At 32.9% G+C, this 72,089-nt stretch overlaps 1 pseudogene; it reads left to right on the top strand.

Moving 5' to 3' along the window:
• The first annotated feature begins 32,455 nt into the window (after positions 1-32,455).
• LOC128241205 (uncharacterized) lies at positions 32,456-37,695 on the top strand (annotated as a pseudogene).
• The last annotated feature ends 34,394 nt before the right edge of the window (positions 37,696-72,089 follow it).

The following is a 72,089-nucleotide window of genomic DNA, read 5'->3' as shown; positions in this document are numbered from 1 at the left end:
CTTAGAAAAAGTAGACAAAAAATACGCGAGAATTAACCATGCATTCCGGCCCATACGAAAAGTAGTCTTTTAACATTTGTATTTTTTAATTTTGATTTGCCGGCTTTTCGCCTTTGATTATTGAGTTATTCATATCTGCGCGAAGGAGCGAAAACCAACTACGCGTTAACCCATCATTTTTCTTTTTTATCGAGCTGGAAAGCTCGACTAAAGTTACACTGTATACAGATATGTAACATGATTGTTTATGATTATTAATTTTTCCCTTAAAACTTTATTGTAGCGTCAAGACGAACTAAAACTGAGCGTTAAACAAATTCGGAACAAACTAGATACATTACAGGATGGCGTCAAAAAAGTAAGTTTCTTATGGCTGCATGTTTTTAAAAGAAACCTACCCCCCAATAGTCGGTTTGGTAATATTAAGAGTTAGATGAGGATATATTCAAGCAACTGCAGAAACAATCTTGAATTAGAAAGAAGTGTAATGAGCACATCCATCTTAATATAACTGATTATTATGGTAGTTGATTTATATATTATAATTATTTATTATTGCGGAATGTCAAACAAAGACAGTGCCATTTCAAAACAAAATCCTATGTCATGTCACAACAAACTTGCCCTCTAGATCTGGTTGCATTTGCTACATTTCAGAACATATTCATCTACAATTACAACGCAGATGAGAAAGAATGGAAGGCGTTTGAAAAACTAATAACGACACAAACGAAAAGCATAGATAATGCAACGTGTTTTATAATTCTACTACAATACGACGAAACAAGAATCGAGAATTGCGTTAAAACTTGCTTGCTAGACATGGAAAAAAGTAGGTTAATACTTGGTGTTGTATCTAAGTTAAGGTATTACTTTTCCAAGACCAGTTCTTGTTGGATTCAGACGATTTTGCTACCTTTCTTTCTTTGAAAAAAGTGTTCTCGATTTTCAAATTTAAAACGCATATCGTTCAAATAATTCACTCATCCTACAGAAAATATTAAGTTTTCTTTTTTATCTGCAAAAGCATTTATCAATGTTGTTGCTCTCATTTTCAACTCATTTCATGTTGTATTTGTTTTCAGGGGGACTTTTAAGAGCAGATTTAAAACCATTTGTCATTATTTACAACGAGGAAAATTTTGGAGAGTTTGACGATGAAGGAATCGCAGGCCTTTGGCATGCATAGACGCAAATACCGTTTTGACGATTAGAGAGATTACTGGAAATATTTCCTCTTTAATTTCGTGAATCTCTGAAATCACAATACTTTGATTTTCCCTTTCTGGTTCGTTTCGTAACAATGCCACTCTCTTCGCCAATAAAATTGTTAACATTATTCCAAAGCTCTTGTTTCTAAAATACGATCATATGAATATTATAAACATATTGGTTATTTTTTAATTGCGCCGTTTATTCCAAATTGTAACGTTCTTCCATAGGCTGGTGTGTGAATATTTGTTTGTGAAGGAAAACATATTTGAATATATTGAATGTGGTTCGGACTATTATTCAATTATATAAAACAAATATTACTTTATATAACTAGGAGTTTTTACGATTTCGATTAACAATTGATGGAATATTGCTTTAATTTTGGTCAATTGGTTTATAGATATACATGTACAACTCTTAATTTAAAACGTCGACCCAGTTTTGAATAAATGATCTAATTTTTGATTTACTTTGATAATATTTAAACTGAAATGTACTGGCCATTATTTTAAGTGGCCAGTACGATACCACCCGATAACATTTCAATAGTTGCATAATTTATCTGTCTAGTACAAGGAGCCTATGTATACGGTCGCTGATATCACACAAAATTATCAGTTATTTCTGTATGTCATTGTTTTCTTTATGAACATTAAATTTTAACCTTGTTATTCATTATGAACACTTGAAACGGACTTTTTCGTGCTTTTACGGGCTATTATTTGTGTCGTCACAATACTTCTAAAAGATATTGGTAAACTACCAAACTCTTTAAAGAGCATAAACCTTATCAACTACAACAACAATTACAAATAAAGGAACTTATTTTAACGTTTATTTCAGGAATATAAAGTATTGCCTATGTTCGGAAAATTACTTTCCTCAAAGATCGAATTCACCAATACCTGTTTCATGCTTTTGTTTATATTAATTATTCGATAATGCTTGATTCGCTTTATATTTCGCCGAATATTTTGTTAACCATCATGTCACATGCTGCACATGATCATATTACAAAAAGGTGGAAATGTCTTTAGTATGCGTCTATTACATGTCCAATATCCGAAAAAAACCGATAGTTAATAGTTATGAAGGAAGATGGTATACGGAACGCAGGTGCTCGGTATTTTGATTGATTGCAAAGAAGTACTCTAAATAGGGGTATTTTTGAGGCTTGTTTTTAAGTTTTACTGTATTGTGAATTCATCATATCCATGTCGAGCTGTCATCAGCATTCAAAATGCAGTGCAGAGCTGCTAGCAGGTACATATCTTTCTAGGTATCGGGTCTCACAGCTCCTTCGCCATGGTAATTCACAGCGGGAACAATTCTTTCTAGAGGAACATCGATGCATTTATTTGCGGTCTCAACAATTTTAAGTACCTTCCTTGAGTAGTAAATTTTCCCTAAATCAACCTCTATTTGATCACAATGAGTAATCAACACAATCGGTAATGGATCTGAAAACAAAGTTCAGTGAGATTTGTACCATAAGCGTCAACCGACTTTTGTCACTTAAAGACATTTAATTGAGGACCGGTCGCCGATAAAACTTATGACCGGTTACCAAATGTTGAAGACCTGATTCATTGTGAAATGAAACGTGTTATTGTTCAGTTGAGTGTCTAGAAGTCAAACATTTAACCTCAAATACACACGAGTGTGGGTATACCTATGCCATAGAAGCAAACAACATTATCTGAACACAATATTGCACGCATTTTTTGTTTGTTTTGTTTTTAAGACTGTGTCTGTCAAATAAATAAGGGATATGTCTTTCTCATGTGATTCCATACTTGTTTTTTGTGTGTGTAAAGCTCTTTTCTAAGTTATGATTAAAAAGAAGTGTAAAAACATCTGCATCGTCTAAAAATACTGAAATGACTCCACCGCGTTCGTTCGCTGTACCAATCATTTTATGGGCAATATTGTAGTTAGCTTCTTGAATGGTGTTGCGGATATCATAACGCGTAATTATTACAGTTAAGGATGCGCTCTTACTCTTATATAAGCAATGCAACTTTTAATACAATTGTTTTGATGTACCGAAAAAGATGAAAACATGACGATGATTCTTATAAAAAACCTGTGTTTAATTTTAAAGCAAGATAAATAAAAGGATTTGTCTACCATATTAGACGATCGATCGTTTATCTTTGTAAATATCATATGACCCATAAGTCATTTAATAGTTGTGCGTTTGCAGCTATCACACTTTTGTTATCGGTAATTGAAAGTTTTAAAACATGCATTTTTAGTAAGTTGTTAAAGGTTAATCATTCAAAACTGATGTTTGTTCTATTAATAACAAATACGAGTGCCACTTTCTTGTTACTTTATGATTAACAACAAGCTTCCGAGAAGCACCCACATGCATGTCTAGGGCATAAAATGTTGCTACAAATGTCCGACATATCTAATAAAATTAACTGACTTTTTTCTGACGCCGACGCTATAATTTTAAGAGCAGAAAACCGTAATAATAATATTATTGCCTTGATTTTCATAATCATACGTCATAAATGCTATGTCAATGATTGGTTTTATTAACCAAAGTATCCATGATTTTCATGATATTCTTCTAGATTATATATTAAAAAGACTTTAATTGAGGTCACCAATGCTGTCTATCTTTCTTATGTAAACATTGATTTTATTGTTTTTTAGAAGCCCATTTGAATAAGAAAAATGACAATGTTATTTGAATTATCTAAACGGTTTTTATATACAAGTCTGTTAATCAATGCTTATCTGGTGGCCATATTGGAAGCCATTTTGGTAAAATGTTACTATATAATACTTTTTTTCATTCCGATATTGTATAAATACATTGTTATTTATAAACAAAATACATGTCAACGACCTCCAATTTGTGTTTGCAAATCCTAGATTTCGCAAACTCAAGTACCCTTTAAATACGCTGTAATCAAATACTGACCTATACTTTAGTTAGAAGGCTTCATTAAAGTATGATTTTGGTGTTTTTTGTTTGCGAAATGTTTTTGGAAGTTTGTCTAATTGACCCGCCAACTTCGGGCCCCAGCGGGGTTTTCGCAGAAAAACACGGGGTTTTTCACTATCCCGCGGGATTTTTCTCCCGTTTTTCAAAAGCTGGGGAAAAATCCCGCGGGGTTTCAATAATACAAGATTCAAGTTATTTTAGCTTAAAACAGCATCTTATATCAAAAGGAGCATTATGCTTTGACACCGGAAGTGAACTAACGCGAAACAAAAAAAACCCGCTTTTCAGTACGGGGTTTTTCTCCTGCGGGATAAAACTCCAAGATTTTACCGATAATGCAAAATCCGTAAAAAAACCCACTTCTAAGCTATTATATTATTGTTATGATGTTAAGTATCACTTGTTTATGGATTTTGAAATACTTGCTTTTTATTTAAAGAACAACAGAAATTTTATGAATGTTTTTTACGGGAGAAAAACTCAGCAAAACCTGTTTTGACTATTTATGATTTAAAACGCGATTTTGCATTTCATTTAAAGCAAAAACAAATGTTACTACATATGTATCTTATATGTTTAATATAACAACCATGTTAGTTATGTAAATGATATTATTAAAGGTAATTTAACTAATTTAGAAACTTATGAAAAAGTGTAATGTAACCTTTTTTCTTTTTTTTTTAAATCTTCCTTTTTTAACCATCTTTAAAAATATTGCAGGAATGAAAATTATACGTGACGTTAAAGAGTTGTAACGTTAAAAAGATGATATTGCTTAAAATTGTTTAATTATTGGTACTTAAAATTGTTTAATTATTGGTACTTTGACTTTAAACCGGTTTAACACAAACATACAATTACAATAATCATGTATCATGCTGGAAAATTACGAATGTGTCAGACGAATTATTTTGTTTTTCATAGAAGATAAACAAAATCATCGAGCTTTGCAGAACGATGAATCAGAATGACTGAATGACACTAAGTTTTGCAAAATGGATATATCCCTAACTTCCATGGTAAGTCATATATATTTTATTATATTGCATTTTTGTGTGGCTTGTTGAATAAGTATCAGCTAAGAACACAGGTAGCTACAATAATGAGCGATCAGGGATACTCTTTTTATTATTTAGACATTTCTTATGTATCCCTGTAACGAGTCTGCCATATTAAACAAATCGTCAAAAGACTCGTTGACGGCGATTTAGGTGGACTAAGAACACAGGTAGATCTACTTGACACAAACCATTTTAATAAGAATATCTTAATACACTTATCCCATATATCAGGCGATTATTGATTATGTGACTTGCACCTGTGGCTAAGAAGTAGGACAACTCTTGGTTATGCACCAGTCAGTTATAACCGCCCCCGCCCCCGGTCCAGGGAATGGCAGGGACTTTGACTTTCGGTCCAGCTGAGCCCCGGCAGAGGCCCATTTTCCCCAGCTATCCCCGGTATACACCCAGTCTCGGGTAATCACGGCCTTCCCAGTTCCGGAGAATAGAGGGGACTTTGACTTTCTGTCCAGCCAAGCCCGGGTAAAATCTTTGTCCTGCAGGGACGAACTGCCGGTAAAATCCCTGCCGAGTGATCCCGTACCCCAAGGACCCTAGGTAAGGCCTCCGGTAATCACAGCCTTCCCAGGTCCGGAGAAAAGCGGGGACTTTGGCTTTCTGTCAAGCCAAGCCCGGGTAAAATCCTTGTCCTGCGGGGACAAACTGCCGGTAAAATCCCTGCCAAATGATCCCGTACCCCAAGTAGTCCAAATAATTGTACGTTGACAGATTTTTTTATGATTTTTGATATGGCAAATCCTTAATGTACAAATTGTTTTGTACCAAAAGTGGGTAGTTGTTCCGGGTTAAAGCATATTGCGTCCATTTAATATCATTTAAAAACAAGTAATATTACCAGATTATGTTATTTTATATTAGTCTCGTACACAAAAAATAAGTATCCAACGAATAATTATGAGTTTGACGGTCTATCTCGAAGCTTGTCGGAGGTGGCCTACTTATTACGATTGGGTCGAGTTGTTCCGTTTGGCATAATTGTTGTCTGTGTTATTCAACTTTCATTTTATTGAAAAGGTAAATGTGTTTTAATGCATTAAATGCTTGTTTTGTGCAAAATAACTTCTTTTACATGTATGGTAAATTATGAATATAAACCTTTATGATCAATTTCAACCATAAAATACTGCACTTAATACAATTTCAATATTTTTCAAACACCTCCGGTTTTTACACAAACCCGTTTAGACATTAGGGATTGGAAGAAACCCGTATAACACGTCTATTATTTTAGACTTGTACCCCAAGGACCCTAGGTAAGGCCTCCGGTATTCATGGCCTCCCCGCCCTCCTAATAAAACGTCGAGAAAAAACAACATTATTATTAAAAGTATTTATTCTTTTCATGAAAGTATTTTGCCTGTAATTGCGCATTCAACATCCTAATGCAATATAAACTGTCATGATCTGCCCCCAGATTTCAGATTTAGTAAGCTTTTTATGACACAGACAACAGTTTTGCCTATATATGATCTGCAGGTTGGCGCATGATTATTATATATTAATGACATATTTAGCTGACTGCAGTGGTCAAAATTGACACCAGCCCAAATTTTATTTAGCAGGGCTTGATAAAAAAATTAATGCCAAGCATTAGTGTTAGAAGTCGGGCTTGTACCTTCAAAAGTCTAATTGGATGACTGACTCAGTATGTGCATGTTTTGACATATTTTTGTTACTGTTTGGACTTGTCAATGTTATGTCCGTCCCTGAATAACTGTCACCATTGGGTGTGTCATCACAATGTACATGTCAGAATTACTATTACTATAGTATAATGTCAATGTATGTTTGTCCCTGAATAACTGTCCCAATGGTTCAATTCTATGTAAAGTAAATGTCAGGATAATTATTAGTATATGGTTATTGTCAAGTGTGTCTGTCCATAAATAAGTCTCCTCATGGTATGTGTCTTTGCAATGTTCATGTAAGAATAACTATATTAACTATAGTGTATGTCAATTAAGTCTAGTCAATGTAACATCCGTCCCTGAATAACTCAGTCCTCATGGCGCTTGTCTTAAAATGTTAATATGTCAAAATAACTAGTACTTATAAAAGTGTATACATCAATGTAATGACCGTCCCTGAATAACTGTCCCCATGGCATTTGTTGTAACAATGATAATGGCAGAATAACTATTCATATAATGTATGTCAATGAAATGTCTATCCCTGAAATCCCTGTCCCCATGGTGTGTTTCTTTACAATTTTCATATCAGAATAACTATTTTTATAGTGTATGTCAATGTAATGTCCGTCCCTTATTAACTGTCCCAATGGGGTATGTCTTTGCAATGTTCATAAATTTCAGAATAACTATTTCTATATAGTGTATGTCAATTTAGTGTAACAGGCCCTGATAAACTTTCCCCATAGTGTGTGTCTTTGCAATGTTCATTTCAGAATTACTATTTCCATAGTGGTGTTAATGTAATGTCCGTCCCTGATTAACTGTCCCCATGTAGGGATTCTATGTAAAGTACACATCAGGATAATTAATTACTGTATTGTATATCAGTGTTATGTCTGTCCCTAATTAAGTCACCCTAAGGGTGTCTGGTGTGTGTCTTTGCAATGTTCATGTCAGAAATACTATTAGTATAGTGTATGTAAATGTAATGTCCATCCCAGAGTAACTGTCACCATGTAGCGATTCTGTGTAAAATACATGTCAGGATAACTAATTACTATATAATTGTATGCCAATGTTATTTCCCTAAGTAAGTCTCCCCATGGATGCATCAGTCAATTGTATCCACGCTCCCCCCCACACCCAGGTCCGGGGGTATACCGGGGATAGCCGGAGAAAAGGGCCGTGTTTTTACTTTCCAGGTGGTCCCGCAGGGCCGGGTGACCGCGGTGGTTTTGTCATAGGGCCAAATTAAGCCAAGATTGGGCCTTATATAGAGTCTCTGGGGTGCGGGGGCATTTGGCCGGGGTTAAACCATCAGTTCGTCCCCGCAGGGCGGGGATTTTACCCGGGGTCGGCTGGACCGAAAGTCAAAGTCCCGGCTATTCCCCGGACCTGGGGGGGGGGGGGCTGTGGTTACAATTGACTGGTGAATTATAATGTCAGTCCCTAAATAAGTCTTCCCATTGGCGTGACTGTCATGGTAATGTACATGTACCGGTAATTATTACTTTAGTATATTATTTTAAAACTAACAGTAGGATGTCAAAATGACTTAATTAATTACACCATGATAAATGATAATATATCATGAGTGGATGGTACTCTGAAATTGCAGACACTAATATTATTTTTTTAGTTGAAAGATTTTACTATTGTTAAAGTGACTGGAATAAACAGAATTTATGATGAAATGGGTTTCATTTTCCTACATGCCTTGGCGAAACAAAATAATCCGCTGAGTTCTCTCCATTCCTTGAAGCTGTCAAATAAGTTCACATTTGGATTATATATATCTTAAATATATATGTCTAATGTCTACACTCATGCACAATATTTGCTAAGAATTGGGCTCAAGTCCGCTAACGCGTTCACAGGGGGTACTTTGAATGACTGGGGAATAGCACAGTAGCGCCCCTAGTGTGCCTTCTTGTTTTCAGTTCCTACTGAAAGATTACTGTTGGTCAGCCTTAGAGTATTTGAGGTTGGCTGATGTAGTTTTTTCAACGGTCAGAGACTTCTGTTCAGGATTTCCACTCCTTTATTCTAAGAATAAGTGTTCCTTTTAAATCAGCGATAACAAATAACACAATTGCAATTGCAAATCCAGTATGATTTAAGTCTATTTCATGTATAGTTATATGAATTTTTCATATGTGGCAGGTCTATTTTAGAAGTCTTTTGTTTATAATTGTCTCTGTGGCTGCATTTATGCCACTCTGATCCTGTTGTTGTTGAGATAATGAAGATAAAATTCTCTATTAACAAAAAGTCCACAATTAGAAAATAGTAGGAGAGAACATAATTAAACTTTTCCAATAAAAAAAATCTTAATCAAGATATATATGGAAAGGGCCCTTATAATAACCCAATTAAACTTAGAATTAAAAACAAAAATAAGACTTGTTAATTACTGTAAAATCTAGGTGTTGGATGACATTAAAGCTGCACTCTCACAGATATACCATTTTGACAACTTTTTTTTGTTTGTCTTGGAAAGAGCAAATTTCTGCCTAGATATCTGCAAATAAATTTATGATTGCTGACAAAATCAGATCTTAGATTTTCACATTTTTCTGTTTGAAAAATTGATGTTTTTTAAGGGAAATGCATATTATATCATTTTTGGATTTTTTGTTAGTAGTTTTATTTATATAACTGGTTCCATGGATTTTTGCAAAATTGGCTGGTTCCAAGGCAAACAATAAAAAGTTGTCAAAACGTTCAATCTGTGAGAGTGCAGCTTTAAGTGCACTGTACAAAGAAAGCTGGTAAAAATATTGAATAAACACTTAAAGCAAAATTATGTTTAAACTGGGACCAATAATATGTTATCTTACTCCCAGGTTTAAACAATTGCATATAATAACAATAATTATAGTTTTGTCTCCAGGGCTTTTCTTACACAAATAGAAACTAATTTTTTAATCAAACAAAAGACATTAAAACTGCATATCCAGAATATCCTTGAAATGATATCAAAATGCCAAGATAAAATGTACAAAAAAAACCAAAAAACATCTGAATTAAATAACAATTAGCCACTTTAGCAAAGTGGAGAATTTTACATTTTACGATATTCACATAAAATTTACCTCAATTTTTCCTTTCCATATGATTATATATTATATTTCTTATTTTTTTCCCTCTTTGCTATTAGCCTATAAATCAACATGACCATAAGCAGTTATTTATATTTTAAGCATAATTAAGGAACATGTATTTTGATCAATTAAAGTGCATAACTGCAGATTATGTTTATTATCTTAAATAAATTATAAGCCTATTCATAATCATATTTATAGCACCATTTTCAGAATAATGATTGTCACATTAACCAGGCTTTCCCTGTATAAAACTGTCATTCATAAAGAAACATTAAAAGGCAATTTTAACTCAGCCAATCAGATGTCAAAAACAGTGAAAGGGGCAATGTCAAGTCCAGTGAAAGGGGCGGAGCTAAGATAAATACTGACATGAAATGTAGATGGATCTTACCAACTGAGGAACTATTTTGATTTTCCTCATTTGCTTGTAATAAAAATTAAACTTTTACATTGATACAAATTTATCAATATATTATTGAATATAAAAGTGAATTATAAAAGCAAAATAATGACACCAAACATGACACATCTTGCATAAAGATTAGCATTATGATAAACTTCCTGGAATTGTTATAATCAAAATACCTTGCACCAATATATCAAATCCTACTCCCACACAATGCAATGTAATAAAGTAAAAATATATACAGTTTGCAGCAAAACTGTCTTCAAATTAAATCCTTGATTAGGCGAAACAAATATTCTTAGTTTCTACTAACATCCCCCCAAAAAGGGTAGATAGGTAGGCATTTTTTTTTTGGACGACCATAATTCTTTAGCAAACTGACCTGTATCAGGGTATTATTTTAGGTCTCTGAAAAAATGCATTTTGATCAAAACGCAAAAAAAAAAAAATAGGAAGAAAAAAATAAATTCAGATGGGTGTAAACAAAGATTTGTATAGGCCTTATTATGTCCATGTTATCATCAGTGATCAAAATAATCACAAGCCCACAAGCCCTGCAAATGTAAAGTTCTTTCTTGGCTGTCAGGGGCCCAGGGCCCACTTCAACTCTTGATTTATGGTAGGTTCTGTTGAAAGTGTTTGAAGCAAAATACTAGTTTAAAAATATTGGCTTTAAAGGTCTCCATAGTAACACTTATAAACCTAACAAATGGAGTGAATTAGGGGGTTAATTGGGGGTAATAAAACACATCTTGATAGTGACAATTTAAATTCTAATCTTTCAAGTGGTGGCTCAACTAAGGAGGGATATATATATATATATATATATATATATTCTGTGACATTCTAAACTTTAGCATAAAATGTTAACTTAAATTTAATAAGAAAAAATATAATTAAAATGTGAAACTTTTTTGTCATTTAAAAAAACTTGTCACAGCTTCACATTCTCTTATTTTTAAGGCCTTCGACATATTTGAGTGGGATCCTGAAACAACCCCTGACACAACAACTTAATTTACAAGAACAACCATGCGTATAAGAACTACAAAACTTCTGACAAAAACAAACAAAAGCAACTCCAGATTTATGAACAACTCTGATTACTAGAACATGAACACCAGCTCCTGTGATCTTCAAGAACAACAACTTCAACCCCAGAACATCAATACTTCCTGCAGGGACAACTACAAAAACATTGGCTTCAAGAACAAATTCATCCTTTTTAACACAAACATCAGCAACAACAGCTACCCGAATAAAACTACTCGAACTACAAGAACACCAGCAACACACTCTTTAAGAACACCAGCATCATCATCTTCTTCTAGACTTGCAAATGCAACAAACACCAAAGACAAAGTTGAATGGTATGTATATATGAATGCAAAGTTTTTACATACACATGTATAAGATATAGTTATTTGTCTTATTCCATAAATACGACCTACTCATTAGATTAAATTATGTAATTGAATAAAACTACAAACAATCACTTTGCTATCATGGATTCTTTAAGTCAATGAGCATATGACTTTTTTTATTGTCTTTTTATTTTGTTTATGTCTCAAAAAAGAATGACTACCTCAAGTTGGCTGATTTCCATTAGATTTGAAACATTATTGAAGTATTCAACAATATATTTTAAATAGGCTTTTTTTATTGAAGATTATGTTCATGCAACATACCTACTTTATTTGTGTGCAATGTAGCCATAAACTTAAAGGGACTAGACACCAGGTTGGCAAGTACAGTATTTCTTCAAAATAAGCCTAGAACTGTCGATGTGATCATTTAGAAGGCTGATAATACAAAAGGGTTATTAGTACTGTGTTTTGATCCGGGAGGTTGTATTTAACTTGAGTGGATTTTTGCAGATTCGGATTTCACAAGGCACAAGCCTCCCGGATCAAAACGCCATACTAATAACCCTTTTGTTATATATACATTACTAATTTACTTGTAACATCACTTAAAAGCCACATGTTTTCATAATAAATGTCATTTTCAAGGGTCTGTCTCACAGATGATGAAATAGCGAAAAAAACAAATTGTCGAAAAATGACATAAACTTGGCATCGATGTGTACAATGCATTGAAACGTACTAATTGAAGTACCACATAGTTTACAATTTATTTAAGTTTAGCAGTTACTTAGTATTTTTCCATTAAAAAAGATTACTGGGTATGTGTTCAAGGTAGAATTCATTCAATCATGCGTGATTGGCTAAAAGGTGTTATCATGTGAAGTTGGACTTCAATTTTTGCGACGCGGGTTTGACCCGGTCTCCGACACAATCTTTTTTTTTTTTACATTTTGGTACTTTTTTTACAATTATGACATCAAAGCGTAACACATTCTATTAGATAATTGTCCTGAGATTCGTTACAGAAAAACTTTTTTTGGTGCAAATCTGTGACACAGTCCCTTTAAGGACACATTATTTTGTTTTATGACATCATTTTAACATCACGCAATGACACTTGTAAAGTTGTTATGACGTGACGTCACAAGAGTTGAAAACGGCTGTAGTGCACTAGAGTGGAATACAGCCTACCGTATTTTGCGATATGTATTACGTGCGGATAAATGATGGGTATATATATAATAAATAATTTTACATGATTAAAATAACAGAGCAATCATTTGACTATCTCATTTGGGTTTCATTGTGTAAAAATAGTGAATTAAGTTTTCCAAGTTTATATTATATCCATTTATGAATACAGATAAATATACTGATGCTTTTTTAAACTTACTGGGATATTATATGTGGTAAACACACCCCAGAAAGTTTCATATTGACAATATGTGCAAAAGCTGTGAAATTATGTGTCTTAAGCAATGTTATATAGCTATTAAAGTAAGATTAAAAGTTATACACTAGTACCAATTGTATGTAAGTTTTTGACAGTTATCTTTTTTTTTGCAATTGTATCATCTGGTGTCTAGTCCCTTTAATAAACACTGTTAAATTCATACATTATTAAAAAAATGACAAGCAGCAATTGTCATCACTTGATTGTTATCCTTGCCTTGGGGTTAAGTTTTGCGTTCAGGTCAGTTACATGGAAACTATCAAAGTTGTCACTTTGACACTTGGGGAACTTGTACATCTTATACCCTTCTTCACATTATACCCTAACGATATTGCGTCTCACCTGTTTTTAGGGTAAAAAACGTGAATTTTGAGAAATGGACACTAAGCTTCTTCATAGAAAATGAAAGGATTATGCCTTCAATATATCAAACTCATTTGGAAGGGAATGGGGAGGATGGGGGATATTTTAGTATTTGTGGACTATAGTCTAATTTTTTTAAGTTTAATAAAATAATGTGCTTAGAAGGCGGCTTACAAGCAAACTATCACAGCTATCACTTTTAAACATTGGAATAATCACTTTCAAATGTACAATATGAAATAAATTTACAATAAAAGGATATAATCAGACGAGCGTTCAGAACCCGCAGGTGGTGCTCTTGTCATATGCCAAATGTGCTGGTATAAACAAGTGCCATTTTTGTGTGAAATTTAAATTTTCCTTTCTTAAATTGCAGGCAAACTTCAATGGAGAGGACAGAGTAATGGCAAAAAGAGGATCATTTTAAAGAAAGGAGGAAGAGGGATATGTAAAGAGTGTTCTGAGGCCAGGATATCAGCAGTGCGTTCAGTCAGGCGAGTGTTTACAAAACGCTCGCAAACGTTTTGTTTTGTATCTCTGTTGCAACGCAGCGCATATACGTTAAGCGGGAAACCAAACAGCAAACGTTCGCCGCAAACATCTTTACTGAACGCGTTGCAGATTCACGATGGGGGAGGGAGGGGGGGGGGGGGGGGGGGGGCAGTGGAACAATTTTCGAGAATTATTGACATACATGTGTATAAATATATATATATCATTGTAGGAACTGTTTGCCTTGTCAACTGTGACTTAAATATTTAGTTCTTGTGTCAGCCTGTGCTTATCTCAAATATTTAATGACATTTTTTTGGTTTGTTTGATAGACATGATAATTATATAACTATTAAATATAAATGGCAACAATTATAGATAAAACATTTTAACTCAGGTTATCTTTATAATAGATAAATAATTGTTTATATGCAATATATATTTAAGGATGCATATTTCTTTTATTCTTGAATCTATTTTTTGTGGGTTTTTTTTCATATATCGAAAATATTTTTCATGAATGTGGGTTTTTAATTCTTTGTCAGTCTCAGAAGAAGTAAACAACTTGTGTTGAATTTATTTTCTAGACTGAAACTAGGCTGTTAATATTGGTCAGACTAATTGAATCAGAGAATAATATGTACAGCTAATCAGATTACTGACAAATAGAGTGAATTTAGTTAATGATGTATGACCCTAAGATTAAGATTGACTTAAAGCTGCACTCTCACAGATTGAAGTGAACTTCTTTATTTTTTGGCTTGGAAAGAGCCAATTTATGCGAAAATGCATGAAAAATAGTGTCATTTAAGACTGCACACTTTCTTATTTAAGTTCAAGAAGTGATGTTGAATGCCATTACACATTAATTTTCGAACAGAAATCTATAAATCTGCGATATGATCTTTTGTCAGCAGTCCGATTTGCAAAAAAGAATGTAGAAATTTGCTCATTTAAGACAAACAAATAGAACAGCTGTCAAAACCGTAAATCTGTAAGTGTGCAGCTTCATTTGCATATTTTGAACTTATGTTTCTTCATTCGTTTTTTTCATTTTTAAAGTTATTATCAATTTAGATCTTAGAATATTGTTTTTATATTGATTTATAAATATATAACAGTATTATACTAATATCAAAGTAAATTTGTACTGGTCAATATTAAATGGACAGTTAAAGCTGTACACTCACATATATACAATTTTTACAACTCTTATATTTTTTGTCTTGGAAAGAGCACATTTTTGCGTAAATATCTGTAAACCAGTGATAAAAGATTGCTGCCAAAATATCAAATTGCGGACTTTCATATTTATGTTTGAAAATTAATGTTTTATTGCATAAGACATCAATTTTTGAACTGAAATATAAAGATCTACAATCTAATTTTTCAGCAGTCTTATTTAACTGTTTTCTATGGAATTTCGAAAACTATGGCTCCAAGACAAAAAATAAAAAAGGTCAAACGTTCAATCTGTGAGAGTGCAGCTTTAATAAATGGTTAAATGTTGTTGTTTTTTAATTCTGATTTTATAATAAGTTGATGATCGCCATGTATCATTGATAAAACATGTAAAAAAATAATCTTGTTTATTTTCCAACGCTGTTTTGCATTTAAATTTGCTGACATAATGCTCTCCAAAAACTTCTGATATGTGGTTTTAAAATGTGTGTTCATCCTTTATTCAGCTAGTGGATGGAATTCATTAAACTACTGTATTCAGTACACCATGCAGCTCTTCCAATTCTTTGAAAGCAATTATTTCACAGAATCTGATAATAGAGGGACCAGACTCAAGATTCTACATTGCAAGAAAAAGTGAAAATTGTCAAAATTTATCATCAAACTGTTATGTTTCAACAGTGTACAGTGCACTAAATCTTACTTATGTCATCATATAAGTCGAAATTAACTCACTTTGTCTACCATGTAAATCAAAGTAAATTTAGAAATAGCAATCATGTATTTATCTGTATATATGTTTATGTGACCTTTACATCTTTACATGCTTAAAGTAGATATGATAATACTATTAAACGGGAAAATCATTATGTGCTATTTTTTAAAGATTACTTGTCTCAGAGAGAGAGACAGTGATGAAATCTTTTAAACACATTAAATGATGTAATATCAGTCTCATAATAATTGGTATTGATTCGGCTAGGCTTGTTTTGAGGTAATATTGAATATCATGTTTTTGGATCATCTGATGTCCAAGTCTCTTTAATGTATGTCTGGGTGGGAATCAGCCACCAGGGTCAGCCACCGGGGCTGAGTAGGAGACAATGCTAGTGCATTGTCTATCATGGGTTTAATCCCCATATTGAATACCCTTATCCATACTGTTTAACCAACCCTTTAACATTCAGTATAAAACATTGTGGACACAGGGTATAGATTACAAAAGTATTACATTAGTATTAAATGGGTCGTGTCACTTGTGTGTGTGTCTATGGGGGGAAGATTTTTGCAAAAAAAAATTGTAGTCATTAATGGTATTTTTCCTAGACAATAAAATAATTATAGATAATTATTAAAGCTGCACTCTCACACATTGAACGTTTTGACAACTTCTTTAATTTTTGTCATGGAACCTGAAAGTGCATTCAAACCATTCATATAAGACTGCTGACAAAAAAATAGTCACAGATTTTTTCTTTATAAGTTAAAATTTTATGTTTCATGCATTTTTCTTGAACCGTAAGAAATGGTTTATAGAGATAAAAGATTAGTTTTCTGACTGAAATTTAAAAATCTGCTATCATATATTTTGACAGCAGTCTTTAACCACTGGTTTCAAGATACTGTGAAATCATTAATGTTCGTGGGGCATTAATGTTCGTGGTTTTCGTGGGTTAGGTGATCCACGAATTCAAGATCCCACGAAATATAAACCCTTTATTCACTTTTTCAATTGCCTTGTTACGTACATACTCTAGTATATTATTTACAGAGGTCGCAGTATACAGTGTTAAAACCTGTCTCACTGTATAACTTACGATCTATACTGTACATTAAACGTTCAACAACACGATATATATGTCAGGCGATATGACCATATTGATTATCTCCCAAAAAATCGCACAATACGTAATGTTCGCTATCAGTAACCAAAATTGTTTGGACTATACACATTTATATACAAATTTGTTCCATTTTATTGGATAACTGCAGTTAATTATGTTAAGAAATTATATTGTAACTATGTCAATATATTGTAAAAGGTATAGTGCGGCGGATGTTACATAACTCGATATACAGGTCGAGTGATAAGACCATAGCAATTAACTCCCGTGCACAATCAAATCAAATTTGTTAAATAAATTCTTTAAATATTACTATTGTCGAAAATGGTGTATGCAGTATGTAAAAATGTATGTAAAATTCACACTTTTGTTATCAATATGATTTAAATTCAATATTCAAATGAGAAAGGTTTTAATTTGTCAAATTATCTACAGCACTAGTGATATGTCTAATCTAATATGTAAAGCCAGTACAACTGGATTTTTGTCACACTTTTTATTCTTTTAAGTCTTATGTTGCATATATATTTTTGACACATACGACGAAAATGTGAATTATTATAAACATGTACATAATGTAATAGGTGAATATAAGTCTTCATTTCCTATGTAGAATGTGCTACTGTAATGCATGTATGAGATCATGTCAACTTAATATTGATGCACGTTTGCCATATTATATATTTTGCAAATTGTACCACATGGGTCTATGACCTTCTGGGAAAAGATAAATAAACTTGTAAACTTGTACGATCATTATTCTGTTAATATGTTATAACTGCCTTTAACAAATAATGAACCAAATCAATTAAATGTGTTTTATGCAGCAAATGACAGTTATAAGCACGTGTTTAAACGTGTGCTGTTAATGAAAATCTCCAAGTTTACAAGATGTGCGTGATGAGTGTCTGTACTCGATTTTTTTATTTAATGAAATAATTAATCGATTACTAGTACATTGAAGGTTACTAAGCACCGAACGTGACGATATACGCACCTTTTCGGTGTTTACACAGTTTGTAAAATTCTTAATTGGCATTAAATGGCTTCCCCTATCTGTACTTATGATCAGGGTACATCTTCTTTTATTACCTTTATTCCCAATTAAATCGATAAGTGACATGGGTATATGCACTAATTGGCATGTCGTACCACATTAGCGAGTGTCATAAACCGAGTGACGTAGAAGACGGAAATCACGGGCCAGCGCGTGGATATTATGCAGACGATCTAGGACGATCGCATCTTCGATTTTTTTTTTCAAAAATGAAAATCCACGAATTTAAGTACCCACGAAATTATTTTTTTTCGGCAAACCACGAAATTTCATGCCCACGAGCATTAATGATTTCACAGTACCAATAATGGGTAATTCGAAGACAAAAAATAAAAAAATCTGTTAAAACGGCAAAACTGTGAGAGTGCAGCTTTGAAATGTTAAGTAGCAGTGAAGGGGAGTGGGGTTGGGGGTTAGTTATCCATTATTTAAACGAAATTATATATCACTTGGTAGTTCTTAAATGAAATTTTAAAGCCTTGAATGAAAGTAATCATGTAGACAATAAATAAACTGGAAGATCACTGATGGCTATAACGGCTGTATATCGACGATGCCGACGGTTACAAACAACTAATTATTAAAATCTGATTTTTTTTTATTAAAAACACATGTTAACTTAATATTATTGACTATTATTAATAAATAAAAAAGAGATATTTATAAACAGATATTTATAAACAGATAAGTAAACATATTTTACCGAAAGTTAAACATTATATTATTATCATGGCCATTCTAAATACAATGTATCGGCTAATGGGATCACTCGAAATTTTCCTGCACGGTCCGCTGACAACCGTTAGAAAAAACTTTTTCAATACCTCTGCCTGGGGTTGAGTCATATAAACATATATATTATTCTATCTGACGTTAAATTCGGTAGTTCACCAGTATAACTGATCACACCTGAACGTGAACTGTAAAATAATGATAATAAAACAATATTTATGCAAAAAGCTACAGAAACATGCTCAGTAGCAAAAAGTTTAAACATAAACCCGGTTTAGTGACAATGGGCAAACGCCAAAGACATAGAACACAAAATCACAAACAAGAAACATAGAACAGCACAAAACTCTACAAACAGCACAGTGCATAAATACTATATATATATATAAAAATAATTGGTATGTGTATCAAGAATTGTTTGGTACCGCCTTGGAACGGTCGGTAATATGTAATCTTACTGTAAATCGACTTAGTTTAACCTCTTAGTTATAAATTTTTAAATAAATATTGTTTTAACTAAAACGAAAGCTGCTTACATTTTGACCTTATCAATGTTTAAAATTATTTTGGCAAAAGATGTTTAAGCTTAATAGTGGTAAATTTGTTTTACGTAAAACACGTTTAAAAACTAAACACGTACACACCTATGCATGTCTATTGCTTATCTTCAAAACCAACTATTGCAGTAGTTAATTCTTACCCTCCGATAGTTTTTGCATGCAAGCATCAATGTTATCCTGCGGTCCTGACCCGTAATATGTAAGTAGAGCTATTATCAAACGTGCACTAGGTATGTTTGTTGCCTTCCTTTTTATCATGCTTGTAATTGCTTTCTCTTCTTCACCACTGGCATTATAGTTGTAGACATATGTTTCCTAAAACAAAGAACTATTGTTTGCATAGAGTAAACAAGGGAAGAGAACACGTTGATTATGTACATACGAAGAAGATTAGAGGTGTTGAAACTAAACTTAATAAAACAAGCTTAGACAAAAAAAGGTTATGAGATAGCTATGTAGTTTTTGTCTGAACAAGTTCGTTTCTGTGCCTAAAATAAAAAATAAGAATAAAATATGTTTTTATCACACGTCAATTCGTCTACAACAAAAGTATTTTCATATATATTTAGACATGGTTCAATGTATATCATGATAATAGTATTCCACGGCTATATAATGAAACGAACGACACTGTAATTGGATTTTTCACGACATTGTTAGGAATTTACACTCCGGAAATCACGTCATCAATCAATTATATTAACGACCAAATGAATGTTCTACGGGTAAAGTGCAATGTTTAGCGAGAAGATAAAATTCGTATAATATAAAATAACAAATGCTTAATTATTTGCTATGCTTTACGATGAAAGGTGGAGATTTACCTGTAAAATAACAACATTGAAAATATCAATTTGATTTTTCACTACAAACTAATGAGTGAAATCATCAACTTGAAGAACTACTTTTAAAATCCTTTGTAGTAACATGCCCTAAATCAAATACAAACAAGAACTTTTTGAACCAAAAATTGCTGCCAAAAAGATAAGTAGGAATTAAAAAAAGGCTGCATGAGTAAAGATAAGATATATTTGTAAACAAAACAACTTAGTATATGTTAGATAAATGGTAACTCTGTTTTCAAACGCTTTCGCTAAATTTTTGGACATAAGCTTTCAAAAGAAACAAATTAAAGAAGACATCTACTCAAACATAAATACAAACGTTATAGGATCGTTCAAATATTCTTTTAACTGTTTGTCGTTGCTAAACGTAATACGAATTTTTCGGAAAATTCACACATAATTAACAGAATAACTGATTTTTTACTCCACCGGCGCCACAAAATTGTCAACAACCTAGCATCTTATTAACTTAATGCATTGAAAGTGCATTGATTAACGTTCCTAAAATGTTTGCACTAGAAAGAGTGAATAACAAACTATTTAGTAAACTATCGAGGATTTTCTTTTTCTACGAACCGGAAATAGAAATTTGACAGCTTTGTTATCAGTTAGAATTTTCCTCCACAAGTTCATTAAAAGAACAATAAATCCGCAAGGGATAACCCGGCGTTTGTAGAAACAGAAATACGCTCGTTGTTAGCTAAAGGTGTTATATCAGAAATGCATAAACAACCTTTGGTTGTGAACCCATTAACCGTGGCTTACGGCAAGTCTGGTAAACCTAGATTGGTCCTCGACTGTAGCCACATAAATCCATATTTGCATTTATTTAACATCAAGTTTGAGGATACTTCTATTGCTCTACAGATGTTTGACGGGTCAAGTTTTGTTTTCACGTACGATTTGTAAAGCACATATTACCATATAGATATATTTAAGAACAATAGGACGTACTAAGGCTTCTCATGGTCGGTTGGACTCTTAAGTGTGTTGTTAAGTATCTTAGAGCTATAGGGCACAGAGTCATCATGTTTCTCGATGACGGAATTGGTGGTCACCTTGATCTCTGTCAGGCAGTTGTTAGCAGTAAGTTTGTCTTACAATGGTTGTTAGGTTTAGTTTTTTTATTGCAAATGAGAAATGCAACTGGATTCCATCCTTGTTAGCAAACTGGCTTGGTCATGCATAATATTTCCAGAAAAATCTTATTTTCATTTCTTCAGAGAGAATTGCGCGCTTAGAGGCATCTTTGACGTCTTTGTTTTTTCAGTTAAAAACTGAAAGCCAGAAATTGGTTCCAGTGCATTACTTAGCAACAATAATTAGTCAGATTGTTCCTTGACAAGGCGTTATGGGGAAAGTAGTTCATCGGAAAACCAGGCATTTACAAAAATGCTTGCTCTCTAGATTAAACTTGGATACATATGTGTATGTGACCGAAACGGCTTTGGCCGAGATAATTTTCTGGGGGGATAATGTTAGAAAAATGAAAGAATGCAATTGGCAAAGCATGGAGAGTAGATTGGATTATTGATGCTAGTTTTAACCGCTGCATGTAAGAAGGCGTCACTGGGCGACGCAAAAGGCGAAACAACTAAGGTAAGAGATATAAAACTGGTGCTCCCGGAAGTGAGCATTGCGCAGTTTAGTCTCCCAGAAGTGAGTCTTGGTTATAAAGTTGAGAATGCGACACGGTGCTTCCGAAATTGAGTAGTGATCGGTTCGAACAACCGAAATCAGAAATTTGTAGTGTACTTTCGGAGACGAGATCTAGATTAGATACGCATGGCGAAGTCCAGAAGGCAGCCGTTTGTAGATAAAACTAATACTGAGGTGGTGGGTTGTTGGACTGAAAGTGAGTCAATCCAAAGTTTTACATGGAGAGAGCTTTTCGCATAAATATTCAAGCTATGGTTACAGTTTTACGAAGTAGTTTGACGATTCTAAGAGGTGAGCAGGTAAAGTTTTTCACAGACAATACAAATATTGTCTTTATTTTGGCATCTGGAAGCAATATAGACAGTTTGTATAGTGCATGCTTAGAGATGCACGATGTTTGTGAAACGCACGATATAAAATTCTGCGTTGACTGGATACCTAGATCTGGAAAGTCTAGGGCAGATCATTTAAGAAGATACTTAAAATCTGACGATTGTTCTATTAGTGACACGGTATTTCATTATTTGGGTAAACTATGGGGACCGCACACAGTTGATAGATTTTCTGCGCATTATAATAACAAATAGTAAAAGGTTTAATTCCAAATGGTTGGTGCCTGGTCCGGAAGCCGTGAATTGTTTCGAACATTGTTGGTCTTTAGAAGATAACTGGCTGGTACCACCAGCAAGTATTGTGGCGAAATATATTAAGACAATGTAAAGTGACAAGTGCATGTGCACTCCGATTATCCCGAGATGGGAGTCGGCTTCATTTTGGCCGTTGTTGATAGAGACATCTTGCACATTTAAGGTATTACCCATGTAATACACACTTTTCCAAAAGCTTTAACCATCAACATAGTGATAATCATGGTATACAATGGGACTTTTATGCACATTTATAAGATCTTTTACCGTGAATTTAAAAAAGTTATTTATGTTTCATTACACCATCCCCAACCTCCAAGTGCTACAAAGAGCGACAAATACATATTTTGTCTATATTTTAATTTTTTTGCATTATCAGATATTATGAAATAAACACAACAGCTTCTGGTAAAATGAACTTCAGTTAACAGAAAACTAAAGTTGAAACGAACACAATATTGATACAAATGGGAAAAAATCATTTTGACTGATCTTGTGACTCTTCGGAACGGAGCAGTTTTTTGATGTTTGAAAATATATAGCAGTTTTATAAAATTCATAAAAATAGTTAAATATAAGGCAAACTGGTGAAATCATTTTAGATATTTTCTATGATGTCTTTTGAACAATTTAAAAGACAATTTATGATAGTTTTCCGTCCAGTTTTAAAGAAAATTTACATAATGTCATGTAACCATACATTTCTATAGCTGATAAAATGCCTTTTCTTGTATTTTTTTATAAAGCTTAATTTAACTTATTCATAAAACGTACTCTTTCAAATAAATGCATTTTACATATGATATTAACTCAGAATACAGAGTTTGGGAAATGAGTGTACTTTAAAACTATTTAAAATATCTGAAGAAACAAGAACACTTAGCAGGCAAATTCCCCTCCAAAATGTCAAAGTGAAAGTTCTTAACTTATGTTATTTTAATATTATAACATGTTAACAATCTCTGTTGGTAATTTGATGTCTATATGTTTGCCCATCTGTTTAATTTTGTCATTGGTGTTCTAACATTTAACGATTTTTTCACAATAATTCTTCACTCTTCAACATTTGAAGTTTGGTCTGTTCCAACATGGTTTCTACTTGAAGAGTATGCACATATGATAACTAATCAATGCTGAGTCAATGCTGATTTGGTTTTCATGCCCCTTCAGCTACTTTACCCATCAAGAATGTGTGGTGCTGTAAAGAAAAAAAGTTGTACTTTAAAGCCTTTCTAACTAATAAGTACAGATAATTGTACTGGCATAATTATACAAAATAAAATACAAACAGTTATATCTCTCAGCTTTATTTTGAAAAACAAGCTAATACATATATATACTGAAAGTTATGAAATTTATCAATAAAAATCATCATCATCATCATCATCATCATCATCATCATCATCACCACCACCACCACCACCACCACCACCACCACCACAACCACCACCACCAACCCCACCACCACCGCCACTTGAATATTGAATACAGTGTGTTTATAAAAACAAAAACCAAGCCAAATATGTTTTATATAAAATACTCACATAATCTCAATCAGAAGTGACTGCCTTGTGGATAGAAATGTCAAATCCGCTCTAAATAACCAACATAGTATTGAATGCAGGCTGGAATTCTTCATAACCCAGTGTTGTTGACTTTGTAATATTCAGTCATTTTCCTGCCTGAAAGAAATTAGACTTCTGATTATCAACCAGCAGAAACTACCAAATCGAAATGCACAAGTATTATACATTTTGCACTTATATCCGTTTTAGCCAAGGGTAATGGGTGGTAGGCCGAAATATGTAGTTGTTGTGCATATGGATAATAATGATTTACAACAGTCTGGGGTTTTGATGAGACATACACCAAGCAAATGAGTTTCGCTAGTGCCCAAGCAGTTGTGGGTTCAAGCTCATAACCATGCACAACTTATACTCACAGGTTTACTTTGAAAATATATTTGTTAACAAATAACGGGTAAACATGTACATATTATATGGTATACAATGTAAGAAATAGGTCACGTACCAAAACACTTAAAATGATTTTAAACAAAATGTTAAGTCTAATATTTTTCTAAGATAAAATAATCATATTAAAGAGTACATACTCATGTACATAAAAAATGCACATAATTACATGTAAAAATATGTAACATGTACATAAGTACATGTAAAATATGTAATATGTACATAAGTACATGTAAAAACATTTACATTTGAGCGAGAAGGTCACTTGGTATTCGACCTAGGGTGGTCGGTTATATTGGCGGGAAAATCAGTTCTAGGCTTGACTTCTAACAGCGAACATCGATTTCATTCAAATTCAAAAAGGATGCTTGTATACATGTTTGATGTGTTTATACATGCATGCATGTCCGGATGGATTCCGTTGTTCCTATATTCTGGGGAATGAATTAGGGGTTATATGTTTTAGTTAAGCCCTACGTGCATCGCTACGGTAACACGTTTCATCAACCGGGTGTATTTCGTGAGCGGCTGCCATTCCTACGAAGAATATATTATCAAGTCTGTATAATCCTTAGTAAGAATCTGTAAGTTCGAAAAAATTATATTCATGCATAGAGAAGAAATTGTCGGATTTTTTTTCCTTATCTTCTAATGCAAAAAAAATATTTGTCTATAAAGATACCAGATTATAAAACTATTTATGTAGTTCATAAAGAATTATACAAGAAAGAACGAGCCAGTGTATCTAATTTATGATCAGCGAGTTAAGATTTACAGAATCTAGAAGAAAACTAACAGCTTATGCGATGTCTCGATTAAGTTACTCTTTACATGAGTCTTATTAATAAATAAACGAAAACTTGAATCAAATAAAGAAATTATTTATGATGCTTGTACATTTAAAATGTATGCACCGAAGATTTGTGTCAGCTATAAGCATGCAGCAAAACTTATCTAGAAAGATGGAGCCGGGTTTATAAGAGAATGCATAAGTAGGTGAAGAACGAACCGATGAATATATATATTTTTAAGCCGAATGAAACCATAAAGTTGGCAGAGATAAACTCGTCCGTTGCACCCTACCCGATAGGCGGTGCTTCGTACTATACTAAATAATACAGTCTCTTTGTGCAGCATTATGTGTACGAGCGTAAATATTGAATTATCTTAAAATACAATTTTATTTCGGAACCTCTGTCTCAGCACGCGTATTGGTATTATTTTATCTATAAATAAAATGTTGAAAAAGACAAAGACATAACCTTAAAAAAGAAATATCTTAAAAAAGGCCAATTCTAAGTCTTTAAAGTATGTTACCCTTCACATTTGTCGTTTTAAAAGATGCTTTTAGTAGACAATATTTTATGGAAAACTAGCTTTTTATTATTTGATTGAAAACGCAAAACTTACTTTTTCTTTTGATAATTTCTTCAGTTTCTTTTTATGATTTTTGCTCAGCTTAAATTGTTGTGTGCGTGGCCTCTGCGACAGAAACATATTGAAAACAACATTAGAACATCGACTTTGGACAAAAAATAGACATTGGTATCATCACATGACATCAACCAATAACGCAAAAACCAAGTGGCGATCGCGTTGTTAACGCGTATCAAAATTGAGGTATACAAAGAAATTATTTGAGCACATATCAACAATTGAATGGTTCCAGCTGTCAGTATTTTATGTTTAACAATCCTTATGGTTTATCACACTTTTTAAAAATGTATTGCTTCGTCAAAACAAAACAATTTGCCAACATTGAAGAAGTCCTTTTAAAACTACGTATGCATGCGCTCATTATTTTATTTATATACGGATTAAATAAAAATCGCGCTGACGTTCAAAAACAGATTAAACTTGTTTATTTTTTAAATAGATATCATGTACTTTAGGTCTTAATTCAGGTTTAGAATAACAAATACGTTTCAGATGAAAAAGAACAACTCGGGTGTTGCTTGTATGATTGTGACCAGGAGTAAGGTCGGTTGTTAATGTTTACCTCAGGTCAATATTTCTTAAACGCATTCTCAAAAAATGGTCAAAATATGTTATTACGCATATGCAATGTTAACAACAAGGATAGGCGCACTAGCTACAAAATCACGACTGACGTCATGCAAACAACCATGTCTAGTAGGTTAATGCATGAATAACTGACAAACACAACACATGTAATTGGTACTAATATTGTCTTCATTAATTGTTTCAAATGATATTTATTATAGATATTTAAATAAGTCAAATTCTACATATTTAAATTTCCCAAACGCCAACACGGCAATGTCCAAGCTTTATCGCCGATTCTTAACCACCTTACCTGTATTTTATCTAAGTCGGACGATAATCAATTTGATAATTTGATAACTTTTAAACCACAATATCCTACAATTTGACATCCAGGACACATGCATGATAAAGGTATCAGTAGGTGTTTGAATGTATCATGTAATTTTGATAGCAATAGGGTCACAAGAACACGTTCATTTGATGAATGTCTATCGGTAAACATGGGAAATGTGATTAGTAAACCACATGTAGAAAACAACAGCCTTGAATAACAAGTACTAGTAGGGTCTCACAACAATTTGTCTTGTAATAACGTTTCACTTTTTTGCGGTTTGGCGGCTGCCAAATGTCTACGATGTAACTTTTTATTTTTTTTTAAACCTTTTGATCATTAAATGTATCAATGGTTTGTGATAGACATTATATTGCTTAAGCTTTGTATGGCTGCGTTAACATTGTCGCATCAACATTACTGCCAACGAACAGTTTCAATAAACCTAGGTTTATCGAATTCCACATGATGACACGATCGCTTCGAAGCTTCATGTTTGCCATTTGAGTGTCAACCATTTCCGTTCACAAAAATGATTGAACGTGCTCCATCAATCGGTACAGAAAATATAAATTAATAATTTCACATTTGATTGACACAGACCTCAATAAGTGACTTTGAGAGTGAACAATGTGTACGTAGTTTTGTTGGCCATTCACTTTGACTACTAAAGCATGTGCTTTCCTCCGACACATAAAATAAAGGTGTGGTAGATAGTAAAAATAATTATAACTTTCGTTTTTATGTGAACGTTTCCACAACATCCAGAGAGGAACTACGCAAGCTTCGAAAATTATCGTTCCTAAAAATCCAAAATAAATCCCACTCCATAATATTATATAACAATTGCAGTTATGCTCAAAAATTGCTAAGCAACAGGATGAGTTTGTAATATTGCTCATTGTTACTGCGTTGACTTGACTGCTTTGACCGTATCTTCGTTATACCTATATACGCAGGAAAAAAATGATATCTACTCCATGTGTTCGCTTTATGACCGGTTTTCACTCTCAAAAGTACAGTAGTCGGAAGTTTAAACATAAATATTTATATGAACAACTACATAAATAAGCTCAGTAGCCAAAGGTTTAAACATAAACCCCGTTTAATGGCACATAGTAAACGCCAAAAACACAAAAACAAAATATCACAATTGAAAAACATGGAACAACAGCAGAAAACTACACAACACCGTGCATATATTTTATATTAAACAACTAGGTGTGCTTGCAACTAGGTGTGCTTGGTTCAACCAATGCTTATTGCATAATATAATGAAAAAAGTAAATAAGCATTTAGGCTACAGAAATGCCCAACAAACATACAAATTAAGGAGTTGTGAAATGCATAAGCAGTGAGTAAATAACAGAATTGAGAATTAGCATAATTGGTTTTTCTTAGGCTCTCTTCTGTTTTCATTTTAAGAGATATGGTGAGTACAAATATTTGAAATATATATACAAGGAGATATAGATAATACAACGACATGTATTTGTATGTGAGTCAAAATGTTTTTAAGGATACTAATTATGAATGGTATTTATCTTAGGCAATGCACTATATATAAAACAAGGTATACATGTATACACTTGATGTATGTGTATGTGAGTACTTATTCAGATATGGAACATTTCTAACAAGCTGATGGAAAAATAAATAAGGCAACATTTACATGTATGGTAACACAATAAAATACATGTATTTGTATGTGAAACGAGGGTACTGATTATGTATGGTATATACCTTAGACAATGAAATATAGATAAACAAGATGATACGTGTATTTATATGTGAAAAAGGGAACACAACTATTCATGGCAAACAGTATCTTAGACAAGAAATTATTGATAAGACACAATATGAATGCATGAAACACGGGTATTTATTCAAAAATGATATATTTCTAACAAGGAAATATAAATAAGGCACGCTAGTCACGTACAGTATGTATATGTGATTCAAAGATGATGGTTATATATGATCTCTTTTAAAAATGAAATACAAACTATACATGCACATATATACAGGTAAATCAAGGCTAATGCTTCAAATGTGCTGAATTTCAACACAAACACAACCAATTGTTCATATCATGGGACTTTCAAGACCCAGTATATTAAAGTTTAAACTTATCAAGGTGTAATTACAAACAAATGACTTCTAACTCTCACATAATGTCCTCTCGAGCTTCAGCAACCAGGTGGCAATAAAAAGAACCAATACATTTGTGTTTTTACAGAATGTTGAAATGTATTAAGAAGTATTGAAGGATAAGTCAAAAACCTGAAATTTATAAAAAAGCAAACAAAATAGTTTCAAAAAATTGGCAAAACACGCAGATGTTGTTTCATTAGAAAATGATATAATCTCATGGCCGTGACCGGAAATAATTTACAACCAGCATGAAACAATGTTATTTAGGAATGAAACAAACAGAAAAGATAAACTTAAAAGATTCAAACCCGCTACTGTTTGGATACATTTTCATAAAGCGATTGTGAAAATACTAATAAATTACCGCATGATGTCTACTCCAATTTAAGTTCGGCTGGCTGGTCTGTCATCATCCCCATCTCCAACCTGTTGCAAACAATAACAAATTATTATTATTAACAAGTTATTAAGAAATTGGATTACTAAAAAAATATCCACTATACCTGGTTGATGTAATTACTAAGAATTGTATTTTCATAAGGACATTCACTAAAGGCTTCGAGTTGGGTTGGTGAAGCTGGCATTTGTGCGCCAGACAATTGTAACCACGCTCCTCCCCCCCCCCCCAGGTCCGGGGAACAGCAGGGACTTTGACTTCTGGTCAAGCCAACCCGGCTAAAATCTCCGCCCTGCGAGGACGACCAAATCCCTGCCAAATGCCCCCGCACCCCAGGGACTCTCTGTAGGCCCATTCCCCGCTATATTTTGCGCAAACACAATACCACCGCATTCATCCGGCACTGTGCAGTCAACTGTTTGGAAAGCCAACCTATAAATGACAACTTTATTTTATGGACTATTGTCAATGTAATTTGCTAAAATAGTGTAATTTCATGTACACTGAACTCCTTCTCATTGTGCTGTACCATATAAAGTATTTTTACATTCCATCTAGTAGATTTCAAGTTATGCTGCGGACAAAAAAGTAACAAAGGCCAATTACTCTGTAATTGGCTGAAATAGAATTGCGGTTCCTATACACTGCACTTCCTCTCATTATGATCTATCACTGTATGAAGTTTTATTAAATTCCATCCAATAGTTTTCAAGTTATGCTCTGGACAAGTAAAAGTAACAAAGGACAGTAACTCTGTAATTAGCTGAAATAGAATTGAGTTTCCTGTACACTGCACTTCCTGTCAAGACCCTAGACATTTTGGATAATTTTGCGTTGTGAAAATGCTGAAATTGGGAAATTAACTGTTAAAAGAAAAAGCAGTCTAGTCTTCTGCGAATTAGGAAATGATTTTTAAATTAGTTTAATTCCCTCGAATAGAACCAAAATGGCTGAAATATCAGTTCTTGGGCGTAAATATCTATTGCAATAAATCAATCATGACAGATAATATTTCGTACAGATATATCTGAATGTGATGAAAATCAATGATTTCCAAGTACAATTATCAAAAAAACTTTACATCAAATAATTTATAAGGATGTTGAAAATGAACCAGTACATTTTAAAAGACTTTCTAAAAAAAAAGATTATTTTTTCGTTTTATACTTTTGATTGGGATTTTTTTCTGAAGATTGGGAAACACATCTTATATTTTGCTTTGGGAATGGGTCCGAAAGTCGAACGCGTGGGTACTATAGAAAAAGCCCTGAGTAAGTACGACGCTTTTAGCCTTGAAACATATTTTTTTGTATCTAAAACTCACATTTGCAGCTAGATGGTTTATGAAAGAGCTAGATGGTCCAAAAATCAGCAAATATATAAGATCCCAGTTCATATTGTGAATATTTAGCATGTAAAAGTGACTTGATAAGAACAGACTCATATACTGACAATATTATAACAATAAATCAACAGGTATTTGTATGGTACACAAACCCAGTTAATTTTAAATTGGTAAAACACAAAAAAACAGCGAAAGAAGCATTGCCCCATTAGCAAAGGTTTTCACTATTTCTTTTTTCTTGCAACTGTACAATCTGGTGTCCCTTAAAGTTGTACTCCCATAGATTTAACATTTTGACCACTTTCTTATGTTTTTCTTTTAACAAGCCAATTTTTTTGTAAATGCATGGAATCAAGTTATATAATACTGCTGACAAAGAAATCTTATTTCAAAAAAATGATTTTTTATTCATTTCCTTAATTTGTTAGTAACGGTTTAAAAACATAAAACATTAATGCACCAGTCAATATCAGTATATGTCAGTATCCCCCTGACCTGGGGCTGGGGGGCGTGGTTACTGGTGCATAATTAAAAGGAAATATTAAAATCTGCAATCAGATCTTTTATCAGCAATCTTTTATCATTAGTTTGCAGATATTTACACAAAAATTTGCTCTTTCAAAGGCAAAATAAAATGAAATGTAAAAATGGTAAATCTGTGATAGTGCAGCTTTAAATTCAATCACTGAGAAATGAAAAAAAAACATGACATGAATAGGATCATAGCTTCCACTTGCTAAATTGCCATTATTTATTGTCAGAATTTAAAGTTATCCATTGAAGTACAATGGTGGTGTAGCGATGAAAAAGTCTATTGAAGGACCAAAAATCTAAAATATTGAAAAAATCAATTTCTATGTAGTTTTGAGGTTCAATATTTGAAAAGCATGACTTATATATCCGATGCAACATAAAAAAGCTGTAATTAGGAGTTGAACAATTTTTATGAAAGAATATCCGTGTATTTCAATAATTTCTTAGAGCTCATCAAAAGTGTTATGTTTTTTTTCACAAAAGTGTCGAAAATACATGCATTTTATAAAATAATCGTATTGATTTTTTACCAAATAAGTCGACATCTCAATTTATAAACCCGAATGCTACAATTTTATGAATTTCACATTCACAATAAGCCTCCATCACGTCTGCAATTTCTTAAACTTAAAAATACACAGCGGACAAAATCAAACTATATTTTCTTGTTTTTGTTTCTAAAGCTATAAACACAACCAGGTAGTTATTATCTTATCGCGGTTTGTAGTAAGGAAGTAATAAGGTAAATATTGATTAATACTTTATAGAGTTTATAGTCGAATTGTCCAGGTTTTCTTTACAAAATAATTTTTTTATTGCCAATATACATTATACAATTACTTTTTAATGGTGATTTCATGTTATAAAAGCGGAAAATGACACAAAACGTATATTTATTTTATTACAAAAGCAGTACATTAAATACTATTAAATACAAAATATAAATCATTACGACTAGTCACCGTTGTTCCAAAACTAGACTAAATGTAAAAAATGATACCACCGTGCGGATCAGATTGTCTATCTCTTCTGAAAGGAATGTGAAAAGCAGGAAATACCAACTGGGATGAATCAATAGAATGTGTCAACCATGCTTCCCTGATAGCTAGAATGTCGAAGACACGGAAGACAGGGAAGACACGGAAGTCCGCGTTCCATATGTCATTTTTACTGAAAAATCTCTGCACATTGTAATAAACTATATTTAAACTACCATCACTGACAGTAGAACTATCAGAAAAGGAGTCCAAGGAAAATTCTGAACTGGAGGGATGAATGAATGAATTTTGTCCAACTGATTGCCTAGCTATGTCTTATTTGTAGATGAATTCATCAACCGCAACAATAAAAACAACAGAAACAATGACAGTTATTTGGAATAATGGTGGTTTTAATATCACAACAGCCAATTATGTGTGGAATCCGATATCATTATCGCTTGTGGTTAAGTATGTGTGAATGATATCTGGTTTGCAGATAAAGTAATCAATGTAGCCATATCCACTTCAAAAAGTAGATAGTTGTACTAATTGATAAACCCGGAATCTGAAGGGTGACATGACCGTCCTAGAATCTGGGATAACAACACAGTGAAAGTGGGGCAGATTTTCTAATAGGAAAGCTTAAAACAAACTATGCAATAAATGTTATACCTCATAGTGGTCGTGATCAAATAAAACTAACAATGAACACGTTCCTAACCTAGTCAAATATTACCGACGCTGATTTAAAAAAGACATCTTGACATTACCTGACTTGAATCGAGTGACTGAAATTTGCCAATCACAAATGGAATGTCTAAGGATAATAAAAAGCAAGAAAGAGTTACGAACAAAAATTGCTTTTGTCGAGAATAAGACACTGCTACATACACAACCACACTTTGTTAAAGATGTCTCGGCTTTAAATGTAAATCAGGTCAGCATAATTACACAAATGCATATGTGGATGGGAACGCGATTTTGATCATTGTGGCGCTAACGTGAATAACGAGAAAAAGCGAGAATCAAATCGCGCACTCTTTTCCCCTTGATGTTTCATGGTATTTTCGAGCTTAAAACTTAGTTATTAGTTGTCAACATAACAAAACACGTCAATTTCAACAATAAACCCTCTGCAACACTATTTATTGACGTTTAGTTGATCATAACCTTTTAACGTGTGTTTAATTTACCGAAAGAGTTGGTCAGCTGTTCGGCTTTTGGACTTTGGTAACTACGTTTGTATGACGGTAAGGTGCAAACATTTCTGGTCGATGATGTGAGATGTTTTTGAAATAAAAACAGTATTATTTTATTTTTTTGAAACGAAAGAACATTGATCAGAATATGCTTGATCATGAAATGGTTGTTTATAACCGATATTTGTTCACATTCTGACAAACAACGCAGTAACCGAGACACCGTTTCCCAGTTATCACGAGGAACATCCGGTGTTAAACTTCAACGTTTCTGGGTTCAAATTGTGGAATTACAAGTGATAAGTGCAAATAAAATGTTATTTAATCATTTATTGATTATGTTTAATCAGTATAACACAATCTGTAAGCTTGATAATGCAATTTGACAGTACTTTCACATGGCAATCAAAGTGATTGACAAAACCCGGAAGTGAATTCTGCGACACCTATTGGAAAATATTTTTTGTTGTTAGCAACCGATAATGACCGCCAAGGTTAAATGTTAAATAAACTATGAGTCAGTTCACGTTGTCACAGGTCTCGACGGTACCTTATGATATAGAATATATTCAAAATGATGAACCAGATTTTGCAAATGAACTACTTAAACTTGACAATCTTTATTTCAATGAACTTGTGCAGTCATCTCAAAGTCAAAATATAAAAGATTCAGATGAAAGGTCAATTTTATCATGTTTTATAAATAATGATGATTCTGATTGTGAAATAAACAATGAACAAGAGTCTGATAGTGAACATGATGTTTCTGAAACTAGTTTCAACGATGATGTACTTACTCTGTCAAATGATTATGATGTTACTTCAAGACCTGAAGATGTCAAGGAGATTCATAATGTAAACAAACTGCGAGCAGAAACATGTGGATGTAAAGGATTATATAATGGGAAACCATGGTCATCAGTAGTTGATTTTGAAAAACTGTTAGCTTGCAGAAAAGACTGCATGGACCTTTTAAATGATGAAAGAGAACTTGTTATTAAGAGTCTTTTGCTTGCCCATAGAGTTACCACTGGCAACATATTGTCCAATAAGAAATCACAAAAGACCCGTGTGAAACCATCGCAGATGTATTATTTTATGGGACACAAAATCTGTAAAACCACATTTATTTTTGCACATGCAACATCTTACTGCAGTTTGCAAAGAATGGCAAAATCACTGGATTCTGAGGGGATAAAGTCCAGAATTCATGGGAATAAGCACAAGGCCCCAGCTAACGCCCTTAGCTTTACAGACCGAAGCATGTTGAAAACCTTTATTGAAAATTATGCAACAGACAATGCTTTGCCATTGCCAGGTCAGCTCCCTAATTGCTCCCTTATTGCCCAAATCAGACTGTTCTTTTATTGCCATCTGATGTTAACAATTCTGAAATTCATGAAATATATCAGGAAAGTGCTGTTGAGACTTGCTATAGACAAGTGTGTCTTAAAACATTTCGAAACATTTGGAATGAACTTTGCCCTCACATAGCCTTGGCAAAGCCAACGACAGACCTTTGTTTTAAATGCCAAAAATTTGGTGTAAAATTGGGAAAGTCGGGTCAGCTAAGTGATGAAGATAAAAATGAACTTGTAAGTGAGTACGAGGCTCATCTAAGCACTGCAAAAAACAAACAGAGCAGTACAAAGAGTTAACTGCTGCAAGCAAAGATGTTTATAGCAGTGAAATTCTTTCACAAGGTTAGAGCCATTCCAAAACCAAAATAAGATTTATATTAATATATTGATCAAAAATATTTGTTCTGAGTACACTTGTCTGTGCCACAATGAATTATTATTTACCCTAACATTTTCTGATGCAGTGTATATTACTATCATTTGAAAGTTGGTCGGATCAACTGTTTTCATAAATTACAATACTATTTGATTTTTTAAATGCTATAATTATTGTCTTTAAAGGTGCTGAACCATGTAGCCAAGATGTGCAATACCACTACTCATGGGATTTTGCCCAGCAAGTTCACTATCCACATCATGCACAACAAGTTGGGCCGATATATTTCGCCACCCCACGAAAGTGTCAAGTGTTTAGCATGTGCGCCGAAGGTTCAGGTAATTTTTTATAGTTAGATGTCACTTGGAATTAAACAAGAAGTAACAGAATAAGACAGTTAAAACTAACTGAAGTACCACATAGTTTACAAATAATTTATTTTTCACAGTTTTTCCGTATTTTACCATTAAGAAAGATTACTAGGTATACCTAGTAGAATTCATTTTTATGCGTGATTGGCTTGTCGATGTTATCACGTGATATTACCAAGTTGGGTATGTAGCTTAAATGTTCCAAAGGTTTAGAGTAAGCCTTCGTAGCACAGTGAATACAACACTGGACTGCAATTTTGGCAACTACGGATCGAACATTAACATTTTGGTATTTTTTTTACAATTATGATATCAAAAAGTAAAACATTTTATTAAATAATTGTTCTGAGATTCATTACAGTAAAAACATTTTTTTTGGTGCCAATCTGGGGTAAAGTCCCTTTAACAATTAATATTTATTAACAGGAAAGCAGACATTTTTTCTTGTGGACGAGGCTGAATTGCCAGGGAAAGGAAGCGACAGTGTCGTGAGCATGGCCCACCACTACTTTCAGCAATTTGGCGTTGGTGAAAAACATGCTGAGGTATTTAGTGCTTCAAAACGATTACCCATTAAAGTTATCTATAGAATAAATATGGATTAAAGGTTCTAACAGCCTATGCAAAGTTCATCCTTATTGCTGAGAAGAGATTATGAGAATCAATAGTGAATATAATAGATGATGAAACTTAACATATATTACACCATGAAACACATTCTTACTCAGATTTTTTTTCCATTTCACATTCGATGCTTGATAACAATTGGATATTTAGTTTCAACTATGGCTTATGAAATGTGTCCCTCATTGTAACATTGTACTGCATAAAGCTCAAATATGAAAAAAAATTGTATTAAATTTTCCAGGTTCATTTTGATAATGCCGTTGGCTAAAACAAGAACCACACTGTGCTTTGGTATGCCATGTGGCGTGTTATGACAGGTCAGTTTTCTAATCTGTTAATAATTGTTTGTCTGTTTTTTAAGGACTTGTGCATTGAGCTGTCTTTTGAAATCAATCACATCATTGATACCTGCAAGCAGTGCTCTTATTTAATAGAATGCTGAACTGGATGAAGTTAAAGCATATTTGGCAGTAATTTTATATAAGGGGTATGTTATAACTAAATAAGCATATATGTAAACACTCCATTTTTGTAAGATTTATATGTCTTGAAAATTTTATTATACCATAGCTAAAATAATTTCCTTAGTTTGATTTTTTTTTAATATAGATACGTTTTATTTACACTAAACAGATCTTCCTACAATTTTCAGGACTGCATGAGAGTGTAACACTAAACACTATGTTGGCTGGGCACACCAAATTTGCTCCTGACTGTCACTTCGGCATCTGGAAGGTCAAGTGGCGATGCTGTAATGCCGAGAATCTTCAAGAAATTGCCCACACAGTATCCGCCTCTTCAAAGTCTGGCCACAACATCCCACAGCTGGTTAATGACCCTCAGCAGCCAGTCACATTTCACAGTTGGAAATCATTCCTAAATACGTATTTCAAAACTCTAAAGAATATCACCAAATACCACCATTTCTATGTATCAAAACAGAAACCAGGAGTTGCAGTTTGCAAAGAGTTTGTAGATTCATCAGAAAGTGAATTTAATCTTTTGAGGATGAATCCAGAATGTGGTATTTTGCCTGAACTAAAGCACGCACTGTGCCTAGATGCTGCACGTCAATGGTACCTTCACGATTCTATAGGTCCATTCTTTATATCTGAGTCATCAAGATCTGCAGTATGCCCTAAACCAACTATGGGGAAAGTCAAAGTTGATATTGGCAAAAATGACACACCGAAAGGCAGTAAACGCAAACATAGCCTTCTGTGTTAATTTAATGTGGACTGGTTAAATGTAGTGCTGCATAGATATGTTTGTCAAACCAGCCAGGAAGTATACTTATGTCATAAATGGCATTTTAAGCAAGTGTAATTAATTGTAACATGACATCATAATAATGAATAGTGTTGAAAATGTGAACGCTTTGTAGTATCGATGTGTTTAGGACTTTAAATACTCACATTAGTAGGTTTGATATGAATATGAGAGGAAATGAACAATAACTTATTGGGATTGTTTACTTAGATTGTTATAGTCTTGCAAAGTCCCTTTATATTAGTTGGATAGAAAACACTTGTTTAATCAACTTTGTATTGAACAACTTGAGAAATATCCTCTACATCAAAAGACTAACACAATTAAGTTATATGTATCTCTGCCATTTGAAACACGAGAAATAATATTTGCTTTTTTGTGTATTACTAATATCATTGGTTGGTTGCATTGCATTGTGGAAGTGTTTTTTATTACAAAATCATTGCAAACTACAACTCTGTTTTTTTTCAAATGAAAGAGAATGTGCAGATTTTTCCTTAATCACTTGCTAGGCCTTTAGCATTAATTACCGAAATGTGACTTGACAATTTAAGAAGATGCATTTTTTAGAATTATTACTTCAGTTGAAAATGACATCTCAATGAATTAAGTATTGTCATTTACTCATTTGTTGGTGAAATGTTGATTGTAGATCAAATGTTTGTGGCAAATGTGAAAACAATGATCAAAAAATGGCATTATCACATGTAACCATAGCAACAGACTATTGTTTCCATAGTTCTTTTTGTCATTTTGTACATAAATGAGCAATGTGTGCTCTTTGTATATATGAATTAGTTAATGTGTTAGCTATAACATACAGCAAAGTTAGTATTTCGACATTGATAGTGCATTTAAAGTAAGAACATTTTAATGGACATTGTTTTCAAACTGTTTATCAATGTGTAACAGAATGATCCATATCTTTTGATTTCTTTGTACAAAAATGACTTAAACTTAAGGTTTTTATATCTTACAGACTTGGTATCATTTAGATGCCAAGAACTTAAAAGGCATTGTATATTAGGAACACATCTTTTTGTGGCAGACTTCAAAAATGATTGGAATTAGCATTTTCATTAGTAACAATAACAACAGATTTTTGCTTTGACCGTTGTGGCCAATTTCTATGTCATTATGGACGTTGGCAATGTGTACTTGCTATTTTAATTTTGAAGTTTATGTAACACTAGTAAAGATAAGTTAAAAATTTAAATATCTTGACATGGATTTTGTATTCAAAATTAGAACAGTTTTGTTCAAATTGTTTTTTAGCGCTGTGTTTCAAAATGTTTTATATGTTTTTTGAACTTTTGTGAAATTTAACTTGAAACTTCAGTTTTAATTTTTGAAAATACTTAGAATCATAAAGAAGTCAATAACTATAAATAATTTAACTAAGATATAATTCTTTGTTAGGCAGACTCCAAAAATGATTGGAATTAGCATTTTCATTAGTAACCATAGCAACAGATTTTTGCTTTGACCTTTGTTGTAAGTTTCTTTATCACTATGGACATTAGCGATGTATACTTGTTATTTTCCTTTTGCAGTTTATGTGATTCTAGTAAAGATACATAGTTTTATATTTTAATATTTTGACTTTTATACTTCATTCAAAATAAGAACAGATTTAGCCAACATTTAGTTCAAATTGTGTTTAATCCCTCTGTTACAATATGTTCCCTATCCATTGGGATTGTTTAATATTTGACTTGCAACTTCAGATTTTATTTCTGCAATTGCTTGGTATCATAAAAAATTCAATTACTTAAAACACAACTGTATGAATAACATTATTTTTGGTATACATGTAGAAAATGAGTGAAAATGGCTTTATCAATAGTTACCATAGCAACCAAATGCAGTTTTGAACTTTTTATTAACTTTTGTAATCAAACAATGAGTGCTTATTGTTTCTATGCTAAAACTTATATGTTACATTTATATAGTCCTTGACATGATATTAATGTGACATGGATATTTCATTCTAAATAAACACATTAGACCATACATTTTGTTCATTTCAATTTCTACACCCGTGTTACGAAAAGTACTATATTTTTTTAGGTTTTGTGAATTTTGTCTTGAAACTTTGGATTTTTGTTCTAGAAATACTTGGCATCATAAAGGTTACAATATCTCAAAATGTCATTTTTGGGCCAGAATGATCATATTCCCATTCCCATCCACATATGTAACTTAACCTACCTATCAAATCTGTCGCACTCAAAGGTGTATTGCAGGATCTCAAAACATCGGCTCTAGCCCTTTTACTCAATACTGACACTACTAGGTTCCATTTTTTAGCAGGTAGCAAATTTTAAAATAATATTAGTTTCTTCTACATCTCCTCTTTTCTCTTTCCGATTGAGATCGTAGTCTTCGAATGTATGGAGCAGGACCATGTATATTTAGAATTTATTTTGGATTTAAATGAACAATCATTGTTGACAGTTGAAAGTTGAGTTAAAATAGAAAACTTTTAACCTCAGATGACGCACAGTTAACAATTATTATATGTTCATATTTACCTTTCATTAACTGCCTTTCATCGCGATTGTATATGTATAATGCTGGAAAATATAGCTCAAAAATATCAGTAGCATACATTCAGCTCTTAAGACAGGGTTAGCGTCAATAACATCACTTGTTTGATTGACGGCACATACAGTGTACAACATTAAAGTGGCAACAAAAAAAGAAAGCAAACCGACATGTACCAGTAATTTCACTTTGGAATGAATAACATGCGTGACGTCACGTATGTACGACCAATAACAAATATCTTTTCTTAAGATCACAGGTATTCCTGAGATGTTATGTTCATCGGAATTTGTATGCAACTCAAATACTTGCGATCATCAGGGAAGTGTGTACATGTTTGTTGGAAGGGGGCGGGGTATGCGTGTGTTCGTATGTGCGTATGTGAATGAAAGTTTGCCTTTGTTTTTTTTCGTGCGAGTGTAACTGCTATATAGATTACGTAAGAATAGGCTGAAGGTCAACGTAGAGATAATCTGAAACCCTAAAAAGTGTATGAAGTTTGATAGTTTGACTTGCTAGACTTGGTATTAAAAAAAGGCCGCACGATTAATTGAATTGTACGCTCGTATCTTTGAAGGTATATCGACATGTTAAGGGTCTATGTCAAGTTAATTTAACTTGTTATTTGGGGTTGGAAAGAGCATTCGTTTTCGTTCATTTGATGAGGAATACAGTAAATATAGACCAGTTTCAGCACCGACTGTTATCCATTTAGTGTGTACCATTTTTTAATATTCGATTGTGAAGAAAGCTGAGAGATGATATACTGCTCTCGAACCCTTTTAGTTCGAAAATTCATGAGATTGTTGCCCAAGTGGGACTCGATTTATTTCCAGTTGAGATAATTTGTATACGATCCCCAACCTTTAAATCTTTTTAACCTTTTAAATCGACAGAGATGAAAATTCACCACTATGAGGAATCATTAAAAGCGGACAAATAACTTCCGCGATACCTTAAACTTAAAAAAGCACAGGGAACAGAAGCAAACTTTATTTAATTAGGCGTTCTTGCCAATATACACTGTGGAAGAAAATAAGCATACATTTTGCAACCAGGAAGTATATATCTCAATGTCCTTAACCGCGGTTTGTAAATAAGGAAGTAATAAGGTAAACATTGATTAAGATTTCAGAGAGTTTATTGTCGAATAGTCAAGGCTGCCTTTAAAAAATAAATAATAAATACTTAGTTAATGATTAAAGCCAATATACGTAATATAATAATCATTTTTAATGGTGAACTTCGTTAGGAAGTTGTAAAACGATGATCGAGTATGGTCGAAAATCGACGTTAACAATTGAGGTCTCGATAGCCTACTCCCTGTATCAAGTATCGCTAAGTAATTATATTACCTATAAATAGAAACTTCTTGTAGAACAACCGGATCAGATAAAATGCCAAGTTTATCATTGCAAACTTAATTTCAAATAACAAAATACAGCATAAGAACCTGCTTTTACGTAAATGCATTATAATGAACAGGTATAAACATTTACACACAGCAGACTAACACGTTTAAATATTTGATAACGGGTTATGTTGGATGATCGATTATGATTTTAGACATATTTCCTAATGCCGACAAATAAAAAGGTCTGCACATGACTATGAAACACTAATAGGTATTGCCCGCCTCACCTTGAATTTCGTTAACAAAATTGTTTACCATTCATAGACACCGGACCTCGTTTGTGTTTGCTGAATTTACTCCTTTTAAATCACAGACATTGCAGTATTGGAAAAGTAAGGTTTGTTTAATTTGAATATGTAAATAATGTTTTATTTATGAAGTATTGACAAAATATAGAATGCAACACACGCTTATTTAAATAAATAAAAGATATATAGAATTTGAAAATTTACAGATGTACTCCTAACATAGCTAAATGAAATTAACTATGGCTGATTAATTTACTATCCATGAAAACAAGTTATCGTATGTTTAGTCAGGTCAATATGTTAATGGAAAAAACAAACATTGCCAGAATAATTGTACAAACATAGTAGTAACAAAATGAGTATCTAATTATTCGAACAAAGCTTGCAAATTAAAAGGTTGATAATTGATAAATTGTATTATAATTATATACATCAATGCAAGACATATATTATCAAAATGTCATATGATAGAACTTTAACCTCGACTCAGACATCGACATAAGTCTATTGCAAGTATTAAACATTTTAGTATCTTCCATGGCGTGTAAGATAGGTTCATTCCGAACTGAGCGTAGGATGTTTTGCGGAAACGTGGTTTACCGAGTTTCCGCGAAACACCCGGCGCGAGGGTCGGGATGAACATATCTTACACGAGCTGCTATGGTAAATGCTTTTTCTCCCACCTCAGTTAAACAAAATTAAGTACAAATGTATTTTTTGCTGGAACTCTTTTGTGCTTAGTAAAAATAATTGCGTATGGATATTCGCTCAGTAATTCAGAATATGTTAATACTCAAACCGGTCTTCAAATAGTTCTAAGGAGAGTGAAGCATTATTTTTTAAAAGGTGCGTGAAAACTGTTTTATGGTGACATTTGAAGCGAGAAATAAATTAATTAGCGTTTTAAATATTGCCACAAGACAAGGTTTCCATGATGCTACAGACGACAGTAATTATAATGTGGTAACCATTATAAAGGAGTTCCATACGGGCAATTTATCTTCGCCCGTGGGCAAGATAAGAATTTCTAGCATGGTTTAAGTATTGGATCTACTTATCTGAGGTGGGAGAAAATAACAGATTCAATGTGGTCGAGTGTTGATGATGGTATCGGTTTTCATTTTTACTTGACTGTACCGGTGTGGGTTCACTCCTCACTACAACCAACTTGTGTGTGTGTGTGTGCGTGTGTGTGTGTGTGTGTGTGTGTGCGTGTGCGCGTGCGTGCGTGCGTGCGTGCGTTCGTGCGTGCGTGCGTGCGTGCGTTCGTGTGTGCGTGTGTGTGTGTGCAATTTGATGCAAGATTTCAAACACGTGGCTATATGATTTCATTGAAAAATGAAGTATTTTGTGAACATTTCGAATAAAAACGGAAATATCAAAACTATGACGGATTTATCACTTGACAAAACAGAGATTATTATTTGATGCAAACAATACTTTTCAGCATTTTAAAATCGTAGTTACTCGGCCAGCCCCGGCGTGTGTAATCACCGATAATATTAAGTGGTGTCAGGTGGATTCGACCTTGTTATCATGTTTGTCTGGTCCTTTTTCTGCCTACCTTATTGTCAGTAATATTTGTTTAAAATCGTATGAATTAATCTGTGAACTTTCATTCGATATAAGTTAAATTTGGACAGAAATCATATTTGATTATCAAAAATAAACGTTTATAAACTGTAAGCGCTGTATCTTTAGCAAAAGATGACGTTAAAAAAACACGTCTGCTCACCGGCCGGTCCCAAGGCCGAATGGACAATACTCGAAATGCACGAAATTATCGTGCAAATCTCATTCGCCAGCTAATGGATTGGCCCCTGCAAGACTGTGTGAAGTCATTAAAATCAGTGTTGACACTGAAATCGCGCCTCTGCATATGCAAACAGTAGGCGTGACCATATGCGCATGTGCAGTTATATCAATTTACTTATTCATAAGTTGTCTTCAGCAATAAGTAACGATTCTGTCCAAAGAAGAAACTGAACATTTTAAAAATCTAGCGCTCCTGATTGGCTGACGATATTGAGTAAACACTAAGGCGAATTAAAGTTATATGTTATACTTGTATCAACACGTGTTTTGACCTACAGGCCACGTCTAATAAATATCGAGAAACTGGTTTTACGAACAGTGACAGAAGAATGTAAAAGTGCCATATACTGTGAATTTTGTTAAATCGCATTTAAGTTTAAGGCATTGCATTATATTGATGAAATACATGTTCAAGTATGTTTAAACTATAATTTTAGCTAGCTGAACTTATTTATTATAACTAATATGAGCTCTTGGCATCAAGTCATTGTGGTTAAACCTGATACGTTTATCAACCTGCTCTCCACGGTATACATCAAACATGTTTGAATTAACAATGTAAACAATTTACACAATAGTCAATGCAATCACATATATACTCTATAAAGAATAATGTTCAAAATTGTATTGGTTTGAATACAACTTGAGATTTCCTTTCTTAAAAACATATGTATGGTACTAAAGTGATGGATCACGATCTGAAAAATTAGAAATACGAAAATGAAGAAATACACAAGGGTCGATTAGTTCACATTGATACAGATGAAGAGGCTATCACACTAACAAATGAAGTCACCTTTGTTAAAAATTTGTCAATATGACCTAAGACCACAGATTGTTTTATATAGACACTACCCCGGTCTTTTTCTTCAAAAAAGTCTTTGCACATAATATTTACAGGCTGTTTGCAACACATACTAAAAGTTTTCCAATGATATATTAAACACTTAAAGAATGAGTATTAGCACCTGTGGTATTTTCATAAAAAGCAGAAATAGCCATTTCATTCAAATGGTAAGTCGCAAACCTTTGAAGAGCCATTATTTCCCCATGCATTGGAATACTCTGACCAAGTAGTGTTCCTTGTAGCTTTTGTTTCTACAGAACAGCACCACAGAAATGGCCTGCTTACTCTTTTTATATTTTTTTCTAAGCAAAATAAGATTTTTCCACTTTATCGGCCAAGTGTTCTATATAAAAAACAGCCAAACTGCATTGCTTCAACTTGTCATATTTATGCTTTTCTGGTCCCCTTATATACATAGGTAGCAGACCTGTTCAGTTTAACAAAAACAATTAGTGATCATGTGTTTATGGACAGTCTAAACACCACTATATGCCAAAGTGATTACTTCCGGGACAAATGGCACAACGAAGGAAATGGCAAAATAAAACACCAAAACTGAAAGATTCATGACAACTGCAAGTGTTTACATGTGTGCGATGCCCAATTTTATTTATTTTTTACTTTTGGTATCTGTTTTGATGGCTAGATTTGGCATACAATTAAGAGTACAACGCTTTACCATTGCCTATAAGTTGCTTATTTATAACTGATTTGCTATAAAATCTCACTCTTTGGAATCGTTTACACACAAACAAGTACTACAGAGTCGACTAACATCTTCATCCATCTGAAATGTTGGATCCAGAGCTGCATCTCCTTGATTCAGATTGTAGGACTTCTGCCAAGGCGAAAAGCCGCAGCTTCGTGGACCTTATTGGCACATCATAATCTGCAAGCCAGGCACAAAATCAATGTTTGACACATAATAAAACTACGTCTATTGTTAAAGTATGATAAATGCCTGCAACCAGTCATTTAAAGCATACACAGCCTTTTTGTAGGCATAAATGTAATAAATATGCAGAAAAGTTGTTCATAAAATCAAAGACTTCCATGCTGGCTATTGAAATAAACAATAAATTAGTGTTTTAAACCTGCACTCTCACAGATTGAACTTTTTAAAACCTTTTATTTTTTGTCTTAGAACGTACCAATTTTTTCGAAAATCCATGGAAACCAGTTATTTAAGACTGCTGACTAAAATTTAGATCGCAGATTTTTATATTTGTTCAAAAATTGATGATTTATTCATTTTTCTTAAACCTTTAGTAACAGCTTAGACCGTTATTTTTTTAAAATGGAAATATGAAAATTTACGATCTGGTTTTTTGTCAGCAATCTTCTTTCATTGGCTTGCAGATATTTACGCAAACAATTGCTTTTTCCAAGACAAAAACAAATTGTAAAAATGGTATATCTGTGAGAGTGCAACTTTAAGGCATTTTGAGTGTATTTAGGTTTTTTCTTCAATGCATAAAGGAGAAAGGTTCTAATCTCAATGAAACCAGCTCACTTTTTATTTCTTTTCTTCAGAAATGTCTAGTTTTTTAATGTATAAACTTCAAATAAATGAATATATTCATGAATGATTGATAGTATGAAATAATGAAAAGTAGCAATATTTCTTTACATAGAGATCTCATTGTGTTGCTGTGATTGTTTAAGTTAATGTTTTTCTTATTCATAAGAAGAAAATCATATGCACACTTTAAATAAAACATAATTCTGTATCATATGTTTAGTAAGGTATGATACTTGTTTGCAATTAATGTAATGTTTGCTTAAAAGAGCAAATAAAATTTGGGAAAAGATGCACAATACAGACCAAAGACTTATACAAGTCAGCAGTTTCATTAGAAAATGATATTATCTGTAAGCCGCACCAAAAACGGTTAACAAACAGCATGAAAGAAATTCATTTAGGAAAGAAACAAACAGTTTATCAATGAGCTTATATGATCAAGAATAGCTTATATTTGTAACCTCGATATCAATGGTTAAATGACGTCAAGTTAATCCAATCGGAGCACAATATTGAAATAAACACTGATGTTATAACAGGCGAATGTAAGCATTTAAGAGCAAGTATTATACTGGCAATAGTCTATGTTCAAAAGCTTCTCTAATTGTATTTCAGGGAAAACTTGACAAAAGTCCGGTTTATTTCCAAACTTATTGCCTCCAGTTAAACATAACATGGCTATACCTGCATTGCTGAAAATCAGTCCACAGCTGTAATGTCAAAAACCAGGTGGCATGGATACTGTCTGAAATACAGAAACAAGTTTGTAATTTGTGCTTATCTGACATATCCCATTTACAAGTGATTTACATTGAAATCTAATTGTCCTATACTATAGTAACACAACTTCTTTATGACCAATCATATTGCTATTAAGCAATTAGTTAACTGTATGTATGTATGATTAGATATTCAAACTATATCTGAAGACGGATGAATATAATTCAGAGCACCTAATGCAAAAACAACTTTCAAAGATACGATGCAGTCATTGTTTAAAACTATGAGCGTCACACACAGTCTGCCTTATGAAATAACGGTTTAACATTTAAAACTGTGTAATCATAGAGTTTAATAAAAATGCATCATTGAATTTAAACTAGAAACAAATAAGAAAACATTATTAACAATCAAAGCGACATATATTAGCTTATCTTTTTTAAATGTTTGAGGAAAATAACGTCACAAGCAAAAACACTCCAATAAATGATCCTTAAGTACCCACAACTTGAACTCTCGTGGTAATCGTAAAACACTCGAGTAGTTTTGATTACACTCGAAGTAAAGTGGTTCCATCATCACCAAGCGCGATAAGTCGCAGTGCTAATGTTATTTAACTTGTATCCTACTTTGTAAAACTCAATCGCGAAGGCTCAATGAACAATTTTGGTGCCGGGAACACGCGCGAAAACACGACATTGTTCGACAATATTAACGGCAGACAAAATGTACTTAAAGCTTTCGAATATTCTTAACAGTTTAAAATATCGTAGACACTTTTCGACAACTTGCAACATGTACAAAATACGTCCTAAGGTTGAATTCAGACGACTTAACTCTGCATATACATCTAAGGTTATGTGTTACGACTTTGGTTCAACTCGTTAATCAAGTCGTTACAGAATGGTACGTGTAGTAGAAGCAATTTCAATTGGAAATATATCGCTGTTTAGACGATCGCCCCTTTGATTTTCTGCGCATTCGTCTTAATCTTCCTAGGAGTATTATGAGCAAAAGGTGGGCACAAAAAGCTTTTGAGAGCTCTTAACATCTATTGGCTGACTATTTGTACAGGCATTAAAGGTAATACTTATAACAATATGAACTACGTGTTCTTCTGGTCTACCGCTTTTTGGTAGGCTTTGCAAAAAGCGCATTGATGCTAGGCCGCCCTTTAATTTTGGAGCAAATTGATCGTCCTCTAGTTCAGTTTTAAACTTAGTTTAGTTTATTTCGTTGAAAGTTCGAATCAATTTCTCACTCTAATGATAATTTTATCATCCGTGACATGAACATTGACCAATGAATATCTTCTCAATAGCTTGCGGTAGTCGTAGGATATTTACACAAGACCAATAACAAATTTATGAATGTGTCGAGGCATCAAATAGGGTAGACCAAATTTCAACCAACGACGGATTTTGCGTCGCAAGGCACCTATTTCTCTGTTTTACAGCATCACGGGGCAAGAAACGAAATATCCAAAATTTTCGGCGTTAATCTGCATATTCCTGCCATGATTTCATGAGACCAAGACCTTAGAAAGTACTAATTAGTACTGCGATATTTATGTAAAACAAATCTTGATTTGCTTGATAAGTTCATTGTCAACAGCTCTTTTCTCTATGTTGAATTTAAAACTATTATATGTGTAAAGGTAGTTTTTATCAGAGTTAAATCGCATATGTAAATATTTATGTTAGACTTTACAAAGATGTTAAATGAATTGGCAATTGCCAAATTATATTTCAAGTTCCGGACGAAAGTAATCGGTAATTAACCCCTATCGATTATTTGGTTAGTTAATAATAATACACATTAAATAAAATTCAAATACTTGCATTTATATATTGAATCAGATTGAAACGAAAGCATAGCTTATAAAGTTTCTCTCCGTGAGAATTAAATTACTCGTTATGCAGAAGGTTAGACGATTTCAATTACATGTATATATGTTGTTAAGGAATACATGCAGAATATTATTTTGAGAGAATGAAAGAATGCGTTTGAATTTATTTATAAAAATGATGATTTTGGCAGCAACAAAAAAATAGCATGGATAAAAACAAAAGTCGACAGTGTGAGAATATATGTAAGTTTGATGATAGTTAGATTGATGATAGTTGGGTAAATATACCGTTTGATGGAAAGTTCAAAAATATAACATAATCAGAAGCGTTTCGAGTCTTGTAAGAAGTTGTGAACAAAACTGAAGATTTTTGAGTTACAATAGTTGTTAAGGGTGGTATCACCATTGAGATTGATATCAATGTCAACACGTTTGATTCTAGACATATCACGAATTAAAGTTTGTCGAATATCCGTTTACAAGGACAATACAGGAAGAGGTTAGTGCTACTTTCAACTTACCCACATTCGCATAGAGCTGAAATTTTTATGTTTTTGCAAAACAGGTGATAATTAAGTGCACTACAACTAGAACGGAGTCGAGTGTGGAGTACCTGCAAGCGACGGCTTCCGTTGTAATAGTAGAGAAGGAAGGAAATAGGAAAAGTAAGAACTAGTACGTGACAAAACCGTTCTTGTATTAGATGCATTGCGAATTGGATAAATCCGAGAACCAACAGTTTGGGGTATAAGGGATGATAAATACTCAGGTACAAGGCCGTAGTCCATTTTATAGAAGAGATATTTTGTGATTGGGTCGTCTTTCTGAAAGAGTAGGGCAGCATAGTTCCTTATGAAGAACAGAAATAGATAGTAGTTTTGTAGCCTCACAAACGATTCTACCGGCCTCATCTTGGATATTTTGTAGTTCAGTTTTTTCGAAGTCTGTACAATTATCCAAAACTGTATAAGCATATTTAAGAATTGGTCGAATGAATAAAAAATAGATAAATTGTAGACATTTTCTATCCAAACGGAATTTTAGCTTTCGCATGATGCATATGCGTTTGAGAGCTTTCCTCTCATGTACTCAAAGTGTTCGTGCCATGTACAGTCACTGGAAAGGACCAAACCAAGATATTTGTGCTAGTTTGTTTCTGAAATTTGTTGAGCATACATAGTTAATTCGGGATTAAAACGAAGTTTTTGGGAAAACATAGTTTTTGCAAGGTTAAAGGTTACTAACCATTTATCAGCCCAATTCTTATGCTCTCAATGTCCCTCTCGATTACTTTAGTGGCCCTAAGGGGCTCGTCAACGAAAATGTACAAACTAATATCGTCTGCAAATAACCTAATATTACTACCGATGTTAACAACAATATAAGAAAGGGGACCTTGAATAGAACCTTGCGGAACGCCTCAATTTGGACCTAGCTAGACATAGAGCCAGGGAGAACTACGCGTTGCCTATGATTACTGAGATAGTCACGGAACCGGGATAGTAAGTTGCCATGGACAGCTGTTTCTTGAAGCTGCACAAGCAAAACCTTGTGACAAAATTTATCAAAAGCCTTGCTTATAACAAAACATACTGTTGGAACTTCAAGGCCATCATCTAATGCCTTGCAAAAGGTGTGGTAAAGGAAGGTTAGTTGATTAACAGTGGAGTTTATAGTTCGAAAACCTGACTGGAACGAGGTTATATCACGAACATGGTTGTTAAATGTTTATATACTGCCAGTTCGAACACTTTTTCCATTTTATTATTTAGGGTAAACGGACGTTAGTTTACAGGAAGTGTCGGATCTCCCTTTTTGAAAACTGCACATTCATTGGCATTTTCCACTGCTTTGGAAAACAAGCCGGTAGAAAGACACGTATTAGAAAGGGAACACAGCGGGTCTTTTTAACCCTAAGAAAAAGTCATGTGTATATCTTGACTGTTTCTCTAGATCTTTAATTGTCGTGACAATTACAAAGCTGTATTCTCTTTGAGAATAATTCTGTGCATCAAACAGCTCCCAAATCCAAAACTTATCATCTAATTTAAAATGTTATTTTTTGGTCAACATAAAAATGGTGATGGGCGTTATATGCTATACTAATTTATATTTGTTAATCACAGATTGAGAAATAATACTCGAGACTAGCGATTCAGGTTTTTTTATCTTGATTATTGGCCCAAAAACAATCATTTTAATACGATGGAATTGGGAGCTTTCAAATGAAATTTATGTCCACTTTGTAATTGTTTCCCTGGTGGGTAAGTATGTTTAAGAATCTTAAAGTTTTGCCTTACGATAAAAAACGATGGTTAAGGCTCTGAGGTATTTGAGTCAGAGGAAAGAGCTCTTCATCCCTTTTACAATGATTTTGCCACGGTTGACTCCACAAGATGGGCTTACTCAAATATTGCATCAGATAGACGGATAAGATAATTTCTCGATGACGTTATATTTAAATAGCCTGTGTACATTCTAGAAAGACAAATGGACTTGTATTTATCGTTGTTATGAAGTCATTATATGTTTAATAGCTGAACTCTGATTGGAAAGGCACGACGTAGTATGACCAATGGTACACGTGGGTACAAGCATAACTTTGCTCACAAAACCTATTAAATCACAAAGACATCGCAATGTGTGGTTTCAACGATCCAATTTATATATTTAAGAATAGTAAAACTTCTTTGAGCAAAGTAAATAGATACGTTGTATGTCTTAATCTTTGTGTGTCTGTATTTGTCTATCGATATTTCTTTGTGTTTGTATGTATGTCTGTGAGTATATCAGTAATTAGTCTGTATGTCATAAGTTGTTTTCCATTTGAGAGCGTTGTAAATTTTAGTTAGCTCTTTTTCTGATTGCCAGTTTGTTTGCAAAAGCTTCCATGCTTCTTGCGCTCACTACAATAAGGACGGCATGGGGTCTAGAGCAAGTTCATCCTTTTATTATTTATCAATAAACATTCAAATTATATAATAATATAACATTTATTCTGTTGTGTAAGTACATCACTGATATTTTGATATATTCAGATGCGTGGTATTCACAGATTAAAACAGAAATATTCTTATCTCATTGGCAATACACACACATTTAGATCACTGCTAACACATGTTTTCATTTGTATTGTTTTGAATAAATACTATTTTTCGGCTAACGACCGAACTTCGTAGATCACCAACTATTCAATCCAGTAGAATGAGTCTTGCAACTCATGTTACTGTTCCTGGTAGACAGCAAACATCTGAATATGTAAAAATATTTATGATTTTGAGCCAATGTTTACGTATTGAAAGATGACGAGACTAATGCAATGACATGACAATTTCATAAATTTACATAACGGCATTGGTTCTGTAGCTATTATCTTTCTTAGTTATTGATTCATCCTCATCAAACTACAAATTCAAGTGTTAAGGTTTCTTATTTAATAAGCATATAAGCATATAAGAACAAGTTTTAAGTAAATGGGTACACTTTAAGTGTTTTGATGGGACTGTTATCTTAATAGCCAAAGGATTTATTTGAATCACTGAGATAACTCCAACGGTATTTAACAATAAATATTTTGCATTTTTTAAATAAGCTGAAAATACTTTTTCTATGCATTGAAATCTTATACTTGTACTGAAGAAAGTGTTAAATCTCAAATTGAATTGTTGCATCTCGTAGTGCCTGGTCTAAGCCAATTTAAAATCAATTTGTTAATTAAAAATAAAGGCCAGCGGCCCAAATACATAGGTCGTACAGCATGAATACTTGTGAAGCTGTGTCACGGGAATGCATTAATACAAGCCTGTCATATGTATGAATCCTGATAACTTCCCTTTAACTAGTGATTAAAACATTCGGTAAATATCTGTATGTGTTTCGAAATGGTTTGATTTAAAGCCAAATTAAAGGTATAGAAGGCATTCAAGTTTGTGTCAAAGAAGTGCCATAAAACAGGTTTTACAAACGAGCCAATTAACTACATCCGCAACAATCAAACCAAGAAGGGTGAGTCTTGTTCCTGGTAGTTAGCATACATCTGAATATGTAACAAATACGATTCTGAGTCAATGTGGACATTTTGAAAGACGACGAGGCAAAGGCAATAACAATGACAAGTTTATAACATTAATTAACAGAATAAGGATGGCTATATCTGCATCGATATTGCACTGTTCCGAAGCCGTACGGCAACATCATAACAAACTACTATTAACGTTATTCTATCGTTTGATCAAATTCCGAAACAAAATCGAAACATCTAGAACAAAATGTGCTTTTCAAATTTGAGATGATCCTGGATAAAATGTTACTGGTGAATACGGTACTGAATTGATCAATCCAAGATGCCTTTCTGGTATCCTGGATACAACGTCACTGGTGAATACGGTACTTAAGTGATGGATCCAGATCTGAAACAGATTAACACCAAAATGAAGTAATACACAAGGGTCACTTTAAAAAAACTTTTTGAAAAAACAGACTTCAAAACTACTATAGTTCAATTTCAGGCTATATGCAAAACAAACTGAACGTTTAGCAATGATATATTAAACACTTAAAGAATGAGACAAGTTTTGCACAAGTGGTATTTTCATTAAAAGCAGGAATAGCCATTTCGACCAAATGGTAAGGCGCAAACCTTTAAATAATTAAATTATCTTAATAAAAAACATAGAGCCAAACCTAAATGCTTCAACTTGTCAAATGTATGCTTTTCTGGTCCACTTATATACATAGGTAACAGAACTGTTTAGTTTTTAAAAAACTGATTGCCTCCGCGACAAATGGCGCAACAAAGGAAATGGCCAAAACTGAATGATTCATGACAACTGCTAGTGTGTTCGTATGTGAGGTGGCTACATGATGTAGAAATGCAGATAAAGTATAATTGTTTTTTTTTACTTAAAGTATCAGTTTTGAAGGCTAGATTTGGCATAAATTTAAGAGAACAGCACTTTACCATTGTCTATAAGTTGCTTTTATAACTGATTTGCTATCAATCTCACTCTTTTGAATCATCTACACACAAACAAGTACTACAGAGTTTGCTAACATCTTCATTCTTCTGAAATATTGGATTCAGAGCTACAGCTCCTGGATTCAGATTCCAGGACTACTGACGGGGGGGGGGGGGGGGCACAGCTAACTGCAGCTTACTCGCACATCTGCAAGCAAGACACAAAAGCAATGTTTTACACAAAATAAAACTGATTCTGTTAAAGTATGAAAAATGCATGTAAACACTTATTCGAGGCATACACAACCTTTTAGGTAGTCATAAATGTGATAAATATGCACAAAAATGTTCATGAATTTAAACATTTCAGTACAGTTTTTTATGAAATATATGGTCTTTTGGACATTTTACAAGCAGATCTTAACAACGAAAAGATTTATCTTAACTAAATGAGTATCCAGATGCATTTTGAAAACGTTGAAACCAGAGATGCTTAGAATTCCTTCTTACTTAGAGACGGTATTCCTTTCTCGGAAATCCACGTTTTGACCAGCATTGGTCCTTGAAAATACCTCCGTGGCTTCAGCAACCACGCTGTCTATAGACTTACTCAATATATTCGTGTTTTTAAGGCAATTTGAGTGTAATCAGGAAATCGGCTCACTTTTTTGTTCTATTGCCTTCAGAAATGTCAAGTTATTCAATGTATAAACTGAATAAATTAATGAATTAATGAATATATATGAATGATTGTTGGTATGAAAAATGAATTAATGAAAATTAGCATTATTTCTTTTAAATAGGGATATTATTGTGTGCTGTGATTGTTGAAATAGAAGTTTATCTTGTCCATAAACTGAAAATCATATGAACACTAAATAAAACATCATTCTGCATCATATGTGTAGTAATTCAGTTTTGTTTTATTGCTTATATAATTTGCAATTTAGGTAATGTTTGCTTAAAAGAGCAAACAAAATGTGCGAATGGATGCACTATACAGGCCAAAGACCAATACAAGTCATCAGTTTCATTAGAAAATGATATTATCTCAAAGCTGCACCAGAAACGATTGACTAACAGCATAAAAGAATATCATTTAGGAATGAAACAAACAGTATCAATGAGCTTATATGACCAATTTTACTCACATTATGCTTCAATTTGGTTACAATGTTCCATTACTAACAAATTACCGCATGTTGGCATGTTGACGTACACCAAGTACAGCTCAGCAGGGTGGGCAGATAGGCGTGCGGGCTGTCTGGCTGGCTGGTTCTTCATCCTTTCCTCCGGGACCTGTCAAAAATAATAAGAAAGGAAAACAAATACATGCACAACACCTACCCAAACATACAAACATTGACGTATTTATAGCCTATTCAATATACTTGATAAACACATCAACACTCTTCCCGCACTATTTATTTACAATCATTCACACAATATGTGGATCAAAGCAAAATCATTCATCTTTATAGTCTCAATCACTCACAAAGCCATGGTGTTGGACCAAAGCCACAAGAATGCGCGTTTAGGGAACTTTTTTAACATTTGGATATAATTTGAGTCGCAAAATCAAAAATCGTCAAAGACTCTGAAGCGGCTGTTAATATGGACTAGTCGGACCGCAGCCGTCCATTTATCTTTTCAGTCCTAATGTCGCACTTTGCCACAGTTTCGCTTAGCAGGAGGGGATACCCCTGCCGCTATATTCCCGTCCAGCTTCTTTATTTAATACCAATCCGTCATACAAAGAAGAGATCCCGTACCACACAATACTCTGACATGTATATATTTGTTTAGTTTCAATCTTTCAATCCGCCGTGTTGATGCCTGAAAGGTGTTCCCATCCTTTAATCTAAGTCATGATCTCATAGTTGTGGCTCACAGACACCCCATCAATCTTTTCAGTGATATTTTCTCACTCAGCCATGGCGATTTCAGAACTGATCACTTGCATGTCATTAATTTATGAAATTGATACTTTCATTCACTGATAGTGTTTTTACAAAATAATAATACCTGTCACAAGTCTGGTTTGTGTACCGGTGTAGACCATGGTCGTAATAAAATCGGTTATCAAACAGGGATAAACTCTTGACAATTGCTATCCGATCAACAATTGTAAAACATTCAAATATTATTGTAAAATTTATAATGACAACTACCGGATAGTGACCTTCGTTTAGAATGGTAAATAATGCGTATGAATATCTGTAATGAAAAAGTGAATACGAAATACATATTTCCGACAACCTAAAGAAATATGATTTATTTGTTTTTGTTTACCAAAACTTTTCATAGTAATTGTTTATAAGCATACTTTGAACTATTTTGATAATTACCGTGGCGCTATTTGGCATATCGTAGTTTCAATTAACATTCTCACGGAAACGGCCGATTTGGCGATGCCGAAAACTACCGAACGCAGTGTCGTCACGCTCTGATTAAAATTTTGTGTTCGGCATTCACGCGCTCAATATGGTTTATGAACAGAAAAATACTGGTTCCATCACCTTAACGTCTTTTTTTCAGGCTCATAGTGGTTGCAATTTTAAAAAAAGGCAGTGCTAAATCCATAGGGCTCTGTCGAGCTTCGCTCGGTTTAGAGCATGTATTAAAGCAAGACTACAAAAATCATAAATGAATGGTCTTTTAACCTATTTTTAAACAAGAGATAATTGCTTTAACACGAAAACTTTTGCTATGCTTTCTGGATAAATAAAAACATATAATGGCAGTATTTATACCCAGACGATTCAAATTAGGTCTAATACTTTGGACGAAAAGTTTTTATTAGTAGATCAGTTTTATTCACGTTTCAATTATTTCTTCAGTATCAGTCATTCAGCCGCGAGTACCACATATCGGGAAGTGAGTGTTCCTTTACTACCTACTTGAATCGAAATATAATAACGTAAATAGTTGGTACTCTCTTCTGGGTAACCATTGCATAGGAGTTGGTTGACGCTCTGCCCACAAAAAATAGCAACATTGGCTATATATATATATATATATATATATATATATATATATATATATATATATATATATATATATATATATATATATATATATATATATATATACTTCAGGCATTACATGTCCTCAGATGTGTTGCTTATTCGGTGTATTTAAGATTTTTCATTGGTTTAATTGTAATCATTACTTATCGCAATTATGCTGTTTTCTGTAACTTTTACTGATAAGGTAAGTATATACATATTATGTTCACTATGATTGTGAAAAAAGCGGGGTTTGGTTTTACAAAAAATCGTACAACAAACTGAGCAATGTGTTTTCGGCTGTCTGATTTTAAATATATCTTATTTAATCTATTGAAACAAGTTCCTCGAGTCCGATTCCCAGGTAGACTCATAATGATGTATATGTTCATAGGCCAAGATAAGTACATTCGGTGGGTTAGTATGTAAAACGTGGACATTAAACGTTATCCACTGACAGTAACAATGAGCTCCTCACAGACAAGTCATATAACTCCAACTTTTATATTGTAAACGTTATATCCCTCATAACTTATTTTGTAATGTTATGGTCATCAATTACTTGTTATATAACTTATCCCTTTATATTGTTTTATTTATAGTCCTGTTATTTTTCGAAAATAACATCCTTACATCGTTTGTCTTATTAATTTTGTTTAAATAATTGAAGAATCACGTAAAAACTTCATGCTCCTGTATTAATATAATATGCTCTTTCTCGACAATTTTTTTTTGTAATTTAAGATATATTTGTTACATTATAAATGAAGAAACAAACAGTTTTGAAAAAGTTTTGAAAGGAATTGAATGACATTTGAATGATGTATTTGCTTATGGAAATGTTGAATGTAAAGCATTTTTCAGTTCACAGAACCTAATGAAGTTGGAAAAAAAATTAATTGGAAACGCACCATATGGACATGTGGATAAGCAAACATAATCCAATGAAGTGTACACATAACATATTGATAAATACATTCAACATAATAAAGTATGCATAAATGGACACGGAGAATGCGCCTACAGTAACACATTGAAGTTAACACATAACACATGCCATTATAAATATAAGGAGAATTCACCAAAGACAACGATCAGTACACATTGCATATTGAACTGTGCACATAGAGAAATGGTGAACGGACCTCACATATTGATAAGTATTATAAATAATACATGATGGAGTAAGAACATGATTATACCTAAAGCAGTGAAATGAGGCAGTATAGGCGTTTTATGGTATGGACGCATATTTAAAGTTAATATAAATAAGGCTTCGTTTTGATTTTTTCACAAATAGCATAAGACTGATTGGAAAATTGATTAACAAGTTTTCCATTTTCCATTTATATACTAAGCTGTATGTTTTAATTTGTTCTGATCTAGGTTTTTGGACAAACTTGTGGATATCATCATATATAAAACTATTTATATCCAAACGTTTGGGAATCATGTTTGTGATTTAATAGGAACTTGAACAATAGCAAAAGGGAAGTATTAAATAATCCATTAAATATCATATACCAATTTTGTACTGATGATGTTTCGAATAAGAAGTAACAGACACATATCACCTGTCTCAATCAGACCACAATCAGTGTTTTCAACATCACTATTTCGTTTGCAGGGAGTTTTTGTTCAACAGTTTTAAATCTCAACCAAATAATGCTCCAATATAATTGTTCTGTTCTAAAATTGAAAAAATGGACCACTCATTTTTTTAAAAATCCGTGATTAATCTCCAAGGTTAATTTGCGCCAAAAAATATAGAAAATGGATTTTACCATCATTTCAAAATTTGAAGAAGGCTTAGGCAATTTTTATGTTTATTTTATTTAAAAAACAACAACAATTATTCAGAGTATCATAAACTGATAAAGTTTGATTTTTCATTTATCAATACATTTCATATGTTATTTTTACATAAACATGGTTATAAAATGCAGTTTTGCCAGAAATGCACCCGTTTTTTATGGACACAGTTGTATCCAAACACTTGATCATAACACCAAACATGTTACGCTTATCCGAACAGATTACAGTAAGGCAATGCACATTGTGCCGACCAGTGTTAAACAAACTTGTTGAACCGTTAAACCATCCCATTGGAATATGCAATGAGCAGAAAAGGAAAAATTACGAGAATAGTGCAAAAATAGATTAACAAGTATGGAGAGAAAGGAAATAAAAGCATTTGGACCAATAGATGAAATGAAGTCGTTTCTTGGAAAAGGAAATCCAAGCGACAACAAAAAAAATGTTATATTTTTTTCCTACAAATGTAGATTCATGGAGCGGAGTCTATGAGAGGTTCAAAAGAACACCATAATTATAATGATTAGTCTTACCAAACATTTTGAGAAGACACAATGATTTTAGCGACTTCAAGAACAATAGCAAATTTAGTGCAGAGGGATGAAATCATGATGCACAGTTTTCTGAAATATTGGCATTTGAAGAGTTGTTAAAAATGGGACATGTCTCCGTAATAAATTTGGCATGTGACAAAAGTATTCACCTTGTAAGAGTTGCTCCGTGTACACTAGGGATTCATTTCTGAAAAATCAAATAGTTTAACACAGAAATTTAATGTACGGAATGCTTCTTAACCAGTATAGCAGCGTATGTCCTGCTTCTGAAAGTTGATATCTCGGAGTTTCATGTATATAGCAGATGAAAATTGTACCTGTCGCTGGAGAAATACAAGCAACACCGTATGAGGATTAACAGAGAACTATAAATAGTTTGACGGGCGCTCGCCATGGCAACAAAAATAACTTATTCAATACGGATGCCGTAGGCGAAGATTAACACACACACACACCGAAAAGTAAATAAGTCACAGAGAATTATGTAGATTTTATCAAAACTTAACACTATATTTTATTTGTGAAAATGTGACTGCATTGTTATTTATTGTTGTTTTTTTGTTTCGAATAAGATCTGACTTTCAAACTGTTCAATATAAAATACGTGTTTATATTTACAAGTAAATCGTGTTTATATCAGCAAACATATTCACTTATTATTTTTGTATAGTTTATAGTGTAATGGCCAATGACCTATTTAAGCTATATTCTAAAGAATGCACAGTTTTATTCTCGAGCATTTTTTTTGTATTTCTCATATTCTTTGTGTTTTTCTATAAAATGTATATGCATTTTATGGTGTACAAAAACATAAACATTATGTTAGTTTATGGTTAAGTAAAATCTAATACATTCGAGCATAAGCAAAACTTATCAAGTGTCAAGGACAATGAAAACTAATAAATAATAAAAGCACTGAGCCTTATGTCAAAGTGATCGATGTTGTTCATTTAAAAACAGGAACAATGATATTCACGAGGAATCAGATATTCACTAAGCTATTATTAGCATCCCTGTTGTATGCCAGTAATGGATAAGCCCAGCCTCTTACAGCTCACTGACTGCTTGAAAACTATTTTATTAAACACCCAAATGCTTTATCGGTGTTTGCTTGTTTGGAATACATTTTTGCTATTATGTGTATACTGTCAGAGCGAGAGCAAGAGCCCTTATTTATATCAATTTAAAATGTTTATTATCTTATAGCAAAATTCATAGCAATTTTCGGCCTCTGTTTTATAAATGTTCTGTTCTTTTTCTCTTTTATCTGAAACGTGTCGAATTATAAACATTGGACAGAATCGAGCAGAAAGCTAAGAGCAAAGGTGTTGTCTCTTTTCTGTCACTCCTTCAAATGTTTTATGAATAATTAAGTTTGTGTTAACAATGACTTGAATTAGTTATGTGCAATACTTGTATTATGTAAACACTGAGAAGGTATGTTAGCTGAATACATAGAACATAAACGTACAACGTCGGATGGAGACGTGTAGGGATAGAAAAAGGGGTAGGAAAACGGAGAATGAAGAAGAAAGAAAGAGGTGGGACGGGGATGACGAATCGTTGCTTTGGGTATAGCAGAGGGTTCTGCTGGTAATAATGTATGTATAATCAAAATATTTTGGTAAGCCGAATGTTGTTCTGGATGTGTTTAAAGATGGCAGATTTAAACTGGCCGGTGGTGTCCTTCGATTCAAAAAGGAGAAAAAATAGGTATAATGACAGATAACTTGTCGAACAAGTTTAATGAAATATCTTGGTAAAGCAGTTTTGTTAAAAAGTAATTGCATGCATCCGCTAATTTATTACACTGAAGATATGGCGTGTTTTCTATGAATTTTGGAAACAGATGTACATTTTGTTGGCTACAAGGCATGCGCATGATACCCTGTGACATCGCTGATATTTTATGACCTACTGTACATCTGATGTGTCTGCAGAAAACCATAATGGTCGTTATATAGTGTAAGATTAAATTGACATTATCTTAATTCAGATTTTTTGAATGATCATCTCAGCGACTCTCCGTTATGGAGTCAATGCAATACTAAAGAAAAGGTCGTTCACTGTTTCTTAAACTGATCACTATTTACAGTCCAAAGACAGAGTTCTTTTTAGTAAATAAGACTATTACTATCTTCCATGGCCGAGAGTATAAGATAGGTTCATTCCAACCCGAGCGTAGGGTGTTTTGCGGAAACGAGGTTCACCGAGTTTTCGCAAAACGCGCGAGGGTCGGAATGAACCTATCTTACACGAGCTGCTATGGTAGATGCTTTTTCTCCCACCTCAGTTAAACAAAATTAAGTAAAAATATATGTATTTGCTGGAACACTTTTGTAGTGAAAATAATTGCGTATGGATATGCGATAAATCGTGTTTGTCATGGATATGCGCGTAGTGATTCAGATTATGTTAATACTCAGATCGCTCTTTAAATAGTTCTAAGGAGATTGAAGCATTTTTTCTTGAAAGGTGCGTGAAAACTGTTTTATAGTGACATTTGAAGCGAGAAATAATTATTTATCGTTCTAAATATTGCAACAAGACAAGGTTTCCACGATGCTACAGACGACAGTCTTCAACAAGGGAGGTAATTACAATGTGATGACCATTAAAAAGGAGTTCCATTCGGGCATTTTATCTTCGCCCGTGGGCAAGATAAGAATTACTAGCATGGTTAAATTATTGGATCTACTTATCTGAGTTGGGAGAAAAGTTCGTCCTAAACTAACACGCTTCTTTGTTATTCCTCAAATCTTTCAGATTATGATAATGTGGTGATGTTTAAAGAAGAAGAGTATATAAAGTACACTATTCATTTCCATAACACTATACAGTAAGCACAAGGAGCTCATCACTACTGAACCACCTCACACCTTTTTGACTCTAACGCTTTCTCTCTTTCTCCAATTTTATGCATTACATTGAGCTTATTGTCAACAAATTTATCATAATTTTTTGTATTACAAGTTCTGTCAATTACAAACCATTTTCTCTCAATTTTTAAAACACTTTGTTCTCTTTTATATGTATATGCACGAATGAAATACGACATTTGTTTCAGTAGTTCATCTGACAACTCAATAATTTTGCTGATCATGTTACGCTTTCGGTTAAATTCGTGAGCCAATACCTTATCATGTCCTTGTTGATACGGACGTAAAAATAAAACATTGGACTGTTTCTGATTCTGTGTAGTTTACTTACATACATTGTCATATAACTTCACGAAATAAAATATGATTAAATTAAAATTTATTTTCTCATATATCCTTACACGACTGTTCATTTGGGTTGCAGAAACAAAGAATAAAAATAGGTGTTAAAATACAGCATCTATATAAATATCATAAAGACAACACATGCAAAATAGTCAACCACTACATTTCGGAAAACACATAGACATACGCTTTTCCATAAAATAATATTACAATTTTGCCAATCAAAATTTTATATACAAAATTTCCTTCTTAATCAATATCCGTAGTAAACCTTAATACCTTAAAGACATATCACAAGGAAATTGTTTTAATTCTGCTATATTTTATGAATGGATATATAATTTTCTCTTATTGATGCATCAGTTCCATTATCATTATTGTTGCAAAATTCGTCGGGTCCCATAAGAGTATCCGTACTTAAAATATTAAATTAAATTTTGAATACAAATTTTTTTGACGATTGGGAAAAATCTGAATTAGATAACTTGAATCGTCAATGAATCAGAAAGTGCAGATAATATACGAGGACGTTCTAGCTTATTGAAACTGCATTACGCTTTGTATTCTTGGAATCAATTTATTTTCTAGCATTGTAACAATCACATAAACTAAAAATAATATAATATAAGATCCGGTGTTACATTAAAAGACAATAGATAACCATAACGGGATTATAATTAAACTTCACGGAATCAAGCCAAATAAAGTAGCATCCAAATACAGTAGATTCCTTCAAACCACAACAAATTGCTTTATAACATAGACGATCGAAACATCGCAACAGCAACTAATTGCTTTAATTTCAATAATCACGTGAGGGTATCAAAACAAGCATTCACAGATGCGACATAAATAAACTAATTTACTACATTTAATAAACATATGAGATAAATTTTGTATTATTAACTCCCAACGGGAACAGTGAAGATTACTTTTATTAAGATTAAACTATAATTATTCATTAGTATTCAATGTCAGGAGTTACATTTTACATACATTAATAATAAAACACTACCATGTTTGCGTTATTATCAGGAGAAGTTTCGTAGTTGGTATAGTTTAAGAATTTATAGTTATACTTTAAAACAATACACGGCATAATATAGCGCATTTTTTACGAGTAGAAATAATAATTAAACAAAACAGATATGACATGCTACAGATTATATAATCGACATAAATGATGAATTACTCATAAAACAAAGCCAACTATATACAGCAAACAAACATCTGTAATTGTTGTTCAAAAATGTTTCCAAATAGTCATCAACAACGTCTGTATTGCTGTACACAATTTGCATGCCACACTGTCACGCCTTTGTCATTGTTCATCTCTCAAGGTTTATCTTCGTTGTAAACAACGACGTATACCTTAGGCATGCGTTCCATCTTTGACAAAACCTCTGTAAGTAAACATATCAAAACAACTGAGTAAAAGTTTAATTACAGATAATGTTTAAAGTTTATCTAATAATGTAATTTATACAAGTTTTAATGTAAATGTGCCTTATTTCTTTATTGAATGTTAGCAAACTTTATAAAAATGTACATGCCATATGATCGTTCGACGATACGTAAAATAAATGTACCTGTGAGATTAGTTATATTATATTATGGTTGGAACTTTTAATGAAGCCAGTGCGAAGTGAAATTGTCGAAAGACATTTGTGTCATACTATTAATAAATGCGATCTAGAAATATGGCATGCTTTTGTTAACTTCTATCCACATTTTGTTATGAAATATTTGTTATGAAACACTTCGTCTGAAGGTTATCGGTCTAGAAGTGAGCTGCGAAAATAGTTTAAGTGACAGAAGAAATAAATGTTGAATATTTTGAAGATATCCCTGTTTTGCTTTTCATAAAACATGACAGCATGCCATTGGTATTCACGGTCCCCTCATTGTGTTATTGTATGTATAAGGCCATTCAAACATTTATCTCCGACTGTACTAATAACTGGTACAATATAATGTCCACTCCATTTTATTGTTCACAGATAAAACATTACAGTATTCCTTTAAGGAAACTGCACGAAATATAAATTAAATATACATTTCGAAATGTTCATGAACAGCCTAACAAAAAATACTTAGAATGACACAGTATGATTTGAATTATTGGTTTATTACCAAAGTGACTGAAATACTTACATAACGTAGAGGTATAAACGGAACAATACATTTTGTTAATTTCGGTGTTTTTTATCGAAAGTCGAAAAAAACAAATACAATCACGCAACTAATAATTATATAATTATTTTATCCTTAAGTTTTGTGTTATCATACGAATTTCCTGTTTTTATTTACAAAAAGTAAAACAAAAACAAAAGCTGCAATCGAAAGCCATTATATCAATGTGCTTAACGCTATATGTAAAAATGCTTAGATTAAAAGGAAATCGCATGAACTTTGTTAGGTTTCGAGTACTCTGTACATCGATTTCGACTATATAAAACTTCATATTGTTTATGTAATTATTTTTGCAAAAACATAAAACATTTTATAAAATTTGCAATGCTCTTTAACAAAATTAAACATATATCAAACGATGCAAGTAAATTGCAATTATTTTATCTTTTTGCAGTTACGAAACTTTATAAGGATTAGGTTTGCGTTACGCCGCTGTGCTTATTGGTTTGAGATATGTATTGGTAGTTTACACCCACCTGTCTGAAGATTAGAAATGCAAACATCAATGGCCTCCTGTGGTCTTAGGTTGTCGTATTTATATAGAGCCATCACTAGAGTTGCATCAGAAATGTTTTCTTCTTTGCTTGGTAGCATTTCTTTAAACACATTCCATTCTTTATCATCGGCTCTGTACTTGTAAACAAATATTTTCTGAAATTGGATATACATAATTGAGTACAGTAAGCTTACAATGTTTAAATACAATTTAAAGTGGACTATATGCATACATTGAATCTTACACCTGTTTAAACATTTTCGGTAAAATAAGTAGGGTCTATTTTAACCTGCGTTACGCTGAATTGTAAACATGCATATTCTAATTTTAGACGAGATGCCAGTTTGTCCATGTAAGCGTTTAAATATTAAGTGAATAATAATGTCTACATAACAGGTATCAATCGCAACGGTGATATATTTGATTAGGCAGGCAAACATGACCGTTTCGATTTTGAAGTATTTAGAAAATATCCTTGAGTTGTAGATCACACCGTTCTGATTCGAAAATGGCGGACTTCACAATCAGGATATTACCACCCTAGGGACCATATGGAAAATTGCTTCTACATGTCGTATGATACGAGAGGTACACTAATAGAAATGAATAGGTGCGACTCGTTAGCAGAAGTTTGATTTGGATAGCAGAACAGTCCAATATTTTAGAACATCGACACATATCAAATAAATCATATCTCTGTTTAAAATATTTAATTTCATTTTTTTTATTTTGCTAATACATATCTATTTAATACCAAAAAGTATATACAAAAGTTATAAGAACCGACGAATTTTTAGAATATATCGATAATGATGAGGTAGAAAAAGACTGCAGTCTTCCGAAAGGATTGCAAGCGTTGACACCTAGCAGACTAATCCATATGAGAAAGAAGTGTTGTTCCTTCACAAGTGCTTAGTTACAGCAGAACACACCACTCTACCTCCGGTATGCATTAACTTATTAACGAAATTATATGATAATGTCGTGCCAACATGGAATGTCCGATTAGATAAGAGAAATATACCGTGCTATTGACCGGTATAGAAATCAATATATGTTTTGGTAACATCATTGCTACATTTACTGTTCCTATTGATTTAATATTTTAAGATCTATCATTTTGTTTTCAGGTATATCTCGCTGAAATGACATAATAATTAGTGTAGTTAAAGGGCATTCTGTTTGTATTAAAAAAACACAGGAATTTTGGAGTATGGAGATACGGTGACAAGGTGTTGTAGCGTTATCTGAATGAGTGTATACAGAATTATGTGGTCTGTTTAAGATGGAGGACATATTTTGAAATTGACTATAAATGCGCACAAGATAGGTTGATGCAACAATGTATTCATCAACCTAATGTATGTTTTTGCATTACACATTCATTTTTTATCATGGCGCAGAAAACGCATATACAGTTTGTACAGAATACTACAGATACAATATATAAGCGATAGGTTGGCCCTTTTTAGAATGTTTTATCTGTTTTGTACATTTAAGTGCCTTTGATTTACATTTTCATATTGAGTCCATCGTCCTAACAAGTCTTCATACCTCGTGGCGGTATTACTTTCTAATGAAAGAATAATAAAATCTAGCGTGTTGAAAGGTGACAAAGACACCAGTCAAGAAAATAAGTTATTAATTGAAAGGACAATTTTAAATACAGGAACTGACGATACATGTGACTCTTGAACATGAGTCGCTAGTACTCCTTTTTGCAAAAGACAATACTTGATAAAAACGCTTTTATAGTCTACCGTTTAGAAGTATCAGGTGCAAAACTTACTTCTGCCGATGATAATGTCTTCAATTCATTTATAAGGTCACTGTTCAGCTGAAGTTTTGTACTCTACAACAAAAATATATTTTGGAATAATACTACTAAATCAACAGCTGAAAAAAAAAACATATTATGCATATGATCGGCTACAGTGACAAGCCCAATAACAATCTATCTTCGAAGGGACGACCCCCGATTCATCATAGATTATGTTGATGTTTTTTCCAGTCAGTAAACGCACGAAGTAGTAGCAAAACACAATTTTGAAATTGTACTCATTTATTTGTTCAAGATAACACCATAGGTAATTCAAATAAGTTTCATGCAATGGAAACTATTGACACTCAAACACGGGTATTGTTATCAATACTTTATCACCTTCGTTGCAATTTATCATCGTCGGGCGATACCTAAATTGATACGTTCTTTAGCCTACAATATGACATGTTTCAAAGTCCAACGTTTTTGCTATTTGGGTTAATATGTAAGTGAATCTATATCATTTTTAAATGCATTATAAATATCTTAAACAACTTTTTGTCTGCTGATATGTATAAGATCGTCATAAAAAAGTAAACATATATTCTTATAATTAGGATTAATAACAGATCGACTTAATTTATTGAATTTAGCATGTTTTTATTTATTATAAAGTTTACAACTTTTAAAGTAGTTATGTACCTAAACGCAACATATATGCGTTCTTACGCGTAAACTACATTTTGAGAGATAATCTATATGTGTACTTTTTGTGTTTTCAAGTTTAAAGATGTAAGTCGATTCTCAGGACACATGCACGATACATATGTGATGGGATGTGTGATTATATTGTTGTGGCATTCATATTTGCAAAGTCGCAATAAACGCACAATGTATTTTGGTTATTTTGGATACCTAAAGTTTAATGTCTCAATATTTGTTTTGTAATTGAAATTTTGCTTTACTCGTGCTTGGGTGTACTTAAATTGTTGCATTTAACGTTACTGCCATCGAACAGCTTCATTTAAACTAAGACTTCATAACTAATTAATCATATCGTTTAAGGCATTTTTCGGCCATTTCAATTTAACCATCTCGGCTCACAACCGTGTTCTTATTGTAATGAATAGCTTGTAACAGTTATATATGTCTTGGTACCAATTTAATACACTTATCATCGATATGTACATAGAACTCTTTAAATCTTCAGCTGATGTAGAATATTTTCTCTCAGACAAAACTAGGAAGGGGATATTCTAACGCCTTGTACTCAATTCAAACAAACCCATTTGAGGTAACTGATTTTATTTTGGCCTTTAAATTCTTATTTGTTTGCTATATTAAACTATTCAGAACATGTTAAATCAGGTCTGCACACTTGTTTACATAATTGTGCTGATTATCTAGGTTTTCAGTTTGTAAAAGTATAAAACCAAGTCACACAATTCATCATATGGATTGTGTACTTTAATTTCGACTAGTCACCTCGTTCTCTAGAAGAGAGTAGTACATTCTTAAAAAAAACGATAACTTACATCTTTACGTAAATACGTCAACAGTGTAGGCACAGTAATACATCCAAGAATTCCAATAAAAAACCCAGCTAAAAGGTCTCGAAAAAAATGGAAATCCAAATCAATTACGAGACAGGATGAGATCGTTTTATTGCTCATTGTTACTGCGTTGACCTGACTGCATTGATGTTATCAGTTACAATCCTTTAAACTTTTGAATTGGGATAATTTCTTAACGTGTTTTCTTTATGATTGGTGGTCTGTTTTATTGAAATACCTCTCCGAAAATTCAATTTCCTTTCATAACAAGTGTGAGAAACGGTCTTTTTAAAATCCTCCATGGGTGCTTCAAAAGATTTTACGTCAGTTTGCTGAGTTTAAATCGCCCTTGTGCAATTTAATGCATGTACATATATTTGGACCAATACGAACTGGTTAATTTCAAGTTACGCCTGTTTATTCACCATTTAACGTTTTATAGTACGGCAAAACACAAACACGAAATCTATCAAGTTAAACATGGCGTACAAGACGACTAAATAATGTACTGCAACAGATATGTATTCATTAATACGTAGGTTTGTTTTCTACTAATTCAATATCTCTTTTTTATAATTTAGCGTCATTTCTTAGTTCGAAAGAGATCTCTTCCAACATTAATTTATATCAATATTTTTTTTAAGAATATGGAAGTTTTACTACGAATTCGGCAGTATTTCAACCGATTTTAAACGCTTTCTTTGCGTTACGATTTGCTTCATCAACTATATTGAACATACACGAAAAACTCTACTCGATGACGTTGCGCTGTTAATATTGACATTTAAGTAGTAGCAACATATCATTCGAACGCAGCCAATTTCTGAGACGCTTGAGCGTCTTTTTGCAATCGTCTTAAAACAGGAAGTACTGCCATTCATTGTTTCGAAATATTAAATAATAAAAACATGTAAAGTCTTCTTATGTTATTGTAGTTTTGATGTGAGCAATGACGTTTTTGTATGGATTATTTGTGTCATTTCTGGCAAATGAGAGTTTTACCCGAATAATCGCGTATTTATTTGTATAAATGCAAATAGTTGCACGGCCAATTCGGCCAAGTTTCAATTTCGGTCTTATCCAAATCGGCTATTTTATTGAATATAAAACATCACAGTAGTTCAGGCCGAATTTGTCACTTGACCGAAATAACCCGAATTCGGTCTACATCCGGGCATCTAGTGTAACCGCGTGCAAAATCGCAATTGATATCAATGACATCAACTTTAAAATTGCTTTATCAAACAATCCTTTAACCCGATATACCTACTGATAATAGATAAACAATGATACAGACGTATTTTGAAGTACCAAAAGATAGCCAACATGTTCACCTAATAAAAATGTATTTAGGGCTTTTTAAATCATGAACATACTATTTCAATTGTGAAAATACCTGACGAATGTCATACATTTGGCTTTAGATACGACATTGTCGTATTTTAATTGATACATTTTACCTTTTAATCTTTTATTAACCTAAACTTAAGTTTGCATTGAAATGTCGTCAACAGTGTGACAATAAAACAATTTAAGCACATATCTTTTCCAAAGTTTTATTCTCAATTTCCATCTTTGTTATATCTTTAGAATTACTATACGGCCTCATATATGTCATGCATAATTCATAGAAGCGGGAGATAATATGCACAATGCGCAGCTCTTCTAGGTACATAAGGTCCTTTGATTTTATTGATTATTATAGAATATTTTACACTAACTTCATGAAAAATAATATATTCATTAAAATGAAGAACCGATAGATACATCTAAGGCATTTGTTTGCGAATCCTTCCCATGAGTGAATCTTTCCAATTGGAGGATTCCCACATTCAAAGTGGGAAAGTATGAACATTGGAAAATTCCAATTGGAATATTTGGTTAATGGGAAAACTCCAATTGGAGAATGAAGTTCAGTTTTAAAATGGGAAATTTCCAATTGGAAAGACATGTAGGATTGTGTAATGGGAACATGTGGGAAATGGGAATAAAGAAAAATATTGTCATATTTAAAGCATTAATTAGCAAAATGACACTTCTTACAATGTCCTTACCTGTCAACTGTCGACTTATCCATATTCCTTATCGCTGTTATACTATACTATGGTTAGCATGACGTCTAACCATCGCATTGCTTCATAAACCCTGTATCAGATACTAGTACAATTTTTTATCCGATTGAAAAAAAGACAAACAAAAAAAAATCTATCTTTCATCAATGTTACAAAAACGCTGTCGTTAAGCTTGATTACAAACATCTTGCCATTTAACCGATTATTTTCAAGGTTAAAGGCAACTAATATTTGGTCAAGAATTAGCATTAATGAAGTTCTTTGAAGTCGAAGACATAAATTTTTTTACACTTCTATCTTTGTTAAAGACTTTTGCAGATTCTAGAAACAGACTATAATTTATATCTTTAATTCTTTGCATGCTGAATATTCCTGGTCAGTCTGTTGGTGTACATTGCGTAGTGTAGTTCATAATAAATTGTTAGAGCACACTTGTGTTTCTTATTCATTAAATCACATTAGTGAACATAGAACACGCACACTACAACAAGGAAAACAAAACAAAGACCACATGATTATGTTCATATATTTACACAAATTATAAAGGAGTCGGAGAGGTGATGGCGATCTATTGTATGAAAAGGCTTAATTTGTGGTATTTATGGGTAAAAATATTGAAGGAACGAATGTGTTTCACAAGATTTATACCCTGTGCACTGCTAAGATTTAGCATTCTCAAACATTTATTGTTGAATAATATTTTAGCTGATTTTCTATTTGTCTGAAGATGATGAAAAACATATTCTTTCATGCTTTACAATGAAATATGGGGTTTTAACAGTGAAATAACAACAGTGAAAATATCAATTTGATATTTTCACTGCAAAATAAGGAGTGAAAATATCAATTTTCAGAACTACTTTTAAAATCCTTTGTTGTTACATAAAGAAATATTTTATAAATTTAAATAAATATATAATTGGAAATTAACAACTTACCGTTTATTACCGGTTATCCCGTTTATCAAACATTTTACTGATCTTTGAAGCTGAATGTTCGAACATTTGCTTTCATTCCAAACAAATTACAGACAAAAACAACTGTTCGAAGATAAATAAAATTTTATAGCATCGATCAAATGTATTTTGAACTGTTAACCGTTGTAGTACGTAAAATGAGCTTCCTGGAGAATTCACACAACAATTTACAGATAGATCCAATATTTTTTTACCCCACCCACATCTCAAAATGTGTCAACAAACTAGCGTGGCATTTACTCTTCTGGAAAACAAACATTTTAAAGCGAAACAGACTGGTCTCTGACAGTAAGATGACTGTATATTAACTTACTATAAAAACACGCGTATATGCAGTCTTAAACTAAGAAGAATGGTTAAAATCCAATGAGTATCCACATTTGTTTTGCTAACACATTTGACCTTCCAAATTTTCATTCTATAAATAGCGGCGTAGTAATTTGGTTAAAATAAAAAGTGTTTTCATTATTTTTTGGAACATTTGTGCACTAATAATACTTCATTTTTTACTGTTCATAAAGCTTTGCAATAAAAAACGAGCGAATATTAAGCTATAAGAATGAATAGCAGAGAACTATTTCTCAGCAAACCGAAAGTAAAAAAGTTGACAGCTATAATTATGCATGAGGGGCGCCCCACGGGTAGCGGCGTAAAGCCCACCCTTTTCAAAGAAGGGGGTAATTCAGAAATAAATAAAAAACAAATAAAACTCCGAAAATAAGCATAAAAGAAACAGAAAATTTGTTTATTTCAGTGTAAGATCGCATTTAATTTCACTCGTGATCATAAAAAAACTACATTTTCACTCGTGGCTTCGCCACTCGTGAAAATATGTTTTTTCTATGACACTCGTGAAATAAAATACGATCTTACACTGAAATAAACAAATATCCTCTATATCTTATATATTCAACCTCAAGTCAGTTTCCTAGTCTGAATTTTGAGAGGATACAAAAAGTATTCCTGGTGGGTACAACCTTTAAGGTAA

The sequence above is a fragment of the Mya arenaria genome, chromosome 7 (genome assembly GCF_026914265.1).
Source record: "Mya arenaria isolate MELC-2E11 chromosome 7, ASM2691426v1".
NCBI lineage: Eukaryota > Metazoa > Mollusca > Bivalvia > Myida > Myidae > Mya > Mya arenaria.
This window is presented reverse-complemented; position numbering and strand designations above follow the sequence as displayed.